Here is a 72,089-nt window from a genome sequence, read left to right as displayed (position 1 = left end):
ATATAATAAACCCCAAGTTGGATAAAATTTACAAAATGTTCAAGTGAACTACAAACAAATAATACGACAAATAAATTCAAAGGTTATCGCTACCAAATACAATGTGGCAATAGCGTAAAATTAAAAGTGAAAAGCTATAAATTTGAAATGTCCAAATGTTGCCGACGACCATGAATTCACACACCAGTTGCTAACAATTTGTTGTAGCACCTACAAAGCTCTGACCAGGCCCTTTAAAAAATCAAAAGATTATCTTCTGGGTGTCATTCTTAACATACAACCTGTATATTTCAAATTTGTATCAATTGGGTCTCCAATAGACAACATAGTTCAATAACTGCATGTCACGACCTAGTATTCCACTAGTCGTGATGGTACCTAATCTAATTTGTTAGGTAAGTCAAATAACAGTCAACACAACTCAAATAAGAATAATAGGAATCAATGAATAAAAAACTGAACTTCTATACAAATCCCAAGGATTTGTAGCATAAATCATGAGCCTCTAAGACTTAGATTTTTACAAAGCTGATACAAAATATATACATCATCTGTTCAAAATATACATAAACAGATTGGCAAAACTAAAGCTATCGTGGACAAGTGGCAGCTATATCTGAAAAGCATGTACATCTTCAATACCAGCTCCCGCCATACACATCAACATCAGCTCTGAGATCTTCACGCAAGGTGCAGAAGTGTAGTATGAGTATAACCGACCCCATGTACTCAATAAGTAACAAACTTAACCTCTAGTTGAAAGCAGTGATGAGCTCGGAAGATAGTCGAAGTCCAACATCAATAGCCAATAACAACTCGTAATAATATAATGAGGACAGTAAAGGTAAATAACTCAAGAGATATATGCTCGGCTAGTTCAAAGTTACAGAAAAGTAGGCATGCTTCTCAAGTATAACAGTCAAGTCCTAATCTTACCACCAAAATTAACTAAACAAGCGTTTAACAAAAGAACTGTATTTCTCAATTCAAAACGCCAAATAAGAATTAATGTTTACCAATTAGCATGGGAAAAGTATACATCTGTGCCTACATGTCAATATTAATATCAAGTCATCAATTATCATATACCGTCTAGCATGAGGAATATACATCTCTATAGCTATATGTCAAATATACATGTCAAATCATCAAATGTCATATTACCGTCTAGCATGAGAAATATACATCTTTATGCCTAGATGTCAAATATACATGTCAAATCATCAAATGTTATAATATCGTCTAGCATGAGAAAAATACATCTTTTTGCCTACATGACAAATAGTCATGTCAACTCAATATCATCATAGTAAAACCATCAAGAATAACTACACTTAGCACACTCACAGTGCCTGGCCCAAGGCCCACAGCATCACACATAACAACACTTAGCACTGGACGTGTTCCTGGCATAAATATCCATCACTAAAGCACATATATAAAATATTGTGCATGTGCCCACTGCTGGCATGTCAGACTCCAGAGGGGCGGATTCTCCCCAAGCGTTAATTATAATCACATAACCCAATTATGGGGCCCGGTGCACGCGTAGCCTCAAAATCAGTAACACTTATCCCAATGTGGGGCCTAGCATACGCGCCACCTCAATATCAATATAATAGTTGTGGTGTACAACCCGATGCAACATAACACACAAAATGACTCTACGACCCACATCAATTAATCTGCTCAAGTCTCCATATGACAATACATTACAAAAACATAACCCAATCATATAGCATGGAATACCACAATGTGCTTCAAATACTGATCAGACTCGTGTCACGTACAAAGACACCAATAACATGTGAGATAGCATATCAAGAATGCACAGAGGTGGGGATATAACAACAGATATAACTATCATGACTAAAACGGTATGACTACTACTAAGGCAAATAGCTCAACATGGCAAAAAATCCCTATCGGGTCTCAAACATTAAATCAGATAGCCTAGACATAATTGCTAGCATGAATAACAACTCACGTAGTCATACAAATGGAGAAAACATGATATCAAGAAACATAATAGCAAAGCAAGGCATATAATAGCCTAAGAGCTATCCGGATCATGAATACCCCGGTGCACACACACAGGCCTGTCACCTAGCGCGCGCATCACCCTTCAACCCATCTCAAATGTCATAGTTCTTTGGGATAATTACCCTCAAATCCAAGTTTAGATATGTTACTTACCTCAAACAAGCCAAATCAAATACCGAGCAAGTCAAACAATACTCTAGAAATTCTATCTCACGTGAATCGACCTCCGAACGACTCGAAACTAGCCAAAAGCAACTGAAAAATATCAAATAATGCTAAGGAAACCAACCCAAACGATAAAGGTCGAATCTTTAATCATAAGCTCAAAGTCAACCAAAATTTCAACACCGTACTCGCATATCGGAATCCGACAAAACTTATAAATTCCAACAAACCATTCAAATACGAGTCCAACCATACTAATTTCACTCAAATCAGACTCCGAATCGATGTTCAAAACTCAATTAATCACTTTAGGAAAGTTTAGACAAAAATACTCAATTTCTCTTTTAAATTCATCAATCAAATATCAAATTCGAAGATAGAATAATGTAATATAACTAAAATCGAGTAGAAAATATTTACCCCAATCTATGTGGTGAAAATCCTCTCCAAAATTTCCCAAAACCGAGCTCCGAATCTCAAGTTGTGATAAAATGAACCAAAACCTCGATTTATAAAGTTTTGTCCAACTCTTTCGCATATGCGAACAATATGCCGCTTCCGCAACAATTATCCCGCTTCTACAGAGACCACTGAAAGCCCTTCCTTTTGCACCTGCGTATAAACTCCATCTTCTGTGACAGCGTAGGTGCGATCATATTCCGCTACTGCGAAACTCCTACCCAATCAGTCTTTCTACTTCTGTGCCTTATCTTCCGCTTCTGCGATTCCGTATATGTGCCCCTTTCTTCGCATTTGCAGACATAACTGGTCTGCCCAAAATGCACTCATGTGCCACCACTGCCGCTTCTGTGGCTCCACACCTGTGCCCATAGCTTCGCAGGTGCGGTCACACCAGAACTCAAAATTTCATCAATGCCAACATGATCCAAAATGGTCTGAAACCCGTCCGAGACTCACCCGAACTCCTCGGGACCACATCAGAACATACCAACAAGTCTCAAAACATAACACAGACCTACTCAAGGCCTCAAATCATACATAATAACATCAAAACCATGAATCACACCTCAAATCAAACTTAATGAACTTTTGAACCTTTAACTTTCAAATCTTGTGCCAAACCACATCAAATCAACTCGGAATGACCTCAAAATTTGCACACAAATTCCAAATAACATAACGAACCTATTCCAACTTCTAAAACCACAATCCAAACCTGATATCATCAAAGTTAACTGCCGGTCAAACTTATGAACATTCAAAACCTTCAAATTGCCAACTTTCGCCAATTCGTGCCAAAACCTTTTAGAGACATCCAAATACAAATTAGGGAATACGCCTAAATCCAAAATCACCATCTAGACCTAACAAAATAATTACAACTCCGATCCAAAGTCAAATACACAAAATTCAAACTTGGTCAACTTTTCCAACTTAAAGCTTTCTAGTTGAGAACCATTCTCCCAAATCAATCCAGAATCACCCAAAAACCAAAACTGACAATACACCTAAGTCATAATACATCATGCAGAGCTACTCATACCATCGAACCATCGAACGGAATACAAAGTTAGGTCGTTATATTCTCCCTCACTTAAACATATGTTCGTCCCCGATCGTGCCAGAAGTCGTTCTAAATCTGTCAAATCATTAAATGTCTATATTACTACCTAACATGAGGAAATTCACAAAATCATATAAGACTTTTCGTTTACCAGTAAACATGAGGAGAATACATCTATATGCCTACATGTCAATATACATGTCAAGTCATCAAATGTCATATTACCATCTAGCATGAGAAAAATACATCTCTATGCCTATATGTCAAATATTCATGTCAACTCAATATCATCACAGTGAAACCATCAAGAATAACCACACTTAGCACACTCACGGTGCTTGGCCCAAGGCCCTCACCAACACACACTACAACACTTAGCATTGTACGGGTTCCTGGCATAAATGCCCATCACTAAAACACATATATTCATGTCAACTCAATATAATCACAGTGAAACCATCAAGAATAACCACACTTAGCACACTCACGGTGCCTGGCCCAAGGCCTTCACCAACATACACAACAACACCTAGCACTGTACAGGTGCCTGACATATATGCCCATCAATAAAGCACATATATAAAATATTGTACATGCGCCCACTGCTGACATGTCAGACTCTGGAGAGGCGTATCCTACCCAAGCGCTAATTATAACCACATAGCCCAATCATGGAGCCTGGTGCATGCGTAGCCTCAAAATCAGTAACACTTAGCCCAACGTGGGGCACGACATATGCGCCACCTCAATATCAATATAACCAGTGCGGCATACAACACGATCCAACATAACACACAAAATGGCTCTATGACCCACATCAGTCATCAATCCGCTCAAGTATCTAAATGACAATACATCACTAAAACGTAACCCAATCATATAACACGGAATACCACAATGTGTCTCAAATACATCTCAGACTATTATCACGTACCAAGACACCAATAACATGTGAGATAATGTATCAAGAATGCACAGAGGTAGGGATATAACATGTGGATATTACTATCATGACTGATACAATATGACTATGGCTAAGACAAATAGCTCAACAAGGAAAAATAGCCCCATGTCTCAAACAGTAAATCATATAGCCTATACATGATTTCTAGCATGAATAACAAGTTACATAGTCATACAAATGTAGAAAATGTGATATCAAGAAACATAATAAAAATGCAAGGCATATAATAGCCTAAGAGTTATCCGGATCATGAATACCTAGGTGCACGCACACACGCCCGTCACCTAGTATGACGACCCGACCGATCATTTTGGGTATTATAGCCTCGTTACCCTATTTATCACTTCTTTTATATTCATTTGTGGCTATGTTACTTTTCAGGGTGGTTGGTTTGGTTTCGGGGATAATTCGGAGTGAATTGGAACACTTAGTCCCAAGGTTGGAAGCTTAAATTGAAAAAGTTGATCGGAGTTTGACTTTTATGTAGAAGACTATGGAATAGAGATTTGATGGTTCCAATAGCTTCGTATGATTATTTTGGACTTAGGGATATGGCCGGATATAGATTTGGAGGTCCGGAGGTCGTTTTGGCTTGAATTGGCGAAAGTTGGAAAGTTGAAGGTTTGGAAGGTTGAGAGGATTGACCAAGAGTTGACTTTATTGATACCGAGCTCAGATTTTGGTTTCGGGAGTTAGAGTAGGTCCGTTGTGTCATTTATGATTTGTGTGCAAAATTTGAGGTCAATCGGAGTTGGTTAGATATGTTTCGGCATTAGTTTTAGAAGTAGGAAGTTCATTAGTTTCATTAGGCTTGAATTGGGGTGTGATTCGTGATTTCGATGTTATGAGATTCAAGGCTTCGACTAAGTTTGTATCGTGTATTAAGACCTGTTGGTATGTTAGAACAGGGTCCTGGGAGCTTCGGGTGTGATTCGGACGAAGTTCGGCTTCATTTTGGTCTTAAAGAACTGCTGATCTGATATTTGATGTACTCTTCTTCGCGTTATACAGGGTCGCATTCGCATAGTGTTATTCATGGAAGGTGGGTTTTTTCTCTTTGCTTTCGCGACACAGGGGTTGCATTCGCGAAGGCTTGATGAGGTTGTGCATCGCGATCACGAGCAGGGAGTCGTGTTCGCGTAGAGGGAAGACCGGCTTGGGCGCATCAGGCATTTAGCCTTCTCGGTCGCGGGAGTGGGATCACGCTCATGTAGGCATGGGATCAACAGTCATCGCGTTCGCGAAGGAGGAATTGGCATCTTGGGAGATTTGTGCTTCGCGAACGCGAGGAACCTTCCGCGTTCGTGAAGAAAAAAGAATTGGGGAGAATGTTTAAAACCCAAATCGATGGTTAGAGTTATTATTTCATATTTTGTGTTGTAGAGATCAATTTTTGGCGATTTTGGAGGGGATTGTCATGTTTTGGATCGGGGTAAGTATTTTTGACTCGGATTTATTATTATTTCATGATTCCATCTTTGCTTTTAGCATCTAATTAGTGGATTAAAGTGAAGAAATGGGGGATTTTGTGGAAACTTTTCAAAAAATGAAAAATGGAGGCTTGAAGGTCAATTTGAGTTCGGAATTGGATGATTTTAGTATGGTTGAACTCGTAATAGAATGGGTGTTTGGAATTTGTAAATTTTGTTTGGTTTCGAGATCCGCCCCTCCGGAGTCTGACATACCAGCAGTGGGCGCAGGCACAATGATTTATACACGTGCTTTAGTGATGGGCATTGATGCCAGGCACCCGTACAATGCTGAGTGATTGTGTGTGTGATGAGTGGGCATTTGAGGCAGATAGATTGTGTACTCTAAGAGTGTAAGTACCTGTGAATATCACTGTGAAATCATACATTTGACATACATAATGACATGTAGGCATAGAGATGTACCATTCCTCATGCTAGTTGTACTTGACATATTATTATCAGTGTTGGGCTTTAATTATTGAACTTGAAACCGTCTCTAAATCTTTGTACCCTGAACGAGATGATTATGAAATTTCTCTGAGTTATTTATTGTCATTGTCATTATCATATCTGTGTTGTCATTATATTTGGTTTTAACTGTAACCTTCTGAGCCCGTCACTGCTTTCAGTCCAAGGTTAGTTCTGTTACTTATTGAGTACATAGGGTCGATTGTACTCATACTACACTTTGCACTTCATGTGCAGATCTAGGTACATCTGGATGAGGTGATTGCTAGATCTGTGTTAGTACCTGCTCGGAGACTTTGAGGTAGCTTCTATGACGCCCGCAGACATTGACTCTCCTTCCTTTTATTTTCTTTAGTATCGTTCTATTACTCAGACAAGTGTACTAGAGTTCTGGTTATGTTGATACTTAGTAGTGCTCATATACTCATTGATACCAGATTTTGGGGTGGTTGTAGTAGCATTTTAGTTATTTGTATCAGATATTTATGAGATTTCCGTTGTTGAGTTTATTAAAACATGTTTTATTCAAATGTTTAGTTGTTATTCGATTGTCGGCTTGCATAGCAAGTGTTTTAGGTGCCATCATGACAAGTTGGGATTTTGGGTCGTGACAAGTTGGTATCAGAACACTATGTAACTTAGGTCTCACGAGTCATGAGCAGGTTTAGTAGAGTCTTGTGGATCGGTACAGAGACGTCTGCACTTATCTTTAAGAGGCTACCAAAATATTAGGAAACTTCACTTTCTTGTACTCTCATCGTGTGGATTTGTTGATTGGGAATCTGAAATTCTATTTTTCTATTCTCTCATATATGGTGAGGACACATACGACCGAATCAGGCAGACGGTCACAGTACCACCAGCGAGGTCGTGAGAGCTCGGGGCCGCGATAGAGGCCAAGGTGCGGCTCGTACTACAGTTAGAACAGCAACTGTGGAGCCACCAGTTGCTCCAGTTGTTGAGCAGATACCAGATGTTGTTGGGCCGAGGTGCGGCTCGTACTACTAGTTGTGCCCATTATGATCTGAGACCATCAGGAGACCTTAGCCTAAATTTTGACTGTGTGCACGAGCCTGGCTTAGGCAGTCTCAGTTCTAGCTGCACTATCCACTTCGCAGGCTGGGGGATTTGCTCAGACTACCGCCGCCCATACTCCAAAGCATATAGCTCAGGGACTCCAGACACCGAGGGTACTACCAACCCATCTGATTGGTGCTGCTCGGGCCTAGGTTGGCCCACCTGTGAGTGATGAGGAGCAGAAGAGACTGGAGCGGTTTAAGAGGCTTAAGACCCCAAAGTTCAATGGGGCAGAGTTAGAGAATGCTCAGGATTTTGTAGACAGGTGCCAGCATATCCTTCGCACAACGGGTATTTTTGAGACTAGTGGAGTTTCATTTACTACTTTTCAGCTGACAAGGTAGCCTACAGATGGTGGGAGGCCTATGAGTTGGGCAGGCCAGTCGATGTAGCACCGCTTACATGGCATGAGTTCTCGGTTCTATTCTTAGAGAAGTTTATCCCACAGACACACAGAGAGGAGTTTCATAGGCAGTTTGAGCAGCTACGCTATGAGGGTATGGCCGTGACTCAGTATGATATGAGGTTTGCAGAATTTCCTCATCACGCGGTATGGTTGGTTCCCACTGATAGGGAGAAGATTAGGAGGTTCATTGATAGCATCAACTATGGTTTACGCTTCATTATGGCTTGGGAGGTGGCGACGGGTGTGAGGTTTGACCATGTGGTTGATATTGCTAGACACTTAGAGCTGGTTCATAGTCAGGAGCGGGAGGACAAGATTCTTGTAGTTCAAGTGGTTTTAGTAGTGCCTCGTCTGGAAGACAGTCCTATCACGGTAGGGGTCATCCTTATAGGCCCGCTCAGATGGCGTGTCCGGTTTATCGTGGTGCATCAGTTAGTCATGGTTCATACAGTACTCGTTCAGGTCAGTCATCTTTCAGTGCCCTCCCAGATCAGAGTTTATCCTGTGCTCTATCAGTTCAGAGTTCGTCAGTACTAGGTTCTTCTAATGGCTATTCTGGTTCCTGGGGTTCAATTCAGGACCCGCCACCATTTGTAGATCGAGGTTGCTACGAGTGTGGAGAGATGGGGAATATGAGGAGATATTCCCCCATCTTATAGGAGCTCCAGTTTAGTAGAGAGGTTAGGCTATGACTTCCACACCAATTACTTCACCACCCGCTCAGCCAGATCGGGGAAGGACTCAGGCAGCTTGAGGTCTCCCTAGAATGGGAGGTCGATCAAGTGGTGGGTCAGAGTCGATGCTATGCTTTTTCTGCCAGACCAGAGGCAGTTGCTTCAGACGCAGTGATAACAAGTATTGTTTCAGTGTGACATAGGGATGCTTCCATATAATTTGACCCTGGTTCCACTTATTCATATATATCATTGTACTTTGCTTGCTATTTGGATATGCCCCATGATTATTTAGTTATGCATGTTCATGTATCTACATCGATGGGTGATTCTATTATTGTGGACCGTGTATATCGGTTGTGTGTGGTGACTATTGGGAGATTAGAGATGAGAGTTGATCTTTTACTACTTAGTATGGTTAATTTTTATGTGATTTTGGTCATAGGTTGGTTGTCACCTTGTCATGCTATTCTGGATTGTCATGTTAAGACTATGATGTTGGTGATGCTAAGACTGTATCAGGTTCCATGGTGATTTCATATTTGAAGGCTCAACGGATGATTGAGAAGGGGTGTTTAGCATATTTGGCCTTTGTGAGGGATGTTAATGCCGATACTCCTACCATTGAGTCTGTTCCGGTAGAGAGAGACTTTCCATATGTGTTTTCTGTAGACCTGCCAGGCATGCCACCCGATAGGGACATTGATTTTGGTATTGACCTGGTGCCGAGCACTCAGTCCATCTCTATTCCTCTATATCTTATGGCACCAGTAGAGCTGAAAAAATTAAAGAACAGCTTCAGGAGCTACTTGATAAGGGATTCATTAGGCCTAGTGTGTCGCCTTGGGGTGTGCCGGTTCTGTTTGTGAAGAAGAAGGACGGTACTATATGGATATGCATTGATTACATGCAGTTGAATAAAGTTACAATTAAGAACAAGTACCCATTACCGCGCATTGATGACTTATTTGACCAGCTTCAGGGTGCTAGAGTGTTTTCGAATATTGATTTGAGGTATGGGTATCATCAGCTGAAAATTTGGGATTCAGATATTCTGAAGACGGCGTTCAGGACCCGCTATGGTCACTACGAGTTTCTTGTGATGTCTTTTGGGCTGACCAATGCCCCAACAACATCTATGCATCTGATGAACAGTGCATTCCAGCCATATCTTAAATCTCTTGTCGTAGTATTCATTGATGATATACCGGTGTACTCACGCAACCAAGAGGGTTATGAGAAGCATCTGAGGATTGTACTCCAAACGTTAAGGGAGTTGAGAGAGAAGAAGTTATATGCTAAATTCTCCAAGTGAGAGTTTTGAATTGATTCTGTGGAATTCTTGGGGCACGTGGTGTGTAGTGAGGGGATCAAGGTAGATCTGAAAAAGTTTGAGGCAGTTCAAAGTTGGCCTAGAACGTCTTCAGCTACTAAGATTCAGAATTTTCTTGGCTTGGCCGGATACTATCACCGTTTTGTGGAGGGTTTCTCGTCCATTGCTGCAGCTTTGACTAGATTGACTCAGAAGGGTGCCCCTTTCAGGTGGTCTGATGAGTGTGAGGAGAGCTTTCAGAAGCACAAGACTGCCTTGACCACATCTCTAGTTCTAGTTTTGCCTTCAGCATCGGGTTCATATACGTTTTATTGTGATGCTTCTCGGATTGGTATTGGGTGTGTTTTAATGCAAAGGGGTAGGGTGATTGCTTATGATTCATGCTAGTTGAAGCCCCGTGAAAAGAACTACCCCGTTCATGACTTAGAATTGCAGCCATTGTTCATGCATTGAAGATTTGAAGACACTACCTTTACAATGTGTCTTGTGAGGTATTCACAGATAATCAGAGTCTACAACACTTATTTAAGCAGAAGGATCTAAATTTGAGGCAACTGAGGTGGTTAGAGCTGTCAAAAGACTATGATATCACCATTTTGTATCATCCCGGGAAGGCCAATATGGTGGGCGATGCCTTGAGTAGAAAGGCTGTGAGTATGGGTAGCCTTTTATATATTCTAGTTAGTGAGAGGTGAGAGACCGCTAGCATCAGATGTCCAGGCTTTGGCCAATCAGTTTGTGAGATTAGATGTTTTGGAACCTAGCAGGGTTCTTGCTTGCGTGATTTTTCGGTCCTCTTTATATGAGCGCATCAGAGAGCGTTAGTATGACGACCCCCATTTGTTTGTCCTTAAGGACATAGTGCAGCATGGTGATGCTAAAGAGGTTTCTATTGGAGATGATGGGGTGTTACGGATGCAAGGTCGGATTTATATGCCCAATGTGGATGGGTTACATGAGTTGATTCTTAAGGAGACCCATAGTTCGCGACATTCCATTCATCTGAGTGCCTCTAAGATGTATAAAGACTTGAGGCAACATTATTGGTGTAGAAGAATGAAGAAAGATATAGTTGGGTATGTGGCTCGGTGCTTGAACTGTCAGCAAGTGAAGTACTAGCATCAAACTCCAGGCGGTTTGCTTCAGAGACTTGAGATTCCTGAGTGAAAATGGGAGCGTGTTATCATGGACTTCGTTGTTGGACTCCCATGGACTTTGAAGAAATTTGATGCAGTTTGGTGATTATGGACCAGTTGATTAAATCTGCACATTTCATTTCGGTTGTGACTACCTATTCTTCAGAGCGGCTAGATGAGATCTATATCCACAATATTGTTCGTCTTCATGGCGTGCCGGTGTCCATTATTTCTGATCGAGGCACACAATTTGCATCACAATTTTGAAGAGTAGTGCAGCGAGAGTTGGGCACACGGGTTGAGTTGAGTACAAAATTCCACCCCCAAACGGATGTACAGTCCGAGGGCACCATTTATATCTTGGAGAATATGTTACGTGCTTGTGTTATGGAATTCAGGGGTTCATGGGATCATTTTCTACCGCTTGCAGAGTTTGCCTACAACAACAGCTACCAATCAAGTATTCAAATGGCTCCTTATGAGGCCTTATATGGAAGGCAGTGTCATTCTCCAGTTGGTTGGTTTGAACCGAGAGAGGCTAGGTTGTTGGGTATTGATTTGGTTCGGGATGCCTTGGATAAAGTCAAGTTGATTTAGGACCGGCTTCGCACAGCATAGTCTAGACAGAAGATTTACGTTGATCGGAAGGTTTGTGATGTTGCATATATGGTGGGAGAGAAGGTATTGCTCAGAGTTTCGCCCATGAATAATGTGATGAGGTTCGGTAATAAAAGCAAGTTGATCCCTCGGTATATCGGCCCTTTTGAGGTGCTTCAGAGGATTGGAGAGGTGGAATACAAGCTTGAATTGATACCTAGTCTATCGGGTGTTCACCTAGTGTTTCATGTTATTATGCTCCGGAAGTATTATGGTGATCCATCTCATGTTTTGGATTTCAGCACGGTTTAGTTAGATGGGGATTTGACTTATGATATGGATCTAGTGGCCATTTTGGATTGGCAGGTTTGAAAGTTGAGATCAAAGAATATAGCTTCGGCAAAAGTTCAGTGGAGAGGCCATCCAGTCGAGGAGGCTATTTGGGAGACCGAGCAGGAGATGCAGAGAAGCTATCCACGCATATTTGAGACGCCAAGTATGATTCTAGACCCGTACGAGTATGAACGTTTGTTTAAGAGGGGGAGAATGTGACGATCCGGCCGGTCGTTTTGAGTATTGTATCCCCATTCCCCGATTTAACGCTTCTTCTATGTTCATGTTAGTTATGTGACTTTTCGGGGTGGTTGTTTTGGTTCCGGGGATGATTCGGAGTGAATTGGGATACATAGTCCCAAGGTTGGAAGCCAAAGTTGAAAGAGTTGACCGGAGTTTGACTTTTGTGAACCACTCCGGAATAGAGTTTTGATAGTTCTGATAGCTTTGAATGGTAATTTTGGACTTAAGAGTATATTTGAATATTGATTTGGAGGTTCGTAGGTCGTTTTGGCTTGAATTGGCGAAAATTGGAAAGTTGAAGATTTGGAAGGTTGATAGGATTGACCGAGAGTTGACTTTGTTGATACCGAGCTCGGATTTTGGTTTTGGGAGTTTGATTAGGTCCATTGTGTCATTTATGACTTGTGTGCAAAATTTGAGGTCAATCGAAATTGATTTGATATGTTTCGGCATTAGTTTTAGAAGTTGGAAGTTCATTAGTTTCATTAGGCTTGAATTGGGGTGTGATTCGTGAGTTCGATGTTGTTGGATGCGATTTGAGACTTAGACTAAGTTTGTATTGTGTTTTAGGACCTGTTGGTATGTTTGGAAGGGGTCTCGGGGGCCTCGGGTGTGATTCGGACGAAGTTCGACTTCATTTTGGTCTTAAAGAACTTTTGATCTGATATTTGGTGTACTCTTCTTCACGCTCGTGGCATAAGGGTTGCATTCGCATAGTGTTATTCATGGAAGGTGGTTTTTTCTCTTGACGTTCGCGACACAGGGGTAACATTTGCGAAGGCTTAATGAGGTTGTGCATCGCGATCACGAGCAGGGAGTCGCGTTCGCGTAGAAGGAAGACCGGCTTGGGGGCATCATGCATTTAGCCTTCGCATTCGTGGGAATGGGATCGCATTCGCGTAGCAATGGGATCAATGGTCTAAGCGTCTACGATAGGGACTTCGCGTTCACGAAGGAGGAATTGGCAGTTGGGGAGATTTGTGATTCGCAAATGTGAGGAACCTTCCGCGTTCGTGAAAAAAGAAAGAACTTGGCAAAATATTTAAAACCCAAATCGAGGGTTGGAGTTATTATTTCATATTTTGAGTTGTAGAGCTCGATTTTGGGCAATTTTGGAGGGGATTTTCACGTCTTGGATCATAGTAAGTGTTTTTGACTCGGATTTGTTATTATTTCATGATTCCATCTTTGTTTTTAGCATCTAATTAGTGGATTAAATTGAAGAAATGGGAGATTTTGTGGGGACTTTTCAAAAAAAATGAAAAATGGAGGTTTGAAGGTCGATTTGAGGTTTTGAATTGGATGATTTTGGTATGCTTGCACTCGTAATCGAATGGGTATTCGGAATTTGTAAATTTTGTCAGGTTTCGAGGTGCGAGCTCGGAGTTGACTTTTTGGGTTGACTCTTTAATTTTGATTAAAGATCTTAGATTTATCGTATGGAATCAATTCTTATATCTTGTATTGATTATATTAAGTTGTTTATGGCTAGATTCGAGTAGTTCGGAGGCCGATTTGCGAGGCAAGGACTTGTTGGAGTAGTGAGTTGCGCGTTTTGAGGTAAGTAACACTTCTAAACTTGGAATTGAGGGTATTTATCCCTGGTATACATGTTATTTGTGTTGTGTTAGAGTGACCCACATACTAGGTAATGGGCGTGTGGTGGTGCACCGTGGTAATCATGATCCGTTTGATTCTTTTGTACTGTGTTATTATCAAGCCTTGTTCTATCCTTGAAATCCTTGCTTGTTAGAGTAATTGAATTGTGATTCCTGCTAGAAATCATATTTAGGCTATGTGCTTATTCTGTTGAGACCTAGTGAGGTTATTTATATTGTTTTGAGATATCTGCTTTAATTGCAATTATGTACTCAGCTAGGATCATTCATTTGCATATCATGCCTCACTCTCGGTTATCATTTACTGTTATATCACATGCTATTATTGTTTGGGCTGAGTAGTACGAGATTGTGAGCCCTTGAGACTTGAGACTTGAGACTTGAGAGATAGATGACTGAGGTGGGCCTGAGTTATTGTGGATCGGGATGCACGCCGCAGCAGGCCTTATTGGCTTATTTATTAGTGTGGAGCAGGCTGCACGCCACAACAAGACTTATAGGCTTTATATTAGCGTTTGGGCAGGATTCGCCCCTCTGAAGTCTAACATACTAGCAGTAAACATAGGCACAGTGATTTATACACGTGCTTTGGTGAGGGAAATTAATGTCAGGCACCCGTACAGTACTAAGTGATTGTGTGTGTGATGAATGCGCATTTGAGACAGGCAGATTGTGTACTCTAAGAGTGTGAGTACCTGGGAATATCACTGTGAAATTATACATTTGACATGCATAATGACATGTAGGTATAGAGATGTACCATTCCTCATGCTAGTTGTACTTGACATATTCTTATTAGTGTTTGGGCTTTAATTGTTGAACTTGAAAGCATGTCTAAATGTCTGTACGCTGAACGAGCTGATTATTGAATATCTCTGAATTATTTATTGTCATTGTCATTATCATATATGTGTTGTCATTATATTTGGTTTTGACTGTAACCTTCTGAGCTCGTCACTACTTTCAACCCAAGGTTAGTTCTGTTACTTATTGAGTACACGGGGTCGGTTATACTCATACTACACTCTACACTTCTTGTGCAGATCCAGGTACATTTGGACGAGATGATTGCTATATCCGTGCTAGTACCTCCTCGGAGACTTTGAGGTAACTGTTATGACACCCGCAGACCTTGACTCTCCTTCCTTTTATTTTCTTCAATATTGTTCTATTACTTAGACAGTTGTACTAGAGTTTTGGTTACGTTGATACTTAGTAGTGCTCATATACTCGTTGACACTAGATTTTGGGGTGGTTGTAGTAGCATTTCAATTATTTGTATCAGATATTTATGAGATTTTTGTTGTTGAGTTTATTAACATATGTTTTATTCAAATGTTTAGTTGTTATTCGATTATTGGCTTGCCTAGCAAGTGTGCTAGGTACAATCCCGACAGGTCGGGTTTTGGGTCGTGACAGCTAGCATGTGTGTCACCCCAAACCCATCTCAAATATCATAGTTCTCAGGGATAATTACCCTCAAATCCAAGTTTAGATATGCTACTTACCTCGAACAAGTCAAATCAAATACCGAGCAAGCAAAACAATACTTTAGAAATGCCAGCCCGCGCGAATCGACCTTTGAAAGGCTCGAAACTAGCCAAAAATAACTCAAAAATATCAAATAATGCCAAAGGGAACCAACCCAAACGATAAAGATTGAATCTTTAATCAAATACTCAAAGTCAACCAAAAAGTCAACCCCCTGGCACGCACATCGAAACCTGACAAAACTTATAAATTCTGACAACCCATTCGAATACAAGTCCAAACATACTAATTTCACTCATATTCGACTCGAAATAGATGTTCAAAACTTAATTAATCACTTTAGGAAAGTTTAGACAAAAATCCCCAATTTCACTTTTAGAATCATCAATCAAATGCCAAAATCGGAGATAGAATCACGTAATATAATTAAAAAGAAAATACTTACCCCAATCCAAGTGGTAAAAATCCTCTCCAAAATTGCCCAAAATCGAGTTCCAAATCTCGATTTATAAACTTCTACCCAGCTCTTTCGCATTTGCGAACAATAGGCCGCTTCTGCAGCGTCGCTTCTGTGACAATTATCCCGCTTCTACAGAGACCACTGAAAGCATGTCCTCTCGCACTTGCGGATAAACTCCCGCTTCTACGACAGCGCAAGTGCGATCATATTCCGCTTATGCGAAACTCCTACCCAATCAGCCTTTCTGCTTCTGCACCTCGTCTTCCGCTTCTGCGATTCCGCATGTGCGCCCCTTTCCCCGCATTTGCGGACATACCTGGTCTTCCCAAAATGCGCTTCTGCGCCACCAGTGTTGCTTCTATGGCTCCGCAACTGCGCCCATAGCTCCGCAGGTGCAATCACACCACAACTCAAAATCTCAACAATACCAACGTGATCCAAAATAGTTTGAAACCCGTCCGAGAATCACCCGATCCCCTCGAACCCATCCGAACATAACAACAAGTCCCAAAATATAACACGGACCTACTCGAGGCCTCAAATCACACATAATAACATCAAAACCATGAATCATACCTTAAATTAACTTAATGAACTTTTAAACCTTCAACTTTCAAAACTTGTACTGAACCACATCAAATCAACTTGAAATGACTTTAAATTTTGCACACAAGTTTCAAATGACATAACGAACCTATTCCAACTCCCGGAATCACAATTTGAACGTGATATCATCAAAGTCAGCTCATGGTCAAACTTATGAACATTCCAAACCTTTAAATTGCCAATTTTCGCCAATTCGTGCCAAAATCTTCTAGAGATATCCAAATGCAAAATCGGGCATACACCCAAGTCCAAAATTACCATCCAGACCTAATGGAACTAACAAAATTCCGGCGCGAGGTCAAATACACAAAAGTCAAACTTGGTCAACTCTTCCAACTTAATGCTTTTTAGTTGAGAATCATTCTCCCAAATCAATCCCGAATCACCCGAAAACCAAAACTGACGATACACACAAGTCATAATACATCATACGTAGCTACTCATACCCTCGAACCACTGAATGGAATGCTAATGCTTAAAACGATCGATCGGGTCGTTACACTGCATATACAAGTAAAACGGAGCTAATAAGTATTGTGCTCATGATATATATATATATATATATATGCCACATTTCTATTTTGGAAATGACACAAATTATAAATATTTCTTGCAAAAGTATCCTTTAAGAGGGATTGAAGCCTGGAACCATAAAAATAAATAAAGCACCTTTTGGGAATTAGACAACTAGTTAAATATTGTGTTGTTCACAGCACCCAAGCCACAAATTGAAATTTATTGCAATTATATGTTGTATTATAGTAGCAACAAAGGTTAAGAAATGAAGGAAAATAGAAACTTGGCTAAAAACAAAAAAAAAAAAAAAAAACTGATTTCTTGAATTCATAAGTGTATCCATACAGTCAACAGTAGTAAAATGTAGGAATGAAGATTAGGATGGCCACCTGGCACAGGGGGAATTGACAATAGGGTTGCTAGTCATTTGCATAAATTAAAGGGCCAAATGAAAATGATTTTGTTCATAAATCTAAAGTTCAACATTTGGCAGCCAAGTGAGCAAAATGTAGTGGTTGGTTTATTTGTGCTTTTTTTTCTCTCTGTATAAATATATTCATTGATTTATTTAGTTCAATGATCAGATAGAAGAAAAAAAGGAAGTAGTTCAAATAATTGAGAAAGAAGAAGAGGAGGATTGGCGTGCAAGAGGTATTGGAAGCAGAAGTGGTGTAAATAGGCATACTCAGACTATGTTGTTTGTTATATGTTTCTGCATTATTCAAGGTATGTGAATAATTTTATGTATAATTATTGGACTTGCATCATTTTTCGAGTTACCTTGTTTGCTAATAACAAAGTGGTTGTATCTCTTTGGGTCTCTTTCGATGTCTATTAGCTACTTATACTTGATTTGAATGGTTTTGAGTATTTAAACTTTGATTAATGCTTTAGTTTGACATTATTTAATTGGGATTGAATGTTTGTTTGTTGAATGCTTTAGTAATTTGAATTTTAGTTGGAGTTGATTGGTTGGAATTGATTGGATTATTAGGTTTTTATTGTATTGGTAATTTGACATGTGGTGTAGCAAATAAAATGGCAGAATTCTGCCAAAACAATATCCAGTATTTTCCGACTACTATAGTCGAAACGTTTACCTATAAAGATGATTTTTTCGATTACCGTAGCTGGAAAAAAATAAAAAATTATTTTCACACCTCTATGTTCCGACTACAACAGTCAAAATATTTAATAAATGATTATTTTTTATAAAGAATTCCCACTACAGTGGTCGAAAATAATTTTTAAAATAAATAATTATTTAATTAATGTTCCGACTACTTCAGTCGGAGAATACCTTTGGCACAATAAATTTTCTGACTATTATAGTCGGAAATATTCGACTATAGTAGTCGAAAATATTTTTCGGACCTACCATTTTTGACTACTTAAAAATAATTAAAAAGTAGTCGGAATAGATATTGTCACGATCCAAAATCCCCTATAGATCGTGATGGCGCCTAACGTCGCCGTCAGGTAAGCCAACGATAAATTTTTATCTTAATTACTCATTTTAATATTTTTGAAATCATAAATTCCATTAAATAAATAAAGTAAAAATCTCGTACTCGGTCAAACCCGTGATCCTCTTTACCAATTTTCATATAAAGTATAACTACAAGATAAAATGATAATAATTATGTGACTACAGCAGTGAACATCCACTAGGAACCCCAAAATCCGGTGTCACAAGTGCATGAGCATCTACTAAGAAATATAATAAAATATAACATCTGTCTGGAATACAAGTTAGGCAGGAGAATGTAAGTAACTCTGATGGAGACTCTGTATGTTAAGATCATAACATGGGAAGTAGCTCGTCAAATCTCTTACAATAGCGAGTCTATCACTCTACGCAAGCCTAGTCTCAAGTCGTAACGCAAAATAAATGAATTAAACAGGCAAGGATAACTCAAATAGTACAATTAAGGCATGGCGTAAACCTAAGTCTACCCGGACAAATCAGGAATTCTAGCATACGCACGGACACTCGTCACCTTATACGTGCGTATCTCCCACAACATGTAGCACATAAGAATATAACACCTAGGGGTAAATTTTTCCTCACAAGGTTAGACATGAGACTTACCTCGCTCCGAATTTCCATAACCGGCTCCAACGCCTCTCTAGCTCCTCAAACCAATGCCCATTGGTCCGAAACTAGTCAAATAAAACTAGTCAAACCAATAAAAATATACTCTAATATTCATAATTAATCAATTTATGGCAATCCATAACTCCGCTCGAAAAGTTAATAAAGTCAACTTTCGGGCCCACGTGCCTATATTTCGAATATTTTCGAAGATAAAACTTTACTCATAACATTACGAACTCAAATATATGATTTATTCTTAATTCCATGTCCAAATTTGATGTAAAAATCCAAAAATACTAATTTCTAGGTTTCTTTCAAAATCTCATAATTTCTACTAATTTTCATGTTTAAATCTTTGCAGAATCCATATAATTAACTAACAATATACAGGAATTACTTACCTTCCAATAGATGATGAAAACCTCCCCTTGAAGCTCTCCAAAAATCGCCGGAACTAAGAGAGAAATGAGTGAAACGAGCAAAATCACGACTTAAAACAATCTGCCCAGCCCCGTCCTCTTCGCGATCGCAGAAATAACTTCGCGATCGCGAAAGCCAAAATTCAATGCCCTAAAAAATGGCCTACGCGAACACAGACAACCAGTCGCGAACGCGGTGTTCTGCAACCCAATTCTATGCAATCGTGGACAGCCTCACGCGATCGCAAAGAACAACGCATGAAAATTCTCAGGCCTTCCCTTCCTTCTTCACGAACGCGTCTCCTCTCACGTGTTCGCGTAGCACAACCCTTCCAAGCTTTGCAATCACAGCCTTAATTACGCGAACGCGTAGAGTAAATGCTCACCCTCCAAATTTGACCTTTCGCGATTGCGGCTCTCTTATCGTGATCGCGGAAGAGGAAACCAGATACCAAGAAAACCAGCAATAGCAATCATCCAAACTTGGTTCGAAATACACCCGAGGCCCCCGAGAGCCCGTCCAATCACCCCAACCAGTCCCAAAATATAATACAAACCCGCTCGAGGAATCAAATCACACCAAACAATATCAAAACTATGAATCAACAATCGAAACCTTCTTTCAACTTTCAAACATTCAAACTTCGACAAAACGCGTCCTAATTATACTTAAATATCCCGGAATAATGCCAAACTTTACGCACAAGTAACAAATCATGATGCGAACCTATTCCAAGGCTCGGAACTCCAAACGGACATCGATAACATTAAAATTCACTTCAAATCAAACTTAAGAAATCCTTAAACTTTCAAAATGCCAACCTTTCATAATTAGCGTCGAAATACTCTTGGGTGACCCGATACCCAACCTGAACATACGTCCAAGTGCGAAATCATCATATAAACCTATTGGAACTTTCAAATCCCTATTTTGAGGTCATTTACTCAAAAGTCAAATACTTGGTCAACTCTCCCAACTTAAAGCTTCCGAATTGAGAATTTTCCTTCCGCAACAACTCCGTTCTTCTGAAATTTAATTCCGACCACACGTAAAAGTCCTAAAACATGAAGTGAATTTACTCAAGGCCTCAAACCGCCGAACGATGTACTAGAGTTCAAAACGATCGGTCAAGTCGTTACACATATTTTTTCGACTACTTTTCAACTATTTTGGTAGTCGGAATAAAGCTATTTTCTAGTAGTGGACGTTCGCAGTCCATGAAGTCTCCTTCTATCATGTCTTGTTGTTATTTTAGTTACAGACAGTATTATGCTTTAGATCAGACCATGTTTGTAGTATTTAGACGCTCGTGTACTTGTGACTTCGGATTTCTGAGAGTAGTTTTAGTACCGCGTTATTTATAAAAATATTTCGTTCATTTATGAGTTTATCAGTTGTTAATTATCATCACTTTGTCATAAATTATTAAAACATGTTAAATATATAGCTAACGTTGGCTTGCCTGACAAGTGGATATTAGGAGCAATCACGACTCCACAATTGGAATTTCGGATCGTGACAACTAGTGAGACTCATAAAGTATAAGCCTGATTATAAATGGTTAAATAATTCCTTCTCCACTAGAAAAGAGAATAAAAGTTACATACAAAGGAGTATAGATTAGAGGGATGACTATTATTTCACAATTTTTTCATGACAATAAAGGTACTAACTATACTTCTTCTGATCATATTTTTTATTTTGTCCCTTCAATTTTTAGTATTGTTCGATTTCAAATTCTGGGGAAAAACTTTTCAAAATTGGATCTTTGTATTTTTATTTGGTGAAATTTCATTATTGGAGCATATGTCTCTGGTTCTAATTTTTACTCGGTAACTGATTATCAAAGATAAAGATGGAGATGAGTTTTACCTGAAAACCTTATGTAGATCATATCATGTATTGTGTTATCAATTTTGACTCTAGAATATTTTTTGCATTTTTAATTTTAACTTTCGAATCATTCATGCAGTGGCGGTAAAGCGATCGACTGTAAGGTGGAAATGGGTTAAGTGATGGAGAAGTAATGAAGGAAAGGAGAGTCAAGTGTAGTGGTGGCTATGGTGGAGTTGTGACCATGGAAGAAGAGAGAAGAAAGAGGTGAATTTTTTCTTTCTGATATGTATTCTCAAATCAGCACAATATATATATATATATATATATATATATATATATATATATATATATATAAAATTCCGGGAATAGTAGAGCTGATGTGGCATCCTCTATAGTTGAGGATTGCTATTTATCTTTTTTTTTTTTTTTTTGCTTTTTTGCTTTTTGCTTTTTTGCTTTTTTGCCAATTTACGTAACGACCCGGCCGGTCGTTTTGAGAGTTGTAGGCCCGTTCCCTAATTTACTACTCATTTTATACTTAATAGTTGCTATGTGATTTTCCGGGGTAGTTGGTTCGGGTCCGGAAAGGTTTGGGAATGAGTTGAGACACTCAATCTCAAGGTTGGAAACTTAAATTGAAAAGGTTGACCGGATGTTGACTTGTGTGTAAATGGCTCCGAAACGGAGTTTTGATGGTTCTGTTAGCTCCGTTTGGTGATTTTGGACTAAGGAGCATGTCAGTATAGTGATTTGGAGGTCTGTAGTTGCATTTGGCATGAAATGGCAAAAGTTGAAAATTTAGAAGTTTGACCGAGAGTGGACTTTGTGGTTACCGGGCTCGGATTAGGGTTTCAATAGTTGGAGTAGGTATGTGGTGTCATTTGTGACTTGTGTGCAAAATTTGAGGTCAATCGGACGTGATTTGATAGATTTTGGCATCGAATGTAGAAGTTAGAAGTTCAAAAGTTCATCAGGCTTGAATCGATGCGCGATTCGTGGTTTTAGCATTGTTTGATGTGATTTAAAGGCTCAACTAAGTTCGTATGATATTTTGGGACTTGTTGGTATATTTGGTTGAGATCCGGGGGGCCTCGGGTGAGTTTCAGATGGTTAGGGGATCAATTTTGGACTTAAAGGTTGTTGTAAGTTTTCTCGTGTTTGTGTATCTGGTTTCCTTTGCGATCGCGAAAAGTTGTTGCTAGCATATGGTAATTTATTCTTCGCACTCGCGATATTAGGCCCGCGTTCGCGAAGCTTTGAGAGTCTCAGGTCATCGCGAACGCGAGATGGTTCACGTGTTCGCGTAAAGGAGAGGTCAGTTGGGGCATCAGGCTTTAAGCCTACGCGATCGCGTAGTTGTGCATGCGTTCACGAAGAGTCAGGTCGGGTAAGCATCACGTTCGCAGTACTGCCTTCGCGTACGTGTAAACTATTTTGGAAACTGTGATTATTTGTTCTTCGCAATCGCGACGTAGGTTCCGCGATCGCAATGCATAGCGCATGTGCAGAAACTTAAATATTTTAAAACGAGGGTTTGAATTTATTTTTACAATTTAATTTTGGGAGCTCAGTGGGAGGAGATTCTTTGAGAGATTTTCAAGGGAGTGATTGAGGTAAGTGATTCTTACTTAGTTTTGGTTAAATTTCATGTTTATATCTTTGATTTCATCATTTAATTAGTGATTTTGGTTGAAAATTGGGGGGAAATGGACGAAAGTCTTTAGGCCGAATTTTGGGGATTTGATCAATATTTTGGTATCGGATTTGAGTAATTTTGGTATGGTTGGACTCGTGGTTGAATGTGTATTTAGATTTTGTGACTTTTATCGGATTTCGAGATATGGGCACGGGGTTGACTTTTGAGTTGACTTTTTGACTTTTGATTAAGGATTAAGTATTTTCTTATGAAATTGATTCCTTTAACTTGTGTTGATTGTATCGCATTGTTTATGGCTAGATTCGAGGCGTTCGGATGCCGATTCGCAAGGTAAGAGCTTGCTAGTGATTCAAGTTTCTTGATGTAAGTATCATATTTAAACTCGGTTGAGGCACCAATTGCCTGGATTGTTGTGATAGCCACGTGCTTTTGGGTGCGCACATGCGTGGGGATGATCCCATATGTGGGCACCGGAATTGTATATTCATGTGGGGTTGTGCTCGGGCTCCTATAAGCCCAAAAATGACTGTTAAGATTTGAGCTTCGATATCTAACATGAGGTAACAGTTTATGTGATCTAATTGAGCCATGACGAGTCTACTTAAAGGTTTAATCCCTAAACGAATTTGATAAATGCCTTTCATTGATGAAATTTCCGGATTGAGCTACGATAGCATACTTGGCACATGCCTACACTTAGCATGCTATTTATACCGGTCCAAGGATAGGAGAAACTTATTTCATTCATTATATACATGTATACTTGCTTTGTTTCTTTTTATGATATTTTGGACCGTGGCCTAAGGCTATGCCGGGCGGATTATGTTATTGGCACGTAAGTTGTCCATGCAGCACGTGAGTTGTCCGTGCGGATCCATGTATTGATATTATTGGCACGTGAATTGTCCTTGCAGCACGTGAGTTGTACGTGCGGATCTATAGCCACCCGTGAAAATTGAAGAGTGTAATAGGCCTCTATCAATTATACCAACTAATTATTTGATTAGACATGCCAAATTGTATAACTGCATTTAGTTACATCCAAATTCAATTACAAGATGGCTTACAAAACAAGCCCTTAGAATTTTCTTTTTTCTTTTGGAGAAAAAAGAAATAAAAAATGGTGCCTTTGTTTCTGAAATTTTAGAAGTAATCGACGAATCCAACATTATAGTTCATGAAGAATTTCCAAGTTTGGCAGGCTATGTTAGAATAATATGAGAGGACCAATAATCATTAATCTGTCCTTAGAGATAAAGAAAAGAGAGTAATGACCCTATATATTAAGTCCCCACGCTTAAAGGCCTGGTCATATCACTTGCTTAAGCTATCTATTGGCTACTACAAAAGAACAATGATAATGAATTTCAATTACATAATTGAGGTTCAATTGTCACTACCGTTTTCTCTCGAGATGGTCCACAAATTACGAAGCACATATAAAAACAATCTAAGAATACTACTCTTGAAACACTCTCCCACTTCCCCAAATAAGATGATGTTTAGTTGTAAAAATGCGGACACTTATTTAAACTAGGAGGTGTAGTTAAAATAATTAATTATCATTTGCTCCTTTCATAATTATGATATACATATTTTACGTGTTTTGTTCACTTTACTCAAAAAGAAATAAATTAATAAACAAATAAAAATTGAGGAACAAGGTAAATGGGTTTTTAAAAATTAGTATTTGGAGAGTTTTATTTTTGAAATAATTTGCTTATGTTATTTTGTATCATAAACTCATAAAAGTGTCGGAATTCATACTTTTAGTGTCGGTACTTATGTTATTTTGTACTTTGAGTATATTTTAGTAGCAAATTTTAATTTAAATATTTTGTACTATAAATTATTAGTTTAGATATCACATGAAATTTACTTAACTTATGAGCACACGTTAAAACGGTTTCTATTTATTTCATCACCAAGCTAAAAAGAAAACGAAAAAGAAAAAAAAAGATATACTCTATAAATTCAGGTGGCGACAGCATCATTTCCCGACAGCTGCAGACTACTACTGAGACCCAAAAGGGGGGAAATTAAAAAATTAAAAACTAAATTTCGGAGCCACGGGTAGCGCGGTATCAGTTCGGAGCCGGAGCCGGAGCCGGAGATCGGCGATGGCTGCCGCCGGTAATCCCTTATCCTCCGCCACCACATCCACGGAGCAGCCTGCTACTGCCACGGGCACTGTCACAAAACCTTTGGATTTCTCTGCTGATTCGGTTCCAAAGAGAATTGTGCTGTCGCCTGATCAGCGTAGTTACTGTTTGGAAGCACTCACAGCCTTTAAGGAGAAAAGGTGTCACTCTCCTGGCAAAATTGACTCAGAATTCTCTGTTTTGCAGGTTTTCTTTTCTCTCTCAATTTGTAGTATTCATCTATTCGTTTGAAAACCTTTTGATATTTTGATGTTTAATTGGATGTTAACTGAAATTTTCATATTTTGGCGAACTTTTAGCCAAAATTGTCCCTTATGTTTGGGTTAAGTCTAACTTTGTCCTTTATCTATTGCCCTAACATTTATTGTCCTTTACGTTTGCTAAACTTAGCAGGTTTAGTCCACTTAACAAAAGACCCAAACTGGTGGGTAAAAAGACTTTCAGTACTCAAATTTTGCAGAACCGATGTAGTGAACCTAAACCTGTTTAACGGGCCGGGTTGACTCGGTTCCGGCCCGGCCTAGACCGGTAGTAAATCGGACCGGCCCGGACTGGTGGAAGGGGGCCGGGTAGGGCTGGGTTTGGGGTTAGTCCGTATATATATTTTTTACCGGTCAAACCCGGTCAATGAAAATTACTGTTGAACCGGTTAACCGAACCGGCCCAGTTGAGAAAAATATGACCGGTCGGTCACCAATCTTGGCCGGTTGCCAAGTTTTTAAAATCGGGCTTAACTAGTCCGGGCCCATCCGATGAAAAATTGAACCGAAACGGTTCCGGGCCTAAGGGCCCGACCCGGCCTACCCCTTTGTCACCTTTAAGATTGTAGAAACAAGTGTGATAATTTAAAAAAAAAATAAAAAAATAGTCGTTGAACCGGGTCGGGCCGGTCCGGTTAACCGGTTCAAAAGTAACTTTCATTGACCGGGTTTGACCGATCCGGTTAACCGGTAAAAAAATATATACAGACCAACCCCCTAACCCCCCAAACCCAGCCGTACCCGGCCCCCTTCCACCAGGCCGGTCCGGAACCGGGTCAACCCGGCCCGTTAAACAGGTTTAGGTTCACTACATCGGTTCTGCAAAATTTGAGTACTGAAAGTTTTTTTACCCACTAGTTTGGATCTTTTGTTAAGTGGACTAAACCTGCTCAAGTTTAGCAAACTTAAAGGACAATAAGTGCTCATGGCAATAGATAAAGGACAAAGTTAGACTTACCCCCAAACATAAGGGACAATTTTGGCTAAAAACTCTTAAGTGGACTAAACCTGCTCAAGTTTAGCAAACTTAAAGGACAAGAAGTGCTCAGGGCAATAGATAAAGGACAAATAAAGGACAAAGTTAAACTTACCCCCAAACATAAGGGATAATTTTGGCTAAAAACTCTATTTTGGCTGGTATAGCATTTAATTTCCGTTTTTAAAAGTCTTGGTCAATGGTAGAGGCGAGATTTCCAGTGAGGGGTTAAGAAAGAAAAAATTAAAAGGGAATGTGGCAGTGGGAATTGAACGGCAACCCCACAAACCAATTCAAAATATAATATATAGATGCCATAATTTCCCTCCCCCCAAAATCCTCCCCTGGTCTTGGTATTACCATACCGAAATACATACTTACATATACAATAAACATATATATTAGATTATAGCAAAACTATAAGAGGCTTAAAATTTTACTGCTTTTTTTTACTTTTCCACCTTCAAATTGTTCCATTCACTCAATTAGGATTCAGATTAGTTCATAGTCCATATTGTCATACTAAATGTCCGCTCCTTAACAAATTTGAGAAATGAAGCATTATGGTGATTTCTGTGTTTTGGAGTAAGTTCATGCTTCAAGTATGCACTGAAGTGTACATTATCGACAAACACTTTCTTGTTATATTTTGGCTCTGTATTCTCAACTTGGTGAAGATTTCTTATTGTTTCTTTCGATTTTGCGCCTGAGATTTAAAGACCCCAAAGAAAAAGAATATTACAATTATGGACATATCACCAAGGTTATACACAATAATATTGCTCCCAACACACTTTGCAAAATTTACATTCTAACTTTAACATGTTAAACCTACAAGTTCCAGTAGAAAGCAAAGTGTGCCAAAATAGATAACCTTGACATAGTAATAACTCACATCATTGTTGAAATAGAGCTAAAGCTTGATTGGCAATATCAACATCATAGCATAGTTGAAGTGGAAGATGTACTCTCTTTCAAGTCTTCCTTTTTCACGCGAGGCACTTTGTAGTTATTGCAACCATCATCTTTCGTCACCTCAATTATGCAATACTGTAAAGTTAGAAATACATGATTAAGTTGTTACGCTTCCGTTTCATAGGAAAATCTTTCAACATCCTCCACTAATTCATCGATATTTGAAGGGGCCATTTGATACTAAAAAGATTGAATTGCTTTAAAAAATTCAAGGTCCAAAATATTAAATCAGGGCTTTTAGGGGATTGAAAGCATAGCCTAATGTCCAATCAACCTTGTTGAGCGGCTTCAGTAAATTTCAAATAATTAACACCAATATGTGGTCTTGCATTATTTTGTTGGATAAAAGTTAGAATATTTGACGTTGAAGCTGACCATTTTGATCTAATGGTTGGAATAACTTTCTCTATCTAGCAAGCTCTCGTGATATCTCTAGTCACAGATAGGTTTTGCTTCGACAGTCTTGCTGTTCGATTTTTGCTATTTCGCTTAGCTGGTTCCTTAACTACAAACAGAGAAATTCCTATTTTCTTGAAAGCAACTCGATTCCATTTTCATAAAATCTAGGACGCGCAACAACAACCATAAACATAATCTTTGCCAGAAAATTTCTACTTCTGTAAGAATGATATGGATTAGACTCATCTTCTTCAGAAAGCAGGTAGTACCTTTGATATTTTCAAAAAGTAAAACCATTTCTCATAGATATAAATATAATTAAACATATTTGTAAACATGACATTTGCATGGTGTGTACCAAGATCAATCATTGAGAGGCAAAATCGCACTCACACCTTGTTTTATTTGGTTAAGTGAGGCATCATGGCATTGGTATGTAGGTGCTTTCTTTCACATGCCGAAAAATAGTTAATTTTGTCTTGTTTATTGCAAATCTAGAGCTTAAATGTTTGTTCGACGACAAAATATAGTTTCTTTGAATTGGTTAATGTCGACTTGTATCTGTTTATTCCTAACTCCGAGCACATGGTTTGAAGACACATTTAACACATTACTAAAAGCAACGGATGATTTGCCTTGTTTCCAAAACGTTCAATAGTAATTTTTGATTTTTTGAACAAAATAGCTAGCTTATGTTATAGAACTATGTTTAACCGTTCCTTCATTACTTTTTTCCAAAAGTCATGTTGCAATTGCTTGACGTTCTTCCAAGTTCAACTATTTCTGATGATTGGTTTTACTGGAAATACAACACTCATTTTATTCTTTTTAGATCGATTGTATTAGACGACAAAAATAGAAAAACAAAGAAAGAGGTGATTAACCAGTGCGATAAGTATCAAAGAGAGAAGAATAAAAGAGGTGTAAAATAAATAAAAGTGGATGTCTCTATGCTTGTATACACACCTTCACTTGTTAAATTTCAAAATTAGCAAAAGGTTTGGCGCCACTGACAAAAATTTAGAGTCCTAAGCTCAAAAAATTATTTTTGGCGGCGATTCTTGGGAACAGATTGACAAAGCACAGTGATAACAGTTAACAAATTAATTTTGGGTTAATCTCTTTTCTTGGAATTGCAGGTGAAATCAAGAAGAAAAAATTTGTGTACAAGTAAAAAATAAACCTAGTTTGCCGGGACCTCTATTAATGTGTGGTCACCTTTTTCAATTGAGAGAGTGTGAGTTGCAGACTTCTTCGTGTATGAGAGAGAGAGAGAGTAGATTTGAAATCATCTTTGGATTCTATGGCTATACAATACATTAATGAGTTACCACCACTTTATGATGAAAGAGAAATGTTATTGATTTCTTTAATCATATGAGAGTTGCTTTTATTTTCTACTTAAGATTTTAATATTTATTAATAAGGATAATTTTGGAACATTACAAAATCTTTCAATGTTTGTTAAAACTCCTTGTCTAGTCAAACATCGTAACATAAATTGGGACGAAGGGAATAGTAAATTTTTAAATAGACAAAATAAAAACCTTGGTGAATAAAGCTACCCGGTACCTGTTGTTGGCGAGAGGTAGCAGGTATTACGTGGAATTAGTCGAGGTACGCACAAGCTGGTCCGGACACTACGACTATAGAAAAAGAACTCTGACATGATAAAGAAATCAATGACTTTTCTCTCCTTATAAGGTGGTGTCAACTTATTAATGTACTTTATAGCTATAGAGTCTAAAAACATTTTCAAAATTCACTTCCATTTCAAAAAAACATTTTCAAATCCACTTCTTTTCTCCATCTTTATCTCTCTATCTCCTACATGATGGAGTAACTAACTTACACTCTCTCAATAGAAGAAGGTGACAACAAATCAATAGAGTTCTCGGCGAATCAGGTTTGTTTTTTACTTGTAAACAAATTTTTTCTTCCTAATTTCACCTGCGATTCTAAGAAAAGACAACAACAACAATAACAACATACCCATTGTAATCCCACATAGTGGTGTCTAGAAAGGGTAGTGTGTACACAGATCTTATCCCTACCTTGTGGAGATAGAGAGACTGTTTCCAATAGATCCTCGGCTCAAGAAAAGTATAAGCACAATAGTAATGGGAAGGAAAAGCAATAGTGTAGAAGCCATGAAAACGAAACAATAACAATAACAATAACAAGATAATAAGGACTGAAACGAAAAACACATAAGGTAGTAATAGGAACCTAAGAATAAGAAAATACGAGAATACATACTAATACCAGTGTTATCAAAGGCGAAAAGCGCAAGAAAACTCTAAGGTCCGTTGGGGCTTTAAGCAATAACAACAACAACAACAACAACCACCTAGTATAATCCCACTAGTGGGGTCTGGGGAGGGTAGTGTATACGCAGACCTTACCCCTACCCTGGGGTAGAGAGGTTGTTTTCGATAGACCCTCGGCTCCCTCCCTCCAAGAACTCCCCACCCTAGGGCTTTAAGCATAAAGTGCAAATAAAGCGTGGGCTTTAATGAAAAAAGGTGCAACTGGAGAAAAAAGTAAAAATATGTATATGTAATCCAAGACTAATAATTATAAGCATAAATAACAAATATATGGACAAAGAAATTGAAAAAAATTACGATAAAGTGAAATATCAAATGTTTAATGTCGCATTTTCAGGATTACACTCATTGGCAAGGAAAAGTATGCCTTAGAGCCTTGATGCGACACTAAAGCGCCCACAAAGCGAAGCGAAGCGTTCAACATGTTTTGAGCCTCGCTTCAGGGCTTAAGCGCGCCTTTGACAACACTGACTAATACTATTGGTATGGAAAGGAAGAACGCTCGACTACCTACTAAGCTCCTACCCTAATTTTCGACCTTCACTGCTCCTATCAAGGGTCATGTCTGCGTTAAGCTGAAAATGTATCATGTCTTGCCTAATCACCTACCTCTACCTCTCCTAAAATCCACCATAGCCAACATCTCACATCTCCTCACTTGTGCATTTGGGTCTCTCCTTTTCACACACCCGAACCGTCTCAGTCTCGCTTCCCGCATTTTATCCACTACGGAGGTCACTACCACCCTGTCCCGGATATCTTTCATTCCTGATCTTATCCCTCTAAGTATGCCACATATCCATCTCAGGATTCACATTTCCGCACTCTCATCTTCTGGATATGTGAGTTCTTGACTGGCCAAGACTACGCCCCTTACAATACAGTCGGTCTCATAATTACTCTATAGAACTTGCCTTTAAGTCTTGGTGGCACATTCTTATCACATAGGACACTGGATGCGAGCCTCCATTTCATCCACCCCGTTACGCTACGATGTGTGACATCATCGTCAATCACCCAAGATACTTGAAACTATCTCTCCTGGGATGACTTGTGTATCAAGCTTTACTTCCCCGTCAGCCTCCTGAGTAGGGTCATTGGACTTGCACTCCAAGTGTTCTGTTTTAGTCCTGCTCAACCTGAAACCTTTAGACTCCAATGTCTGTCGCCAGACCTCCAGCCTATCGTTAACTCCACTTCGCATCTCATCAATCAAAACTATGTCATCGGCAAATAACATGCACCAAGACACCTCCCCTTGAATGTGGTGCGTCAATTCATCTATCACCGCGGCAAATAAAAACGAATTATGTACTGATCCCTGGTGAAAACCATCACGACTCGGAAGTGTTCTAAATCTCCTCCCACCGTCCTTACCCGGTTCCATCATACATGTCCTTAATCGCTCTTGTGTAGGCGACCGGAACACTTCTAGCCTCCAAGCATCTCTATAGATCTTCCCTAGGGACTTTTGTCGTACGCTTTTTCTGGATCAATGAATACCATATTGAAGTCTCTCTTCCTCTCCCTATAGCGCTCTACCAATCTCCTTACAAGGTGAATAACTTATGTAGTTGATCGACCCAGCATGAATCCGAATTGGTTCTCAGAGATAGACACACTCCTCCTCACCTTCAATTCCACCACCCTCTCCCAAACTTTCATAGTGTGGCTTAACAACTTGATACCCTATAGTTGCTGCAATTCTGGATATCATTCTTGTTTTTGTACAACAGAATCATTGTACTCCACCTCTATTCTGCGGGCATTTTTGCTGTTCTAAAAATGACATTGAACAACCCAGTGAGCACTCCAAACCTGCCATGCCTGCGCTCTTCCAAAACTCCACTTGGATCTCATCTGGTTCGGTCGCTCTTCCCCTGCTCATCTTGCACATAGCCCCATCCACCTCCTCAGCCTTAATACGCCTACAATACCCAATATTACGATGACTCTCTGATTGCTCCAAATTACCCAACACAATATTCCTGTCCCTCTTTTCATTCAAGAGTTTAAGGAAGTATGTCTACCATCTCTGTTTAATGTGTGCCTCTTTTACCCATACTTTGACCTCTTCGTGAGATTACCCCAAAATTAATTTGTGAATTTATTATTATGTTTGTTAATTTGTTCTCTGATAGCCGCCAAAATTGATAATTTGGGCTTAGGACTCTAATATTTTATTAGTGGCACCAAACTTTTTGCTTATTTTGAAATTTTAACAAGTGATGGAATTGTATACAAGCAAAAAAATATCCTCTTTTATTTACTTTACGCGTCTTTTATTTTTTTCTCTCTTTGAGTTTTACCTAGCTTAAGTTTGCGATCTATCTCACTAAATTTGGTTAATCATCTCCTCCTTTATTTTTTTTATTTTTTCTTCTTGTAATGTAGCACTGATCTTAAAGGCATAAAATGAGTGTTGTATTTCCTGTAGACCCAATTATCAAACTGAAACGATTAAATCTGGAAGAACGTAAAGCAATTGTTGAGTAGCTTTTGAAAGAAAGTAATGAAGAAAAGGTTAAACATGGTTATGCAACCTACTAACCTTCTATCCTAATGCTGTAAAAGGTTAGTAGGTAGTTGGAAGTTTCTTAATTGCTCACAGATAGTCCTAGTAGTACACACGTCCCTTCATATTCTTAGATCTTTATTGTGTTATGTGGTTTTGTTCGCCTCAGGTATTGTATTCCCTGTTGTTATTATTTGGTACTATTTATCCTGTATCTCCCTCTTTTTCTTCTCTCTTCCTTTTCTTGCTTTTCTCCTCCTTCTCCTTCTTCTCCCTCTCCTCCTTCTTCTCCTTCTCCTCCTCCTTCTTCTTCGTACCTTTTCCGAGCCGAGGGTCTATTGGAAATAACCTCTCTACCTTCATTAGGTAGGGGTAAGGTCTGCGTACGGACTACCTTCCCCAGATCCCACCTATTGAGAATATACTGGGTCTGTTGTTGAAAAAAGGATAGGAAAAGAAACATTGACAAAAGAAAAAACAAATTAGTGTAGCGAAAAAGTAGGTGGCAAATTCACGGTTTTTTTGTTCTGTGAACTGTAACTAATGGATAAATCGACATAAGGAAAAAACAACTTGTGTAAAGAAAAAGTAGGTTGCCAACATATGAAAGTGAAAAGTACACCGTCCTTTACTAGTAACTTTTTATCAACTTTTCTACATAAATAAGGAGTAGCTTTTACATAAGTGGGACCCTACAACGGTAAAATAAGAATTGTTCTATCAAATAGTTGTCAAATAAGAAAGAGGCCATTTTTTGGGGACTAAAGTATAAAAGAAAGAGTCTCACATAAATTAGGACGGAGGGAGTAGCTTTTTTGCATCTACTGGGATTTGAATCCTAGTCCCCCATGGTCTTCATGCACTTTCATCGACCACTAGATCACATCCTTGGGTATTTACCGTAGTTGCTATCATGATAGGATGGAAACAGGTTTCTCGTAGCTCCCACATTAATAGGACGGATATAGACATAGAAGTTTTGCATAAGGTGCATCAATAGATTTCTCTTGGCTAAAAACAAAGAAAATGTTAACTTGGTGTGTTTTTGTGTTTCGTGTTAGGAGTACCTCTAACACATGCTAGTATGGTGAACACTAGAATATAAGGTAGACATAGGTACATGAGCATTACTCTTTTCAATAATAGGTGCATCGTTAGGTCTTTCTTGCCTTGGTCATTCTAAGTTGTCTATACTGGAAATGCTACCTTGATAACGTCTCAAGTTATAGCTTCTTTCAGTATTTCTTGTTCTCTCTACTTTAATGGCATTTTTTAGTCTTTGTCAAAACGAAAAGAATGGCATATTTTAATCTTAGTCTTCTCAATTTTGCTAATTGGGCTTTTAATATCTAGCTTCTTAGTTGTCATTCACTAGTCACTACTGACAAGGCACAACATTCCTGTGTTGTTAAAGGTTAGCTTAAAGCTCGGTTAAGCTGGAAGCTCGGTGAAGCCCAGGTTGTGTATTGCGCCTCACGTAATTGGAGGCTTTAGTGTAGGCATCAAGATGCTAATGCGAGTTCACCTTCACTTGTGGGTTTTGTCTTAAAGGGCACGGCAACATACATATAGCTTAAGTATGTTTTGTCATTTTTGTTTGAATAATTTTTATTTGTGTTTATAGTTACATTCTTTTGCAAAGGATTTCTATTAGTTTTTTTTTTCGTTTTTTCTGTTAGCACTTTTCTTCGCTAAAGGTCACGCTTTAATTGCGCTTTATGCTTAAAGCTCCAACATAACTTGGTGCTTTTACTTGCTTTTTGCTTTTGACTACCTCTAAAAAAAATTTAATTGTTATAAGGTATGTATATAAAAAGTCAGCAACCAGAAGGTACTTTACAGATATTTTCAGGGCAGCATCACCACCAAATGTGTAATGAACTCAAATGTCTATCATGACGTCTATATCATTTGCATAACCATGTTACCCCCCCAAAAATATATACGGACATGCATCTATACTTAATATAGTTACAGATTCAATTTTGCTCTAAAACATTCTTGTGGTTTTTTCCTTCCAAACAGTCCACCATGCAGCTGAAGGAATTGAGTTTCAAGTCCTCATTCTTGCCTTCCCTAACTCCTTTAATGTTCAACATCGCAGCAAGTCTTTTGTTTTTCCTTGGCATAATCCAATTAATCGTCAAAATGTTCATGATGAGATCCCAGATTTATTTGGTAATTGGACAATGGAAAAAAGGTGGTTGATGTTCACATTCTGCCTTTCACATAGTGAGCATCTGCTACGCATATTCATCCCTCTCTTCTGAAGATTCTCACGAGTTAGACATACTCCTTGAGCAACCAGCCAAGTAAAACACTCCATCTTCAAGGGTGCCTTGTTCCTCAAAATGCATTTCCATGGCCGAAGGGGGAAGGTGTCAAGGAGGCAAAAAGGTCCCTAAGCTGCTTGCGGCAATCTTTTACTGAAATTTTTCCTTTAGTATCATGTTTCCACAATAGAGAATCAGATCTGGAGAATAAGGGTGTGTTGTTACGGATCTGGAGCTATAGTGATGATAGTTTACCTCCCAATTAATTGCTTAAACTGCGTGCGAAACTGAAATTCCAGCCATGATATGACCAATATTCTGTGAATCTTATTACTTGGGACTGTGCAAGATATTGTTCTCTTAGAATACATGACCAAGCCAAATATTCTGCCAAAACATGATCTTTCTCCATTTCCACTTTGAAATGATGTGTTGGAATGAAAGGAAGGCCAGTGTGCTCTAATGTGCTTCCAATGCTGTTTTGATTGTGTGGAAGTGTGAATTTGGTTGTCTAGGGGTTCAAAAGTCCATTTTACTTTGCTTCAATAGTAGATCTCCATAAAGCCACTTTTGAAGTAACCTGTTGTTCTGGATCTTCAGATTTTTGACCCCAAGACCCCCTGCTTCCCTATCTAAGGTTACTGTTTCCCATTTCACCAGATTGAATGTTCTGTGATCTCTGTTTCCTTGCCATAAGAAATCTCTCCAAAGTTTATCCAACCTTTTTGCCACAGAAACAAAGAGTCGAGACTGTTAATCAGCACGAGTCTACTTCCAAGAGGAAGGTATTTTCTTTTCTAACAAGACAACTTCTTTCACATTTTTCCAAGATGTCATCCCAAATTGCTCCCAAAGGAAGGCCCCAGGTATCTGGTTGAAAACAAACCCATTGCAGCCCAGAATTTCAGCAATTTCCTGTAGGTTGGGGATACCATTCACTGGGTAGAGGACACTCTTTGGTATAGTTTATATGTAATCCAGACTCCACTTTGAAAAATAAGAGCATCAATCAGAGATGAAGAATCTGTTCCTGCTTAGATTCACAAAAAATTAGAGAGTCGTCTGCATAAAAAGTATGAGTAAGATGAAATTCCCAGATTCCTCACATTTGGGTTGAAGCCCTCGATACAATCCTGAAGTTCTACTTTAGTTAGCATCCTACTTAGACCTTCCATAACCAATTTGAATGAGAAAGTTGAAAGGTGATCACCTTGCCTACTTTTTTGTGTTGCAAAAAAACCTTTAGGGGCAACAATCTTGGTACCATCTTATCTGTAACCTTTTCAGTACCATCTTGGTACTGATTACTAGTGAAACACTTCATATCATTATTCCCAAAAAAAAAAAAAAAAATTTAGGGGAACCATTTAGAATAATGGAAAGCTTGACAGCGGATATGCAGAAGTGTACTCAACCAATCTATTTGTCACTGAAACACCATTATTCTTAACATGTTGAGAAGAAAGTCCCAGTGCACATTGTCAAATGCTTTCTCGATGTCTAGCTTGCAAAGAACTCCGGACCTCCCCTGCTTGGGTCTGGAATCAAGGAACTCATTTACAATGAGCGAGGTATCTACAATCTGTCTTCCTCTTACGAAGGACATTTGTGAAGATGACACCAGTTTACCCATGGCTGGTCTAAATCTGTTAGCGAGCAACTTAGACAGCACCTTGTAGAAACTGCCGGTAACACTAATTGGTCTATAGTCTTTTAGCTCCCTGGCATCATTTTTCTTTGGAATAAGAGCAATGTAGGATGCATTGAGACTTTTCTCGAACCTGCCTTGAGAGTAGAAATGGTTTATGGCCAAAATAAGGTCAGTTATGATAGTACCCAAGTATTCTTTGTAGAATTTCATGGCAAAACTGTCCTGATTATGTGCTTTATTCCCATTGCAATCTTTAATAACACCCAAAATTTCATCCTCATAGAAGGGTCTTTGCATCCACATTATCTCTTTCTCAGAAAGAGCTAGCATGTATGACTCCAAGAAGGTCTCCATTGATTTGAGACTTTGTACAAAGATTCATATAATCTCAGGATTTCATTGCTAATGTCTTCATCCTCCAAAATCCTCCCATTTGATCCAAGCTTGTCAATGCAGTTAAGTCTCTTATGTATATTTGCCATCTTGTGGAAGAATCTAGTGTTCTTGTCCCCTTGCTCCATCCATAAGCACCTCGATTTCTGTCACCATGACAATTTCTAAGATTTAAAGATGTTATTTTGTATAAATGGCCAAACTCATCTTCTTAACCATTACAAGATTATGTTATTGACAGATCTCATAAAGTTTCCTGTTTGGACCAGTGTTTTGGATAGCGTGCGGCGACAAATAGCGACGAGGGCCCGCTTCACTGAGGCGAGAGGCGCGCAGCGAAACGCTCGCCTTTTTGATGTGAAGCGACAATTTATACAAAAGCATAAAATATTATCTATTTATATATAACTAAAAATTCAATAACAATAATATATTAATAAATATGTCAATTAAAAAATTAAAAACTCAATAGATAGTCATAGTAGATTCATAAACTAAAGTCTAAAAGTCTAAAACAAACAACATCTATTCTTCTTCAAGATTTTCAAATTCTAGAACTTCATGAATGTTAGCATTATATTGGTTATCATCTTCTTCATCCTCGGAGTCTTCATCAGAGCAAAAAAAACAGAGCCTAAAAAGAGACTCTACTGCCTCTGCTCTGCCTCTGCTGCTGGTCGAAAAACAGACCCAAAAAAAAATAAGAGAAGAAGAAAGAGGAAGAGAAGAAAGAAAGAAAGAGCCCCTGCTCTGCTCTGCCTCTGCTGCTATCGAAAAACAGAGCACCAAAAATAAGACAAGAAAAAGAAAAAGGAAGAAAGAAAGAAGGAGCTGATCACTGAAGAAAGAAGAAAGAAGAAGAAAAAGAAAAAAGAAGAAGACAGCAATGGTCGAAATCGAAGTGTCGAAGGAAAAGAGAAAAAGACAGCTGAAATAGAAGAAGAAGAAAAGAAAAGAAAGTAACATACCTGGGTTACTGTGCTGATGTCTGATGATGGAGAAGATGAATCCCAAGCCCTAATTTTTGAAGTTGCTGATAAACGGTCGCTGAAGGAGAAAAAGTGAAAACCCAAGTCCTAATTTTGTATTTTACTCACTGTCGCTGCCTTTTCTTCTTCTTTTTCCAAATAGCGTCGCTACGCAGCGCCTCTCGCCTCGCAGCGCCTCTCGCTACACAGGCAGAGGCGCACGCTTTTTCTGAATTGCAACGCAACATACCAAAATAGCGCTACTGCCTCGCGCCGCGTCGCCACACGCTATTAGCGACGTAGCGCTCGCTATTTACAATACTGGTTTGGACAACCTTTTTGATAAGTTACTTGGTAAACTTTTCTTGCCGTCCAAAACAAAATACATTTTGGTTGGTTGTTTTATAAGAAGTTTTGTGAATACTCCAAAATTCTTTAAAAAGGCACTTCTTTACCAAGAAGTTTTGCATGAAATATTTCTGGAAGACTTTCCGAAAAAAATTAAAATAAACACTTGAACAAGTTTTTCTGGAACACGGCCAAATTCGCCCCTCCTCTTCCTTTGAACCATAGATCTCATGAAGCATTTTCCCCTGCCCTTCCCCTATATCATATGTATATGTTGTATGCTGTATCTATTCCTTAATCCACCGTCAACCCCAAAACTGAAGCACGTGGAGTTGAGACTGGAATTCCAGCAGATGCCGTGGCTAGAAATCTGTGAATTGGACATAATCTTAGCGTGAGGCGACTTATTAAAACCAGTTTAGAAATCTGTGAATTGGACATAATCTTAGCGTGAGGCCACTTATTAAAACCTGTTTGGAATTTTTAGACTTGCTTGTATGTTTACTATAATATTCTTGTAAAAAAGAAATGAGAGGTGGAATTTGGAAGAAAAAAATATGAAAATAAATAAAATGAAACGTGAAATTTATCCTTTTTTTCTTTTTCTGGTAACAGTATATTTATTAGCTTTTCCTAATAATAGGTGCATCAAGATATCTTTCTTATTTGAATTAAACAAAAAATGTGAACTGAGTACACACAAACTAACACATATCTCTATGGAGTTTATACACACACTTTTATTTTATAATGATAATGTTCGGATCATCTTGTGTGCAACCTCAATTAGCCTATCAGGTACCTGTGTTTTTCCACCAATACAGTTATTTGACAATATATCCACCAGCGTTTAAGCAAATGAGAAAAAAATCAACTAATTTGTTTTGCCTATATTGGATTTGAACCCTGATCTCGCTTGGTTTTCATACAGTTTCAAACTGTTAGGTCACATGATTCACATCCTTGGGTATATGAAATACACCGCGAATGGATGGATACAAGTTTCTTCTAGCCCATATTAATAGGACGGATACAAACATATAAGTTCGACATAGGTGCATAAGCGTCACTATCTTTGGTAATAGGTGTATGAATATGTGTTTCTTCGCCAAAACCAAAGAAAATGTAGACTTGTTGTGCTTTTTGGGTCTAATCTGGGGCTATATTTCCCATATTTACGTTACAAATCGGTAGAAATAAGTTCTCATAGCAGATATTATCTGTCATCTTATATGCTGGTGTTCACCCTACTAACTAAGTTGCTCGGACTCGGGTGCGGGTGTCCAATATGGGTACGGATCTAGAGGTCGGATCCTTCATGATCTAAATTTTTAAGATTTGCGGTATGGATACGGGTGCAAATATTCGGCTAAAAATAAGTATCTAAAATAGAGTTATAAAAATATATCTAAATTGACATTATGTGGAAAACTTACAAGGTATTTCGAGAAGAAGAAAAAATTGATCAAGAATCCAAGAAGGAGATAAAAGGAAAAGGACTGACATAGAAATTATATAAGGTATTTCATTTCTTCAATTTCACCCTAGCTTTTGATTTGATTTCAGAAATCATTGTATCGGTCCAGAATTTCTCCTTCCATTTTGGTCAAAGTACCCAAAATCAGTTTACCAGATCCGGTGCAGATCCACACCCACACCCAGATCGGCACCGAAAGTGAAGAATTTGAGTAACTTAGCCTACTAATATGTGCTAAAAATGACTGCAGCAGCCTTTTGGCCCCCATGATTAACAAATGTTTAGCTTAATGAGCTAAATGAGGCTTACTGATTTTTAAAAAAGCTAAATGACTCTTAAAACACAACTTTTGTTGTATCAAAAGGAATAAAAAAAATTAAGAAGGAAGATAATTGGTTACAGATACCACCGAAAGAGAGGAGACTTGTGTGAGAAAGTAGTGTTTGTGCCCTCTTTATTTATACTGTGTCCAGAACAATGCCTCTATGGAGTATTTACCAAATAAATATGTTGCTAATGTATACATAATTTTGTTGATAAGTATTGAACATTTCTTTAGAGTTTGTTGAATGTATCATGAAACAGAAAGTCGGATTTCAGGCCACAAAAGTTTGAGACAATAATAGGTACGTGATACCCTTAAATGTTCTGAGCCACACATGAAGTACATTGATGTATCCAATGTGTTTATAGTCTTGGACAAGATCAAAATGTTTGAAATTTCATATTGATTGTTGGGCTAACAAGGAACCCCGCGTAATCGCAAGTCATCGGCTCAGGTTAACGATGTCCTTAAATTTTATACACATAAAATAAATTCGTGAAACAGAGAAATTGGAAATATATTGTGAGGGAAAACGGGGTAATGCTGTGAGGTAGATGGTCTAATTGCCTTTTTGAAACAGTTTTTAAAAGTTTCAGATACGAAAGTATCTCATTTTCTGATGTTTTGGGTGGCGGTTCTGCTAAACGATCTCGATAGCATAAAGTACAATATCTTAATTAAAGCAAAAGATTCATCTTGCTGATTTATATCAAATGGTGGTTCTCTTATATCTTCAGAAATTCTTATTGCTTTATTGTTGTCGTTGACTCTTTGTTATTTATTTAGCATCATCCTATGATGTTATTCTGCTTCATTTGGTGACATGCTTAAACTCGAGCTCCTTTGATTCAGAAAAATAGGTTGAAAGCTTCAGAGATGAAAAGTAGATGCTCGGTGGCTTTGGACAGCACAAACATCAGCAAAAATCGTTATACTGATGTTCTGCCATGTATGCTAATCAGTTGTCTGTTTAATTTCCTTGCTTTTAAAATGTATCATTACTTTGAATTAATTATATCAAGCTTCATTGCTCTCAGTTGACAATAGTAGGGTCGTTTTGGACCCATGTAAAGACTATAGACCTTCAGCTAGGGGATATATCAATGCAAGCTTTGTATCGGTGGGTTCCTACATCCTTCACTTGAAATTACTCAAAGAGATACTTCACCCACTCGAGCTATTAGCATAAAACATAAAAACACAATTCTGCTTCTTACCACTTATACTGCTCTTTTTGGCTGAAGATATCTGAAAGGGTGTCCCGGTTTATTGCAACACAAGGTCCACTACCACACACCTTTGAAGACTTCTGGGAAATGATTATTCAGAATCGCTGTCCTGTGATTGTGATGCTTACACGATTGGTTGACAATTACAAGGTATTCAACTGTTTAGACAACCAGGTAACCTTTGTGATAATAAGTAATATTCCTGAACCGAGACTTACTTGTTTTGCGACCAAAGTATATTAACATTTCGTGACAATAGTCTGATCTATAATTTGCTTCTCAAAAGAAACAACATGCGGTTTTACCTTTTTGTTTTCTTTCATTTGTAACCTCCTCTGTAAAGTGGATCTGGCATATTTATGCTGTAAAAAAAGTTCAAATGGATCTTTGTTGAGTATTGGCTTTTCATCTTCAAACTATTTTCTCCTTTTTTTTTTACCAAAGCGAGGAAGAAGGGCATGGAGAGGCTGAAGAGAAAAAAATTGTGTTCTATTCTTTTCATTCTACTGCTAGTGCTCCTAAGCCTGGGATACAGGAAGGCACTTGTTGGTATTACTAATTAGCGTCCTCATTTTCTTATTTTTGTTCTTTCCTCATTCGTTTTTCGCTCCAACCTGGAGCAGGATGTCATGGTTTAAGGTTTATGTCAATTGCTAAAAGTAGTTATTGATATAAACCTTGCTTGTTCCTCCTGCAACTATGCATCTTTCAGTTTCTTCAAATATGCAGGAGCTTGGCTTCGATTTAAGTATTCTAAGTGGATTTTGAGTAACGTCAAAGGACAGTATGTATCAAGAAGTTTGTGATTTTAGATATAAATATATAGCTTTGAGAGAGCAATTGCTGCTATAAGAATTAGCATCTGTAGGATCAAATTAGAATTCAAGTCAAACGGCTTGAATTAGAGTTTTCTCTTTCAGCAAAGGAGTTTCCTGTTCATTATGTTGGGACATTGTTTGTTCTGCATATTCATTTTAAACTTCACGAGGATCTTAGAAACACCCCGAGGCCTCAATAAGTTCATGCTCATTCTAATACAGTAGTGTTGTCTCAGAATTTTGTGGGATAGGACTTCCAGGTTGACCAATAGATCATATGATGATCTTTGGAGGAATTTGAGAATTCTGATGTAGAAAAGCCTTGTTGCCTCCCTTGATTTGAAATTTATGTCTCATATGTTCTCTCAATTTGCGCTTCCAATCTTTAGCAGACAAATGGAAGCAATGAAAAGGTAGGAAGATGTATCCTTGCCTCATGACCTTTATCCCTCATCTGTATAACTTTATGACGAGTATAAAACTGCTATGCCTTCCTTCTTTTGTCTATTGTAAGACTTGTTAGCCGCCATGTCTATTTAAGCATTACCTATATTTGGTTTGAGCAGTTTATTATCTTACCCTCTCCGTTGATGAAAACAAATGCAGACGGTGAAGTGTGGGGATTACTTTCAGGCAGAGGATGGGCCTAGAACATTTGGCAATATATGTGTTGTGACGAAATGTATAAAGACGAGTGATACCTCCTTAATATTACGAAATCTGGAGGTGAACTATATTGAGGTTAGTAAATCCTAAATCGTTGGCAGCCCTTTTGGAATACAAGAAATAAAAAAGAATGAAAAGGTCTTATTGTGTTGTTGAGCATGGAGTGCCGGACCAGCTTAAGATGATTGTTTAACCGATATCGTTGATGGAGGATGATTGAATTTGGCAGTTTTCTCTGCTTGCTTTGCCACCTTTCTTGTTGCTTAGCCTAGTCTTTAAGATAGAGATGTGGTTAGAAGATTCAATCACTCTGTCCAAATTGCTGTTATCTTTTTGAAGCTTTGCTAACCTGGGCTTCTGAATACTTTTCACAAGCAACTGATATCTTTGTTCACTTCTGGCCAGCTATTTAACTTTGCTGCTTCAGCATAGGAATTCTGCTGAGACGACCAGTTGCTCTCCTTTCCCTTGTCTGCAAATATCTTGCTAGCTATGCCCTTCAGCCAGCTTCCTGGATTATTTCTGGCATGATAATCACACTTCTTCGATCTCCCTGGAATATGAGTATGCTCACATATCTTCCTTACCTGGAATATCAGTATGCTTGTTCCTTTTCATTTCCTGTACATCTCCCTAGTTCCTTGGGATGCTAATATAACCTTTGACAGATCCATAATAGGATCCATGTGCTGACTGTCAATCTCTTGACTATGGATTCCCCTCTCTTGAGCCATTGACACCGGTATTCATTCTCTGAGACAGTTTCTGTAATGTCTACACACCCGGTTCTCCATTTACTAATTACAAAGTTCTTAGACATCACCTTTCTCGTTTCTTTAGCCGAGGGTCTGTAGGAAACAACCTCTCTCTCCTCCCAGGATAGGGGTAACCGGGGAAGGTCTGCGTACACACTATCCTCCCTAGACCCCCACTTGTGGGAACTCACTGAGTTTGTTGTTGTTAGACATCACCTTTCTCGCTGTCATTTCAAGAAGTAAGTTACTGAGTGATTCCCCAAATACAGAGTTTTGATGAGAGAAAAAATCCTGTTGCTGCCAGAATGTTGAGCTTACTGTTGCTGCCTGAGTTCACCTTCAGAGCCTCTGGAACTCAAAACCTCAGTTTATGCTCTTTTAGTACTTGTTCATGCATAGCTAAATGCTCCAGAAGCTTGTGGTTGAAGAAGTTTTTTCATCATGTAACATGATGTTAGCTCCGTGCCTCCATAACACCCAAGGGAACGCAAAGCATCTTAGACCACTGCTGGATAAGCTTTAGAAAAGCGCCAAGTAGTTTTAGCTGAAGGTTACCTGGTTGGTCCTGCCAATTAGATGCTGGGATGAGGTCTATGCATTCCCTCAAATTTGGTTACACCTTCCCTGTAAGATCCAGCCCATTTTCCCAATATTATCTGACCTATTGGGTGCGGGTTGTGTTATTCCCCCTATTTTACAGCGCCAATAGCCATCTCTATATAAAGTTATAAACTCACACTTCACTAGAATATTTGCTGTGTTGTGGGAAGCTAAGAATACATGCCTGATCCGCATCTCTTGCTATGTGCCAGTCAGAAGAACCACCTTCGCATGTTTTACACATTCAGTATCCTGAATGGCCTGATCATGGAGTTCCAGAGGACACACTTGCTGTTCGTGAAATTCTGAATCGAACACACGATGTGCCTCTTAGTCTTGGACCAATTGTAGTACACTGCAGGTTCCTTTCATCATTATCTGTAGCGTGTGCCTTTTAAAATTCTGTAATTAATTGTTCTTATAGCCTGACACCTTATTCTCTGGTACAGTGCAGGTATTGGTAGGACAGGAACATATTGCACAATCCATAATACCATCCAGAGAATACTGGGTGGAGATATGTCTGCTCTGGATATTGTTAATACTGTAGCCATCTTTAGGTCTCAACGAATTGGAATGGTTCAGACCATGGTACGGCTCCTTCTCCATGGTGTTTTTGTTTTTGTTCTTTTCATTTTTTTTAATATGCGACAATACTGCAAAAGTTTTCTGATTTTTTAAAGTAGGAGATGGCATTTTCTGAAAAATTTATTGCTGGTATAGAACGTAGTGAGTTTGTGTTAATAAACCAAATTATAAAGGGTAAGTTATGGTTTTAACTCACATCGTATGTCATCAAAATATGGCTGTGCAAGACCTTCATGCTTCACTTCCTTGGTCACCGCCTGAAAATAATAGAGGAAACCAGATGTTGGAAGTTGTGACATACAACATTACTAAACTATGTATTACTTTTCTTTTGTCCTTATTTGTACATCTTTAACCATGTTTCATGGATATTATAAGCAGTGATGTCAAAAGCTTGCTTGAGGTTAAGTCCTCAAACTAGGTGAAGCTCAAGTTCAACGCGCCGTGTCGCTTAGATGGCGCTCTAGGGCAATACCAAGCACCGAGAGATGCACCTTATCACCCATGGGCGTTGTCTTGAAGGGGCGACGCTAGACAATAAAAAGAAAGTTGACAAAGTGATATTAATTGTTAATAATGCATTATGAATGACCTTTTTAGTGATTAAGAATAAGAATTAAAATTTTAGTATAAAAACACTCTTCACCAGAAACTTAAAATTGTTTTTCAAATCTAGATCAGAAATTTAATTGGTTTTTGGACTTGATTAACACTATTTCTTCTTCATATATTTACCTTAACTATAGTTGTTTCCAATGTTTTCGTCCAAATAATTAGCGGTTGTGTTATAGTTATTTTTTCATGCATCTCGTTTGTTCTTTTAACCTTTTTAGTGCTTCTTTTCACTAAAGTCCACTCTTTTAATTGTGCTTGGTGTTTGCAACAAATTATTTGTGATACAAAAATAAATTGCAACCACAATATAAATATGAAGAAATATAATTTTATTAATAAACTATGCGGGTACAATTCTGTTTGTCCCTTGATTCTTCTCTCCTGGTTATCTCTGTGATTCGAGTGCTGGATTTGCATGTTCTCGAAGTAGGATGGTGCAGACCTCTCTGAATTATTTGATATCCATGGAAGTTGATTGTGCGGATGTTCTTCTTGAAGTATTTGATTATCAAGAACATCTATAGATCACGACATTATTTTATGCCTTGATCTCTTTGTGAATATCCCAAGAATTTATGGGATTTTATGAGATGGCCTCAATTTGCCAGATCTTTTCAAAGGGAATATGTAACCCTTTTTATAGGAGAACCTAGGGTTAGGGTAAAGTAGCCTCCAAGTTAGGGTTTTTATTGAGTAACCTCCATACAACCCTAATAGACTCCTAGAATTGCAAGAGTCTTTCTTGTAGTATCTTGAATTTAGGATTTAGCTTGATCCGTTAAAATTTCAGTGTCTACAAATGCCCCATACTTCAACACTTGTCGGGGTGTAGGCTTTTAAAACAACTTCAAAGACAAGACTTGAAGTATGCAACAAAGAACCTCTTTTTTTTTGAGAAATTAATTTGATTCCCGCAAACTTCGACTGAACTTTGAATTATATGCTTCCTTTTTCTCTTGACGAGAACTTCCCGAAAAAAATTACTAGACCAAGAAATTTATTAAGGTCTTGCAACAGTAATCACTTCATACAATTGCTTTTTAGTTGTTTTATTGTTGTCAGGCCGTAATAATTTCAATGAAATATTATAGCTTTGACTTTGAATAAAGTAATCGCATCCGATCAAGCAAAGCAGTCGCGTTAGAGCTTATATGAAGGACCTTGGACGATGCCTCTTTCCATAGACAAAATCGGCTTGTTAACTGCATTTGATTGCGTTTAGGCTGCTGAATGTTTGTAACCTGCTGGAAGGCGATGCCACAGCTAGTTCGAATTGAGTCCAATTGGTTCCTTTCCTGCTTTAGTTTTTTCCAGGTTGCAGACGGTGGTTCTTTGCAACTTTGGGGAGATGTATCTCACTTGCAGTTGTGTAGCTTTAGCGAGGCACAACTAGTACACCCCTCTTGCGGTTTTGCGGCTTTGGCGAGGCGCGTCCTTCTAGCAGTTTTGCGTCTTTGATGAAAAACTACTTTGATAGAGAACAAACGATATTGCCCCCCGAGATTGCGAACATTATTTGAGATCTCTTCAATTTTTGAAAATCATCGCAATAGTTGATCTTGAGACTCTTGTAATTTCCGATTTACAGGAGAAAGAGATGAAGGGCAGAATTGGTCCCACTGGGCGTGCCAATTTGTTTGCAACAAATTATTTGTGATACAAAAATAAATTGCAACCACAATATAAATATGAAGAAACATAATTTTATTAACAAACTATGCGAGTACAATTCTGTTTGTCCCTTGATTCTTCTCTCCTAATTATCTCCGTGATTTGAGGGCTAGATTTGCATGTTCTCGAAGTAGGATGGTGCGGACCTCTCTGAATTATTTGATATCCATGGAAGTCGATTGTGCGGATGTTCGATTATCAAGAAGAACATCTATAGATCACGACATTATTTTATGCCTTAGTATCTTGAATTTAGGATTTAGCTTGATCCGTTAAAATTTCAATGTCTACACTTGGCACTTAAAGCCACAGAGTACCTTGGCACTTTTCTATGCTTCTTGTCCTTGACAACTCTGACTACTAGAATATCTTTTTACTGCTCAGCTCATGCAGAGGGAAAGTTCCGATAATTTATTTCTACTCAGGACAAACATGTTCCATATTCTCAACTAATCTTCTTTTTGATTTTTAAGTTCTTTTCACCCCGAGTATCTGTTTCTTTGTGTGTTCCAATATTCTCAATGGTTTTCCTTTATAGTTGTTTAGTTTTTATTATGCTGAATATCTAAGATATAGTATGTTCCAGGATCAATACCTTTTCTGTTATGATGCCATTATTGATGAACTGGAACACCTCATCTCAGATGACAATGGAGAGAAGACTCCATAATGGTAATTTTTCACTTTGTTGGAAGTTCAATTGCTTGCTGCTGCAAGTAGAGTACACACATTGATTTTCTTTTTATTGCAGAAATTTCATCCTAATTCATTTTCTATATCTTTCTGGTCATGCCCCCAACTGAAAACAAAGAACCCCTGAATCTGTTGTTTTAACTTTTTACAGTGGTGAGTTAACAAGAGCTACGATTCTTGCTTACAATGAGATATGAAACAGGACTTTATGCCGAAGATGCAAATCAATTGCGTCTACTTGAGTTGCTTCGTTCCGCTCTCTGTGTTGGATCCCAAGCTGTTCGGGTGATACCAGTTGATCTTTCTATTGAGACGAGAACTCTTTTGGATGACCGATGTCAGATTTTTCCCTTGGCTGAATGAATCTCATGAAATTAACACAATGTTTGCAGTTCCAGAAATTACATTTCTGGTTTGCAGTGTAACAGTCATTCAAGAATAGCCAATGTGGTGACTCTTATGTTCTAAACTTATACAGATTCAAGCTGCTACTTAATGGTTAAATAGCAAGGTCTAGGTGTGAAACTAATAAAATGCTTGATTGGATAAGAAAGGGTAAGGTTGTGAGACGAGGGGCCTTTTTCTCCTCAACCAAATAAGCACTTAGGTAAATATATTACCTTTCCACGCCTCCACGGTCAAAACCAACATTAGAGATAACAAATTAAACCTTATTCAACCGAGATTATACTGTAGAGTCCAATTAGAAAGAATTCAATCCTGCTCTTTTAGAGTGAGAATTCTCTTCTCTTCTGAGTTGCACTGAGCAACATCTTTTTTAACTCTTTCTACGATAACATAAACATGAAGTAATTGCGAGTACTCCATCTAGAGAATATATGCATGAGCAAATCGCTAGGTTGACCCACGAAGGATTAAAGTAGGGTAAGACATGGTCACATCTTAAGTGGGGACTCGTAAATTACCTCTTTTTCTCTTTGATAATTAAGAAATGATTGATAGAGAAAATTGTGCTCTTATACTATTATCAACCTCTCTTTTTATTAGCAAATATTTGGACTCTCGTATATTAGTTCAAGTAAATATTTGCAATTTGAAGTTCATCAAGATTGTCATAGATACTCGTACTGATTCTATCAGTGAAACTGCATGAAAGTTCGCGAGAATTTAAGTTAGCTTTATAAATTTAACTATTTAATTTATTCGCGCTTCGCACGGTCTTTCAAAAATAAATATGAACAAAATTAATTGTTAAAATCTTTATAATTAAAAAAAAAGTTTTTACTCTTTGTTCAATTTTATCTTCTCTATAGTCTTCAACACAAGCCATAACAGTGATCTAATTATATTTTCAAGGTGTATTGTTTCTTTCTACAATTTTCAAGACTCGCTTTCTCTATTTTTTATACACATGGAAGCGTACGCTCTACTCCTTTGCAATAAGGTTATTGAGCTAATTTGAAGGTTTAAATTAGAGGACTAAATCTTGTTTTATTGATGAAAATTAAATTAAACAATTAATTGAGATAATGTACTTAAATGAACAATAAATGTCGACATTGGTACCTTGTTGTCGACATCCCCCTTTGAGATTACTTGAAATCGGTTAAGAGGTGCATAGGCTATCGAGATTGCTCGAAAAACAAAGATACGAACCTTGTCACTCTCCTTTTTTCGTGGTATTCTTTCCTTTTTATATACTTCTCATGTTACTCTACACTATATAATGAAAAGCCAGAAGTTTTAAACGATTGATTGTAATAAGTTATTGACAATAGTTACGTCTTTAGGGATATTCCTTAAAAAAAGTTGACAACAGTTATAACTTTTTGTTACCCTTTCTAATGCACAATAAATAAATAATAACTGGGAAGATCAAATATCAAATAATTGAGAGATAGAGACAATCAGACAATTTATATTCCAATGCACAAAATTATTTTTGGCATAAACAGATACCTGAATATGATCCTCAAAAAAATATCAAAAAAAGATAATGCATCCAACCATTTGACTAACAAAATCTATGCCATGATTTTTGAAATTTACAACTCATATTTAATAACCGTTGTTGTAGTATAAAGATATATACTTGCCGAGCTCTTCTCTTTTTGAAACTTAAGATCATGACACCTAACATGTAGACAAAGTGGAAAAGATTATCTCTAAGCGAATAACAAAGGAAGAAAAATTATTAAGAATGCTGTAATTTGTAAGTAACTTACCCAATATCCTTGAATAACATAAAGACTTTGCAATCATTTGCCACATTTGCAACCTCCACCATCATTAGGAGTTTTAGATGGCCCTTAATAAGAGCCGTCAATTTAAAGATATTAGAATCATCACAAACTAATTGAATATCAGGTTCAACATAATTTTTCTCTTTGTACTTTGTTTTACTCCTTGAAAAGCCTTGTTCTTGAAGCCTGCATTGTTATTCACTCCTTTATAATCAACACAAGGACTTCAAAGCTCAGAAGAATCTTAAACCAATTGATGATAGCCTATATAACCAATATACTCTTCTGTTACAAGTTAATTAGTTAATTACTCTTATTTTATATTCCAATTTTTCTCATAATTGAGTAGTAATTACTGTTTACCCGAAAAATCGGATAACGTTAGATTTGTGTATGGTTCTAAGGATATGCGATACAATTTGAAATAAATCGTGTAGAGAAATAGAAATATGTGTATTCTTGACTATGAGAATGAAAATAGTGAGCAAAAAGAATGAGTAAAACAAGCACAAGGGGATATCTCTTCATCTCTCAAGTGATCTTTTGTTGCAGTCCCTCTTATAGTAGAGGGATCCTACTTTATATACAATAAAAAAAATACGTAGTGGAGAGCCCATGATGTATTGTCTTTTCCTCGATTTCCGCCAAGATTCTCTCCCATAGTGCGGTTGCAACGGCCCTAATCTGCGAGCTCGATACTAGCTCGAGCTCGGTGTTGGATCGAGCCCTCGGCCTTGGACCGAGCTCGATTCTGACTTGAGGTCTCGGTATTCGGGGTGAATGTTGGTCGGTCCATGCATCTTCGATAATCTCCGCTTTGCCTCGTAGTTCGATTTGGATATGTGCTCGATAATGATATCGAGCTTGTCATTGATCGGTCTTAGAGCTCAAAATTCGCCGCCCTTACTTCGGACCTTGACCGAGCTTGTCATGCAGATATCCTTTGATCGAAACATTATCGTCTCGATCAGTCCATATGACTGACTCGAATCGGTTTTGACCGTATACAGATAGTCCATTTGTTTCTCGAAAAAAGATGTGGCGAGAAACGATATGATTTCCCAACAGCTCGATCAGATATATACTGACGTTTTCATCGATCCTGACCATGACGTATGTGATAGTTGTCCCATCGGTTTGATTTTACCGAGGCATTTAATGTGTCAGACAGTGGTCGGCCACCTCTGATATTGAACCGTCATTGCTTCAATCTATAAATAGCCTTTCCTTCCACCATTCATCATTTTTATGTCTTCAGTCTTCCAAATTTTGCAAGTTTCTTTTCTGAGCTTTCTGCTTGTAAACATGTGAGTTTTACTGCAAATTCTTCCTTAGAACACCAAATACTTCCGTCCTTTGTTTACGAAATTTTAAATGGCAAAAACGTCTAAAACTGTTCCGCAAAAGAGGACAATGCCGAGAATATGACCTCCGATGAAGATTGAGTCATTTAGGGCCTTAGGTTGATCGTTGCGTTCTTTTGATACCGCTTTTGGCTTTTGTATAAAGAACTTCCCTTTGGAAGAGTTGTCGCCTCTGTACAAAAAATTTGTAAATATAAATCTTTCTTCTTTTTGAAGAAAAATAGCCTTTCAAACTGAATAGATAGTTTGAATTTAAATTTTTGTTGCCTTCGGGCCTTGTGGGTAGTCCCCTTCGCTTTATCGAGCTCGAACATCCTTCAGCTTAAATAGTCAAGTGTTCGTTTTAATTCGAAGAAATGAGTAGTTTTGCTCGAAATCGAAATAAAAGTAGCCCGCTAGCTTAGTAATAGAGTAAATGATTCGAACTCGATACAATGCAGCCCGTAGGCATAATGGTCGAAGTAGCCCATAGGCTTAGTGGTCGAGTGAGTGCTTGCTCAAACTCGAAATAAAAGTAGCTCGTAGGATTAGTAGTCGAGTGAATGATTCCAACTCGAAATAATGTAGCCAGTAGGCGTAATGGTCGAGTGAGTGCTTGCTCGAACTCGAATTAAAAGTAGCCCGTAGGCTATAGTAGTCGAGTGAATGATTCGAACTCGAAATAAAGTAGCCCGTAGGCGTAATGGTCGAGTGAGTGCTTGCTCGAACTCGAAATAAAAGTAGCTCGTAGGCTTTAGTAGTCAAGTGAATGATTCGAACTCGAAATAAAGTAGCCCGTAGGCGTAATAGTCAAAGTATCCCGTAGGCTTAGTAGTCGAGTGAATGATTCGAACTTAGCCCATAGGCGTAATGGTCGAGTGAGTGATTGCTCGAACTCGAAATAAAAGTAGCCCGTAGGCTTTAGTAGTCGAGTGAATGATTCAGACTCGAAATAAAGTAGCCCGTAGGCGTAATGGTCTAGTGAGTGCTTGCTCGAACTCGAAATAAAATGTAGCCCGTTGGCGTAATGGTCGAGTGAGTGCTTGCTCGAACTCGAAATAAAAGTAGCCCGTAGGCTTAGTAGTCGAGTGAATGATTCGAACTCGAAGTAATGTAGCCCGTAGGCATAATGGTCGAGTGAGTGCTTGCTCGAACTCGATCCTGTTTGCATAATAAATCTTGGATATAAGATATCGGTAAAGAAGAGAGGCATAATGGTCGAGTGAGTGCTTGCTCGAACTCGAAATAAAAGTAGCCCGTAGGCTTTAGTAGTCGAGTGAATGATTCGAACTCAAAATAAAGTAGCCTGTAGGCGTAATGGTCGAGTGAGTGCTTGCTCGAACTCAAAATAAAAGTAGCCCGTAGGCTTTAGTAGTCGAGTGAATGATTCGAACTCGAAATAAAGTAGCCCGTAGGCGTAATAGTCAAAGTAGCCCGTAGGCTTAGTAGTCGAGTGAATGATTCGAACTCGAAATAAAGTAGCCCGTAGGCGTAATGGTATAGTGAGTGCTTGCTCGAACTCAAAATAAAAGTAGCATGTAGGCTTTGTAGTCGAGTGAATGATTCAAACTCGAAATAATGTAGCCCGTAGGCGTAATGGTCGAGTGAGTGCTTGCTCGAACTCGAAATAAAAGTAGCCCGTAGGCTTTAGTAGTCGAGTGAATGATTCGAACTCGAAATAATGTAGCTCGTAGGCATAATGGTCGAGTGAGCGCTTGCTCGAACTCGATCCCATTTGCATAATAAATATTGAACATAGAATATTGGTAAAGAAGAGGGCTTTCTTTGAAAGTCATTATACATGGGTTCATGTTTTGCGTCAGGGCTCGGGCCAACTACACAAGCATGGTTCGTTTTGACCATTTGGCTCTTACAACGTTTCCTGTTGAGACCCTGTTTATCATGAAATAACGAAGTAACTTCCTTTGCACCGAACTTGATAATCGTCACAGATGCGTTCAATGATAAAGCCCCCTAGTATACGAGGTTGATTTTAAAGAGGCCTCGAATACTCAGCAGTAGTACCGTTTCCGCTATATGGCTGGTATCGATCTCTGGTCGATTTTTTCTTTTTCGTAACGGACCTAGAAATTAATTGGTCGTCTTCGACTCTTATTTTGGATTGATATCGATTGTGCACATCGGTCCAAGTAATAGCTGGGTACTCGATCAGATTTTGCTTCAGCCGCCATGAAGTCATTGAGCTCCGCTCGTTTAGACCTTGAGTGAAAGCTTGAACAACCCAATCATTTGTGACTGGTGGCAGATCCATTCGTTCCATTTGAAAACGAGCTACGAACTCCCTTAGCATCTCGTTATCCTTTTGTATTACCTTGAACAAGTCTGACTTTTTGGTTTTGGCCTTTATGGCTCCGGCATGTGCTTATATTAAGTAATCTGCAAGCATAGTAAAAGAATCAATAGAGTTAGATGGTAAATTATGATACCATACCATTGCCCCCTTTGACAGGGTTTCACCGAATTTTTTCAATAATACAGATTCGATCTCATTATCTTCCAAATCATTGCCCTTGATGACACACGTGTAAGAAGTGGCGTGCTCGTTGGGGTCGGTCGTTCCGTTATATTTGGGTATTTCGGGCATACGAAATTATTTGGGGATTGGTTTTGGGGCTGTACTCGAGGGAAAAGGCTTTTGAATGAATTTCTTCGAATCTAGCCCTTTTATCATTGGTGGAGCTCCCGGGATCTGATCGACCCTGGAATTATATGTTTCTACTTTTTTATTGTTGGCTTCGACTCGTTTTGTGAGTTCCTCGAGCAATTTAGTAATTTTGGGAGTAGTCCCCGATTCTGGCTCATTTGACTTCACTATGGCTGGTTCCATTCTGTGGGTGATTTCTCGAATCGGATTGGGCTCCGACCTGCTTTGTTCCTGAGTTTGGCTCTGCAACTGAGCTATCACTATTTGCTGGGCTTGCAACATCTTGAAGATCATCCGTAAGTTGACTCTGATCTCCTCCGCATTATGGGTGTCTCGAGCTACGGATCGAGTACCCGCCCTGAATGCTTTTTTCCAGTTCGAAACATTGGTTCGCCTCAAAAGCCACTTGTGAATTGATATCTAGCGGTACTTCGACTCGAGCTTCGGTGACATTGTTAATTCGCCTTCCGTCCCTGGGTGTCAAGTCATTGATTTCATCCTGAAGGTCGGCTTCGTGGTCGATAGGCAAAGCCATCAATCGAGGGTTTGCCATTGTTGATCTGAAGTTGTAAATTGGTGTGTATTGCAGATTTGTATCAAACAACCACTGTTACCCTTAGCCCCACGGTGGGCGCCAAATTGTTTACCCGAAAAATCGGATAACGTTAGATTTGTGTATGGTTCTAAGGATATGCAATATAATTTGATATAAATCGTGTAGAGAAATAGAAATATGTGTATTCTTGACTATGAGAATGAAAATAGTGAGCAAAAAGAATGAGTAAAACAAGCACAAGGGGATATCTCTTCATCTCTCAAGTGATCTTTTGTTGCAGTCCCTCTTATAGTAGAGGTATCCTACTTTATATACAATTAAAAAATACGTAGTGGAGAGCTCATGATGTATTATCTTTTCCTCGATTTCCGTCAATATTCTCTCCCATAGTGCGGTTACAATGACCCTAATCTGCGAGCTCGATACCGGCTCGAGCTCGGTGTTGGATCGAGCCCTCGACCTTGGTTCGAGCTTGATTCTGACTTGGGGTCTCGGTATTTGGGGTGAATGTTGGTCGGTCCATGCATCTTCGATAATTTTCACTTTGCCTCGTAGTTCGATTTGGATATGGGCTCGATAATGATATCGAGCTTGTCATTGATCGGTCTTAGAGCTCGAAGTTCGCCGCCTTTACTTCGGACCTTGATCGAGCTTATCATGCAGATATTCTTTGATCGAAACATTATCGTCTCGATCAGTCCGTACGACTGACTCAAATCGGTTTTGACCGTATATAATTGCATTTTTTGTGTATTTTGTAACTGAAAATTCCATCTGTAAACCTCATTTATTTTCCTTATTAGTTCACTTTCCTAGGTTAAATGAGTTTTTTGTATTAAAATGAGAGATAAAATCTCAAAGGAGAAAAAAGATAAATAAGACTTGGCCAAAGAGAAGTGTCAAGTCATCTTTTCTATATAGATAGATAATTGATGTATTTAATTTTGTTTGAATGCGCGAATTATCAACAATTACTATGCTCTAGTTCTAATAAGTTGAATCAATTATATGAATTCCTACTAAGTTGAATCAATTATATGAATTCTCACTGGTTATGTTACTTTACTTAATTCATCACATGGCAATAATAAAAATGCAGGTAGAAAGAATTCAAAGTTATGTATACTTTTTAAGCGTATAAATCTCTAAACGGCTAAACTACTCTTAAAGAGTATATCTATAACAAAAGTTCTTCCTAAAACTTATCCTTAACTAATATGTATTGCCTATATAAATCTTTATCTTTTATAGTGCCCTATATTTTTTGCTAAGTCTACATATACCCCCCGAAATTGCACGTCATTTCTCCTCTTTTAACACATTTATTCTCCATTTCAAGCGACCTTATCTTATTTTATCCTCGACGTTTGCTATTTGAACCATCGAATGTGATTATTTCTAATCGTGCCTATTCTTGTATGATCACATATTTATCTTAGCATATGCATGTCTGTGATTTATCTTGTGGATGTGTTAACTTTGGTTGTTCAATATTCGCTTCTATATAGCATTGTTGGTTTTATAACTATTCTACACAACTTACCTTTTACTTGTGGCAGATCTCATTTCAATCATCCTATTTTGATTTTATGTGTAATATTTTAATCTATAATTCAATTTTTCTGGAACAATGAACTTAAATATCTGAACTGTTTGCATTTTTAGGCACTACAATCCCCTGTAATTTCACTTCAATTATACCCTTCTTATATTAGCTAAACTTGTAGTGCATTTCTTACTTCTACTTATCCAAAAATACTTATGCTCTAGAGTGTTTCTCCATAGTTCAAGTTTTTGGTTAGCACCTTTCATAAATTAATACGACATTGTTAGCAAATAGCATACATCATGGTATCTCATCTTGAATGCACATATCACGATCCGAAATCCATCTAGTCATGATAGCACCTAACCCAATCCACTAGGTAAGCCAATTAACAGTCAACACAACTCAAATGAGAATAATAAGAATAAATGAGTAAAATAACTGAATTTTTATACAAACTCCCAAGGATTAGTAGTACAAATCATGAGCTTCTAAGATTTAGAATTTATAAAGTTGGTACAAAATATACATCATCTGTTCGAAATATACATAAATAGATTTGTAAATCTATCGCTACCAAGGACAAGTGGCAGCTATAACTGAAACGCCAGTACATCTTCAATGCCAGCTTCCGCCATACACAACAACATCAGCTCTAAGATCCGTACACAAGGTGCAGAAGTGTAGTATGGGTACAAACGCCCCCCTGTACTCAATAAGTAACAAACCTAACCTCGGGTTGAAAGTACTGACGAGCTCGGAAGAAGGTCAGATTCCAATACCAATGGCCAGTAACAATAACAACACAGGATATAATGATGACAGTAACATGGATAGCTCAAAGGAATTATCATGCTCAGCTCATTCACAACTACGGGAAAGTAGACATGCTTTTCAAGTATAACAGTCAAGATCAAATATTACCACTGAAGTCAATTAAATATTTATTTATAAAAAAAAACTGTGTTTTTTCAATTTACAACATCAGATAAGACTTTTCGTTTACCAAATAGCATGAGAAAAGTACATGTCTATGCCTACATGTCAATATACATGTCGAGTCATCAAATATCATATACCATCTAGTATGAGAAAAACACATATCTATGCCTACATGTCAACTATACATGTCAAATAAATAGTTTAACAGTGATATCATCAAATACCCTCACTCTCAGCCCACTCAAGATGCCTCGCTCCATGCATCCACTCCATCTCACACACACAATCACTCAGCACTGTACGGGTGTGTGGATCAAAAGTCCCTCACCAAAGCACGTGTATATATCACAGTGTCTGCGCTCACTACTGGTATGTCAGACTCTGGAGGGGCGGATCCTTCCCAAGCACTAATCAAAAGCCAATATGGCCTGTTGCGATATGCAGCCTGATCCACATAGTAATAATAATAATAATAAGCCAATAAGGTATGTTGCGGTGTGAAACCCGTTCCATATAATAATAATAATAATAATAAAGCCAATATGGCATGCCGGGACGTGCAGCCCGATCCACATAACACTCTCTCAACATGGTTCTTAGGCCCATCTCAGTCATCAACCTCTCAAGTCTCACGGGCTCCCAATCTCATATCACTCGGCCCAAACGATACCACATATGGAAAACAACAACAACAACAACGTGTGATGTAACAATGAATAATGAACAGAGATTGAGATATGATATGCAAATGAAGAATCATGACTGATTGTATAATTACAGTTAAATCAGATAGCCCAAAACAACAGAAACAGCCTCAATATGTCTCAACCAAATAATCACATAGCCCAAACATGACTTCTAACATGAATCACAACTCAAATAATCAATCATGTAGGGAGAACACGGGTATAACAAGATATAACATCAAATACGTCCAGTAATAGTCTATAAGTCGACTAGGATCATGATTACCCCGATGCACGCCCACACGCCCGTCACCTAGCATGTGTGTCACCTCAATACATCTCATATAACATAGTTCCTAGGGTTAAATATCCTCAAATCTAAGTTTAGATATGTTACTTACCTCGAACAAGCTAAATCCAATACCGAACAAGCCAAACAATACTATATAGATGCCATCCCGCACGCAACATCCTCCAATCGACTCAAAACTAGCCAAAAGCAACTCAAAAATATCAAATAATGCCAAAGGGAACAAACCCGAACAATAAAGATCGAATCTTTAATCAATTACTCAAAGTCAACCAAAACGTCAAACCCGGGCCCGCACCTTGGAACTCAATAAAATTCACAAATTCCAATAATCCATTCGAATACGAGTCCGACCATACTAATTTTACTCAAATCCGATTCTGAATCGATGCTTAAATCTCAAATATTAAATTTAGAAATTTAGACAAAAACCCCCAATTTTTCTTTTGAAATCATCAATCAAATTCCAAAATCGAAGATGAATTACAAAATATAATCAAAACAGAGTAGAAAACACTTATCCCAATTCATGTGGTGAAAATCACCTCCAAAATCGCCCAAATCCGAGCTCCATAACTCAAAATGTGATAAAATAACTCAAGGGTCTGAAATAGAGTACTTATAGGTCTGCTCCAGGGATACCCTTCACGGTCGTGGGAATTTCTTCGCGATCGTGAAGCACAAAAGTCACAGCTCCAAAATTACTTTACGCGTTCGCGACATATACCATGCGAACGCGATGCACTTCTCAGCTAAAAATACGTGAATGCAGCCTAGAACATCTCGAACACGATGATATAATCCCCTAGCCCCCAGCTACAAGCTCAACTCTACGCGAAAGCGATTACACTGACGCGAACACGATTCTCAGGCCTCACAAATCTACGCGAATGAGATTACCAAGTTGCGAACGCGATGAAGAAAATAACCAACTCCCATTTAAACATATATTCGTCCTCAAACGTGCCATGAGTCATTCCCAAGGGCCATCAAATCATTGTGTATACTCACCATGCACATACCCATGAGTGATTCCACATCACCCAAACTATGTAAGTCTGACAGCACAACATAACTGAAGATCTTTACTTTAACCTTATTCCATAAACCTTGGAACCCAATGTCTAACATTCGAAATCCATTTCAAGACTCGGTCCTCACATCTATACACTGTGCAAGTTTGAACAAACTGTATTAAGCGATAACCATAACCCATGATATAATCACATGATACTCCACATAACTCAGATACTCATAGCAAGAACTCCCGACAACAATAGCTGCTCAATAACAAATCCAGTACCAGTAACAAACTTCATATCAAGTAAAACCTTGTTCTATCCCTTTATATACTGCTAATGATGAAAGAAACACGCAGAAACTCATAAACACTCATCAGATCAACAAGTCATGGAGCTCTCTCGTCCGATTAGAACTATAATCAAATTCTAAGTCGATTAGTGACATTATCCTTCCAAACATACTGTAATCAAGTCCGATAGCACCTAATCTAGGTCCAATGACCTCATCCCATCAAGTACAAACTACTCTACTGACATGCTACACTAGTACAACCTAAAGCCACAAACCGTGCAATCCATGCACCAACAAGCAATAACTCAAATGTACTCAAACATGGAAAATGATTCAAATGAGAGAACCGTACCGCAAGCACAGCAAGTACCATCACAAGCGCAATGCTATAACCCATCACACAAGGAGAACCAAGACACACGAGATCTACCCAAAGGATCATATCCCAACATAACTCTGCATGCAATGCGTGACCCAAATGCCAATACAAACACTGGTCCACATGAAATACCTTGTGTTATAATGCTCAAAATCAACAACCATATGCAAATCAACATCAAGTACACGAAGTGCATGACCATAACCATGGAGAAACCAATAGCACAATATACCACAACCTAAAAGGACCATGACCAAGGCGCAATCAACCATTCAACACCCCAAGAACCATCTTGCGCAAATTTTACCGCAAGACCCAGACAGGACACACCATGTGTGCAAATATCCAACAGAGCACAACCCATCGTAGCATAGAAGAGTAACACATAGAACACATCTGAAAACGAACAAGCTTGACTCTAACCGAATGAAATATCCCTCAACAATAGTAGTGTTGAGTCAACAAATCCGACCCGGTGTAGAATACACGCCCTCAGTAGACCTGCCAATGGGTCCCCAAATCTATTTCGGTCATCCACAAAGAGATAAATAACCCTCCAAAAGCCCATAATAACCTAACTGTTACACATACGATTGGTTGTCTAACTTTGGCCATACCTTCACACTCCGCAACCAAGGAATAATTTGCCTCTGAGAACTCCCAATCTCCAAATCCCTAGGATACCAGGATCACCATATCCGATCCTAACTCGACCACTCAAGTGATTGACATATCCTTCATACACAATCATTCCACGAGAAATACTTCCATAATTCTTCCGTGTCACATAGCAAAATCTGAACATCAGTAGTCGATCAACCAAGCGAGTATCGCAATACTAATGAAGCATCCGTAAGTCAAAATACATTACGCGTTCTGATATGCGCACCCTTCTTAAGTAATACCAAGTAGTAATAGCATTCATCTAAACATCTGAGACCGACCATGCCGTCTAAAATTCATGACCTTCCCTTCAAAACTGAATTGCAACCTTGTACATGCAAACCTCAATTTCACACAACACACCGCATCTATCCAGTCGTCATATGAAAACACGAGAACCCCAGTATCAACTCTGAGTCACAAACATGATACATACTCAATCAGCCATAAATCCTCCACTTGATCTCACCCAAGAGAAAAATCACAACACGCAACAAACTCCCCATGCCTTTAGAAAATATCCATCTCAAGTTGTGGTAGAAATCATGGAGAACTCTTCGAAACCCATCAGCACAAGGCCAAGTTATCAAACTGAATCCATCTAACTCAACTAAGTCACAGAGATAGCCAAACCCAAGAGTATTGCCACAAAACACCAGTAAAGCCTCAACACATCATAAGAATCCAAAGAACTGTTCATATCCATTACCATGCTGATTCGAATCACTACCGAGCTAACCCATTTCTTCGAATTCTCCTCGACTCATAGGCGAATCTAGGATTTGAAGTTTATGGGTTCCTACCGTAACAAGTTAATATAAAATAATAATTATGTTCATAATTAGATATTTATAAACATTTAGAGGAATTTTAATAGAAATACAGTGCCTATGCAAATGTTACTAGGTTCCGGGGAACCCAGTAACAACACTCTAGATCCGCCACTGCCTCGACTTGCCTTCAACTTAACACTCCTTCTTGCCAGCACACCACGATCCTTAAACAAAGCTCACCACAAGAGATCCTAGCATGAAACCATATCGCCCTGAAGCCCATAAACTACTGTATTCCCTTATAAGCACCCAAAATACCACATCTGAGATACCCACTCCGAAGAGATCTTATGTGAGTGATAAGTGGAGATTTTGACTACTTATTAGCGCCTTTTTGCTTTTATTTTAGTCCAAAAGTGCTTAATTGTGTTCCCGAAAACTAAGCTCCAAAGATGAAATCCACTGCAATAAGAGTAATCTGAACTTAAGGACAAACACAGCATAAAAACACAAAGTGCGGTCCACAGAATACCATCTGCGGTCGCATGTCATGAAGCAATTCCATCAGAAGAAGGTTGCAAGATGCGGACCGCATATGAAATTGTGCGGCCGTAGAAACTAGGTAAAAGCCAAAGTTCAGAGAACCTTCAATAAGACTACGGACCGCACAAGTATTGTGCGGCCGCAGAAGAGCTTGATGCGGCCGCAACCACATTTATGAGGACCGCAGAAGAGCATGGTGCGACCGCAGACATATTTGTGTTGTACGCAGAAAGAGAGAAGTGTGGCCGCAGGTTTCCAATCCTCTCAGGCTGAAGCAAAGTGCGTACTTCACATGGAATTATGCGGCCGCAGAACCTACGAAAGGGCATTTTTGTCCGAAAATTCCAGCATTATATAAATAGAATAATTTCACTTTTTTAGGTCAACCTTTGACATCAGCAGTCACTCTAGACGTTTTCTTTTGCTCTTTTTAGTAGTTTTTGCTATTTTGAGCTTTTTGAATATTGATTTTATCACTTTAATTATTAATATGGGTTTAATTATCACTTCTTCTTATTTTTCTGCTAATTTAAGCATGAGTAGCTAGATTTACACTAGGGTTGTGCCCAAACCTAGAGTGTAAACTTAATGGGTATTTGATTTATTGCTTGTTTATGGTAGGGTGTTGATTATCTAGCCTTGTTTTTGCTTTTATTTGAAGAATTAATGGTTGCAAACATTATTTCATGCCTTTTTGACTTGGTCTCTACTTGAGAAAGAGAGACTTAGTCTAGGAAAACTTGGCTAGCAAGAGATTGGGTTAATCGAGAGATTGATAAGCCCAATTAAAGGGTTGAACCTAGAGATAGTAAAACCCGACTTGAGCTTATTATCAACTGATTTGTTCAAATACCCATTTGGACTTGAGAAAGCCAAATTGGGCAAAACCACTCTCTGACCGAGAGGTATTGAGTGGGTACTTGAGTGTTGATAGCTATAATATACCCCGACCAATAAAACAAGCCTTAAAGTTTACAACCCATTAAGCGAACACCTAGGTGAAGGTCATAGCCCTAGGTCTTTTTATCATTTGAAAAACAACCAAAAATAATTTCCTAGTTTCATTCTTTAAATCGCAACTGTAGTCTAACTTAGATTTCCAAACAAAACCTAATATTGCGGAAGTGCAAATTAAAATATACAAACTCACGCGTTAAGATATATACTACTAACGCCCATTCATATAGCTCCTTGTGAAATTCGACCCCGACTTTGTTAGGTATTATTATTGCATCGACCATTTTCATATCCTCGAATAGAGGAGTGAAATTGGATGAGATCAATTTTTGGCGCCATTGCCGAGGAGCTAAAGACGGTGTTAGCTATATATTTAGGTGTGTTTTTGGAATATCTTCTTTTCCTTCCTTGTTACTAACGTGTGAGTATTGTAGGCGCAATTATGGCAAACAATGAGCTCGAAAACATAGCCGTGGGGGATATGGATGTTGATGATGATGCAATGGATGAGGTCCCTCTTGAACCTCATGCCAACAGACGAGGCCGACCGCCTCAAGACAATATTCTCGTTCCAACCCTACCTCAACCACGAGCGGCTCCACACCGGGTGTTGCCGAATGAAGGATATGCAAGTGCTATAGTCCCACCCCGTTTTAGGGCGGGCAACTTTCAAATAACCAACGCGATGCTCACTTTGCACGAGCAACGAGGGTTCTTCACCGGTGCACCGGGTCAAAATACATATAAATATTTGAAGGGGTTCGTTGATACGTGTTGGGGAAGCAAACAAACAAATATCTCTAAGGATACTTTGAGGCTAAGGGTGGCAAGTGGATCGGTCCCGGGCCTAAACGGGCCAAGTGGCCGGTCCAAACTGTCCCGGTCCCGGTCCCAAATTAAACGGGCCAAACGGTCCCGGGCTAAACGGTATTTTTGTAGGGACCGGTCCGGGACCAAACGGTCCCGGGCTAAACGATCTCGGCCCGCGAGCTAAATGGGCTAAGTGGGCCCAATAGATTTAAAAAAAAAAATTAAATAGATATTCGAGACAAAAGGATGTTAAAAAAAATATCTAAAGCAATGCTTTGTAAATTTTATTATAGAATTGTGACCTAAATTTTATTTAACATCCTAAATTTTAATATTCAATATTTAATATCGAATATAGCTTATATATATATATATATATATATATATATATATATATATATAGCTTATATATTATACATTTAATATATATACTATACTATATATAAGATGTATATATAGCTTATCGAATATAGCTTATATATATACTATACTATACTATATATATACATCTTATATATATATATATATAGCTAAAATTTGATCTTCTATCATTCCATATTTATACCAGCTAAGAAGTACCATACTTTGGTCCTTTCATATATATACTTTTTAGTAGTAACATGAAAGGACCAAAGTATGGTACTTCTTAGCTGGTATAAATATGGAATGATAGAAGATCAAGTTTTAGCTCAATATATATATATATATATATATATATATATATATACTTTTTAGTAGTAACATGAAAGGACCAAAGTATGGTACTTCTTAGCTGGTATAAATATGGAATGATAGAAGATCAAGTTTTAGCTCAACTCAGATTACAGTTTCAACTAAAACTGAGTTGAGCTAAAACTTGATCTTCTATCATTCCATATTTATACTAGCTAAAAAGTACCATACTTTGGTCATTTCATGTTACTACTAAAAAGTATATATATACTAAGTGTATAGTATATAAGCTATATAAGATGTACATATAGAAAACTATTTATAGAAAACAATTCAGAATTTTTTAGATTTATTTTTTATTATTTTTAAATTAAACAATTTTCACTTCCCATTTTTCTTCTTTTAAAAAAATAAATAAATTTTACACCTTCCTTTACTTTTATTTTTTAATTTCTCACTTTCTTTACTTTTATTTTATTTAAATTTCCACTTTCTAACAATATAGTAAGCAATAGTAGCAATTATAGAAGGAAATTAGAGAGAGATTGTGATAGATTGATGATTTTGTAAGAAAAATAAAAGAATGAAGGGGTATTTATAGTTGAAAATAGGGAAAAAATATAATTATAAAAAGTTTGGAGTTAAAACAAAGTTGGGGGGGTTATATGGCTATTTTATAAATAGCCAACGACTATATTTTTTTTTTTAAATATAGCAGTTGGGATCGTTTGGCCCGCTAAGTGACCAGTCCGGTCCCGGGCCGGTTCCAGTCCCTGGCGAGCTAAATGGTCCCGGTCCTGGCGGGCCCAAATCATAGGATCGGCCCAGGCCCACTAAAACCGGGCCAAACGGTCCTGGCCTGTTTAGCCCGTTTGGCCCATTTGGCCTGCGGTCCCGGTCCGATCCCGGCCACCCTTATTTAAGGCCAAGGCTTTTTCCTTTCTCTCTACGGGGGAAAGCTTTAGATTAGTTGGAACGTTTGCCAAATCATTCCAGTCATACTTGGGATGAACTAGCGGAGAAATGTATTTCAAAGTACTTCTCTCCCGGGCACATGGCCATTCTTCGGGATGAAATTCTAGCATTCAAGCAAGAGCTTAATGAACCACTACACGAGATATGGGAAAGATATAGGACACTGGTGAAAGAGTGCCCCAACAATGATATGATGGAGAACATGATTCAACAAACTTTCTATCGGGTGATCAATACCACCAACCAATGTGTAGTGAATCAACTTGCCGGTGGGAACTTCATGACTACACCTTATGTTGAGGCGTGTGATATTTTGGATGAAATGGCGGATACTTCATCGGCATGGCAATCTAGAGCCAATGTTCCACAAGGTGATCCAAATGTGATTCTTCTTCATAAAGATTTACATGACCATGGGCAAGCAATAGCCGAGTTGACAACTACCACGAACCAATTGGCAAAGGCTTAACTTCAACAAGTGCAAAACCCAAGGCAAGTCAATGCTATGGAGGGAGTCAATATGATGGTAAACAAGAGAAGAACAAGAAGTCCATAAGTGCAACAAAGAGTGGACAATTTTGTGCAAGATAATAGTGGGTTTGATCAAGGAGATTCTTACAATGATCAAGATGAAGAGTACCAATATGTGAACAACTTTCAAGGGCAAAGAAACAACTACCAAGGCCCTAGTCAACAACAATGGAGACCGTCGAATAATCAAGGCAATTGGAATTCTAGCAACCAAGGTAATTTGAATAGTGGAAATAATCAAGGCAATTGGAGTGGAAGCAATAACCAAGGGAATTGGCAAAACAATACTAATCAAGGCAATTGGGGAGGCAACAACCAAGGCGGGTGGAACAACAACCAAGGAAATTGGGGGTCGGGTTTTCAAAAGCCCCTGATGTACCAACAACCGAGCAACCTACCTCCTTATCCTTCTCATGGTCCTAGTTCCTCCAACAATGAAATGGGTCGTATTGAGAACATGTTCAAGCAAATGATGGAGAAGAATGCCGATTCCGATGCCCAACTTGCTTCACACAACACATCAATCTGTAAGTTAGAAGTGCAGATGGGTCAAATCTCTCAAGCTTTAAATTCTCATCCTAAGGGGGCACTACCAAGTGATACGGTAGTGAACCCGAAGGGTGGGAACACTACGAGGCATGCCATGACCGTTACTACAAGAAGTGGAAGAGGTGGGAATGCACCTACCTCAAGTCAAACGCAACTTGTGGATGATGAGAAAGTGGTAGAAGAAGAGGAGATCCCGAACAATATTGTGCAAGAAAATGATGAAGTGCGGATTGATATTGATGACACGATGGAAGAGACTCAAGAGGATGTGAACCCATCTAGGGATCATGTGATTGACATACCGGAACTGGTAGTGCAAAAAGCTAAGGCACCATTGCCTAAGACACCTCCTCTCTATCCTCAAAGGCTTGCCAAGAAAAATGGCGAGAATCAATTCAAGAAGTTTATTGATATGATAAAGAGTCTCTCTATAAATGTGCCATTAGTTGAAGCTTTGGAGCAAATGCCCGGATATGCAAAGTTTATGAAGGACTGGGTGACAAAGAAGAGATCGATGAATTTTGAAACTATCAAAGTCACTCACCAAGTGAATGCAATTGTGTATTCGATGGCTCAAAAGTTGGAAGATCCCGGTGCTTTTACAATTCCTTGTACCATTAGAAGTGTAGAGTTTGCAAAAGCTCTTTGTGACCTTGGGGCGAGTATCAAATTGATGCCCTATTCGGTTTTCAAGACATTGGGAATTGGGCAACCAAGACCCACATCTATGAGATTACAAATGGCCGATCGTACAATGAAGAGACCATTGGGGGTGATTGAGGATGTATTGATTCGAGTTGACAAGTTTATTCTCCCAGCGGATTTTGTTATTCTTGATTGTGAAGTGGAATATGAGGTGTCGATTATTCTTGGTAGACCTTTCCTTGCTAAGGGAAAGGCTCTTGTTGATATGGAAGCCGATGAACTCACTTTTCGGGTGGGTAATGAAAAGGCGGTGTTCCACGTGTGCAAATCTATGAGGCAACCGAATAGCAATGAAGTGTGTTTGTTCGTGGACTTGGTGACCGATGTGCTTATTGATGATACAAGTGACACGATTAATGTGGGTGACATATTGGAGGCCGTTTTGCTCAATTTTGATGATGATAAAATGGATGCCTTCATGGAATATGTTAATTCTTTGCAAGGGATAGGGTCATACAATTATGCACCTCGAAAACTTTCCTTGGATCTTGAGAATAGGAAAACTCCTCCTACAAAGCCTTCAATTGAAGAGCCTCCTATCTTGGAGTTGAAGCCATTATCTCCACATCTCAAGTATGAATCCCTTGGCCTTTGCTCTACTTTACCGGTTATTCTTTCCTCTTATTTGACTAACGTGCATATGGACTCTACATTGGCGGTGCTCCACAAGAGGAAGAATGCTATTGGGTGGACTTTGGTGGATATTCGGGGAATAAGCCCCTCATTTTGCATGAACAAGATTAATTTGGAGGAAGATGCCAAACCCTTCATTGAACATCAAAGGAGACTCAATGAAGCCATGCAAGAGGTGGTCAAAAAGGAGATCATAAAGTGGTTAGATGCCGGGGTTGTCTACCCCATTTCTGACAGTTCGTGGACTTCTCCGGTGCAATGTGTTCCGAAGAAGGGGGCATAACTGTGGTCACCAATGATAAGAACGAGTTGATTCCAACAAGAGCTGTGACCGGATGGAGAGTATGTATGGACTATCGGAAGCTAAATAAAGTCACAAGGAAAGACCATTTTCCACTACCCTTTCTTGACCAAATTCTTGATAGGTTGGCCGACCGGACGTTCTATTGCTTTCTAGATGGATATTCAGGCTACAATCAAATCCTTATTGCCCCGGAAGATCAAGAGAAAACAACTTTCACTTGTCCCTATGGCACTTTCACTTTCAAGAGGATGCCATTTGGCTTATGCAATGCACCGACAACTTTTCCACGGTGTATGATGGCGATCTTTACGGATATGGTAGAGAACTACCTTGAAGTCTTCATGGATGACTTTTGGTAGTCGGGAATTCCTTTGATGATTGCTTGGCAAATTTGGATAAGGTATTGGCAAGGTGTGAAGAAACGAACTTGGTATTGAACTGAGAGAAATGCCATTTCATGGTCGAGGAGGGTATTGTCATTGGCCACAAGATTTCAAAGAAGGTAATAGTGGTCGACAAAGCGAAAATAGAGGTGATTTCTAAACTTCCACCTCCAACATCCGTGAAAGGCGTGATAAGTTTCTTGGGTCATGCGGGGTTCTACACGCATTTCATAAAGGATTTTTCCAAAGTGGTGAACCCCTTGTGCAAGCTTTTGGAGAAAGATGCTCAATGATGATTTCATGCGAGCATTTGAGTTTCTCAAGTTCAAGTTGACAACTACTCCCATAATCACCGCTCCTAATTGGAGCATTCCTTTTAAGCTTATGTGTGATGTTAGTGATATGGCGGTTGGAGAAGTTTTGAGGCAACGTATCAATAAGATCTTTCATCCGGTCTACTATGCTAGTAAGACCATGAATAATGCCCAAGTCAATTACACCATTATCGAAAAAGAGCTCCTTGTCATTGTGTTTGCTATTGAGAAGTTCCGCCCGTACTTGATGGGTGCAAAAGTGATTGTCCACATGGATCATGCGGCACTTTGTTACCTTATGAGCAAGAAAGATTCCAAAGCCCGGTTGATGAGATGAGTGCTTTTGTTGTAAGAGTTTGATATAGACATCCAAGATCGAAAAGGAAGTGAAAACCAAGTGGCGGACCACTTGTCTCGTTTGGAAGAGGAGGGGAAGCCACATGATGGCCTTGAAATCAATGACTCCTTCCCCGATGAGCAACTTTTAGCCATTTCAATGAAAGAGGTGCCATGGTTCGCAGATCTAGCAAATTTTCCTATAAGTGGTATCACCCCGGATGAGTTCTCTTCAAACCAAAGGAAGAAGCTCAAACGGGATTGTCAAGATTATTATTGGGATGAACCGTACCTTTTCCAGATTTGTACGGATGGAGTGATTATAAGATATGTACCGGAGGAGGAACAAGTTGAAATTCTTGGGGCTTTTCATTCTTCACCGTATAGTGGTCACCATGGTGGAGCAAGAACGACGGCCAAAGTATTAAGTTGTGGTTTCTATTGGCCCACTCTTTACAAGGATGCAAGTGATCTAGTCAAGCGTTGTGATGAATGTCAAAAGGCCAATGGAATCTCAAAGAAAAATGAAATTCCCCTCACCACCATTTTTGAGATTGATATTTTTGATGTGTGGGGTATTGACTTAATGGGACCTTTTGTGAGTTCTTGTGGAAACACCTACATCTTGGTCGCGGTTGATTATGTATCTAAATGGGTTGAGGCCGTTGCTCTACCCAACAATGAAGCAAGAAGTGTGGTGGCATTTTTGAAGAAGAACATCTTCACAAGATTTGGTACTTCGCGGGCTATCATAAGAGATAGGGGATCGCATTTTTGCAACAAAGCTTTTGACACCTTGATTAGCAAGTATGGTGTCACTCATAAAGTTATGACTCCCTATCACCCTCAAGCTAGCGGTCAAGTGGAAGTCTCCAACCGGGAGGTAAAGAGTATTTTGTCTAAAACAATGAATGCTAACCTGACGGATTGGCCAAAGAAGCTTGATGATGCATTATGGGCTTATCGAACTTCTTTCAAAACTCCTATCAGGATGTCTCCATACCGGTTGGTGTTTGGCAAAGCTTGTCATCTTCCGGTAGAAGAACTCGAGCACAAGGCCATGTGGGCTTTAAAGAAGTTAAATCTTGATTGGGATGTTGCTGCTAACTTGTGGGTTACACATTTGAATGAATTAGATGAATTCCGGTACCATGCATATGCAAGTTCGTCCTTGTACAAAGAAGAATGAAGTACCTTCATGACAAATACATCCGAAACAGGGAGTTCAAGGTGGGCGATCTTGTTTTGTTGTTCAACTCACAATTGAAGATGTTTCCCGGAAAGCTGAAATCCAAATTGAGTGGTCCCTTTGAAATTGTGGGTGTGGCACCTTTTGGTGCATTGGACTTGAAGAACAAAAATGATGAGGTATTCTGAGTCAATGATCATCGGGTGAAGCATTATTTGGGACAAGTTGATGATGGCCACATGGTGGCAGTTATTCATTTGAAGTTATGGTAATTGCGTCGTGCCGCGACGTTAAATCAGGCGCTTCTTGGGAGGCAACCCATGTTTTCTTTTTCTTTTTATTTTCTTCCTTTGTAGATAGATGTTATTTGGTGCTAAATGGATTTGAAGTGTGTTGCAGGAATGAGTGTGTTTTACAGGAACCGTGCTCAGAAAAATTGGCTAAGTATGGAAAAAGTGAGGACCGCACAATTTTGAACGCTACAGCAGAAGGCAACTACGACCGCACAAAAATTTTGCGAACCACACAAATTGTGATGGAATATGCATACTCTCTCAAGTTTGGTCTGTCAGAGAATTGGCCATTCTGCTACCGCACTTCAAATTGTGCGGTCCACAGCCAAAATCTGCAGCCACACCCCAAATTGTGCGGACTGCAGATCATCCAGGGCACTTGCGCCCCCAATTAACTAAGTGCGGACCGCATAAGGAATTCTGCGGCCGCACTTCTCCTTTGTTCCTCAATCTTGCCCATTGGTATAAATAGCACTTCTCTTTTGTTCCTCAAGCTTTCCCATAGGTATAAATAGTAGCCTTGGGCTACTGTACAAGTTTTCCATCTTTGAGCACTCTAAACCCTAAAATTTAGAACTCATCTGTTCAAATATCTGCCATACTTCATCCACGTCTGTGATCACTTAGTTGCACTCCTTCATATCTGGTATGCTCAAATCACTTTTAGGATTCTTCAATTTTCTTAATTTAATTTACAATTTGTCAGTTATTTTAGGCCATTTGTCACTAGAGGTTAATTTTATATCTATGAGGGGGTTTAAATTATGTTGGGTCAACTCCTAATTGCTATTTGGGGAATGGGTATCTTGATTATCGTTTTTATTGCAATTACCATGTCGAATTTGTGCAAAACTTGAAACCCTTAGAAAATCTGCCCAATTTAATTTTGAAATCTGTGGCCGCACAAGAAATTGTGTGGTTTGCAGAAGTGGATATTAGGGTAGTTGGTGAAGCATGATTCTGCGGACCGCACTTGAAATTGTGTAAACCACAGAAATTTCACCGCGAACGCAGAAATGTGTGTGCGGCCGCATATCAGCCCATTCTCTGTCTTCAGAGAGTTGTTATTTAGAGGCATCCAATGTGCGGCCGCAATAAAAATTGTGCGGACCATGCTCTAGATGTGCGGTCGCACTCAATATTGTGTGGACCGTAATTTTATCACTGCGGCCGCACTTCCAAATTATGCAGTCCGCACAACCCAATCTGCGGCCGCACTTCTAGTTGTGGGGACCGCACTTCCCCACCCTGCACTCATGTTCTACAATGTGATATAATGTCCGTGTTCAACTGAATTACAACTGACTTCTGCTGTTGTTTGTTACAACTGACTAGTTTCCGTGAGTGGTGGCCGGTGAGATCATTCACTCTTGAGCGACAATTCCAACTCAGAGATCTTGACAAGTACAATCTAGAAGTGCTGAGGCAGTTCCGAGAGAGAAAGGGATGGATGTGGTTCACCCAGTCAGTTGTGTATGCAAAGGAATACTTGGTCCGAGAGTTCTATGCCAATGTGGCACATATCAAGAAAGGGACCAAAGTTACAAAAGTGAGAAATCTTAAGGTGCAGTTCAACCAGATCACACTGAACTCCTACTTGGGGTTTGAGGATGTTGAGCCAGTGCATTACTTAGAGAAGCTAACGATGGGTGATGCAGCTCGCCCTTGGCTAGCTGAGCTTCTTGTAG

The 72,089-nt window shown here is 38.8% G+C and overlaps 1 protein-coding gene and 1 long non-coding RNA gene across 8 annotated transcripts; both read left to right on the top strand.

Moving 5' to 3' along the window:
- The first annotated feature begins 21,261 nt into the window (after positions 1-21,261).
- Positions 21,262-25,095, top strand: LOC142166882 (uncharacterized). Its single transcript, XR_012697305.1, has 3 exons — positions 21,262-21,311; positions 21,619-21,746; positions 23,440-25,095. It is a non-coding gene; the product is annotated as an uncharacterized LOC142166882 (long non-coding RNA).
- Positions 25,096-25,123: 28 nt separating this feature from the next.
- LOC107793088 (protein-tyrosine-phosphatase PTP1) lies at positions 25,124-48,315 on the top strand. Of its 7 annotated transcripts, none has more exons than XM_075226545.1 (9): positions 25,124-25,487; positions 41,044-41,140; positions 41,229-41,311; positions 41,436-41,570; positions 42,845-42,979; positions 44,472-44,620; positions 44,709-44,850; positions 47,720-47,805; positions 48,029-48,315. In XM_075226545.1, the coding sequence occupies exons 1-8, from the start codon at positions 25,260-25,262 to the stop codon at positions 47,801-47,803; spliced, it is 1,053 nt and encodes a 350-aa protein (XP_075082646.1). In that variant the 5' UTR covers positions 25,124-25,259; the 3' UTR covers positions 47,804-47,805; positions 48,029-48,315. The 7 variants fall into 7 exon arrangements, with proteins under 7 accessions (XP_075082646.1, XP_016470875.1, XP_016470867.1 ...); XM_016615389.2 differs by having other exon boundaries at positions 47,978-48,315; XM_016615381.2 differs by having other exon boundaries at positions 41,436-41,594.
- Positions 48,316-72,089: the final 23,774 nt, after the last annotated feature.

This window comes from Nicotiana tabacum, chromosome 12 (genome assembly GCF_000715075.1).
Source record: "Nicotiana tabacum cultivar K326 chromosome 12, ASM71507v2, whole genome shotgun sequence".
Classification (NCBI taxonomy): Eukaryota; Viridiplantae; Streptophyta; class Magnoliopsida; order Solanales; family Solanaceae; genus Nicotiana; species Nicotiana tabacum.
Note: the sequence above shows the minus strand (reverse complement) of the source record. Positions and strands in the feature narration are given on the sequence as shown.

Excerpts from the sequence above, each read along its gene's own strand:
- LOC107793088 (XM_016615381.2), top strand. The coding sequence starts at position 25,260 with ATGGCTGCCGCCGGTAATCCCTTATCCTCCGCCACCACATCCACGGAG. Across the intron at positions 41,312-41,435 it reads TCAATGCAAGCTTTGTATCG|ATATCTGAAAGGGTGTCCCG; the intron begins GTGGGTTCCTAC and ends TTTTGGCTGAAG. Across the intron at positions 44,851-47,719 it reads TTGGAATGGTTCAGACCATG|GATCAATACCTTTTCTGTTA; the intron begins GTACGGCTCCTT and ends AGTATGTTCCAG.